Below are 72,089 nucleotides of genomic sequence, written 5' to 3'. Positions count from 1 at the left end.
ATTGTGGGCCTTGTCAAGTGTGTCAAATTCTTCCTTGAGTCCATCGTGGACAATCCCATGTGCAACTTTCTCGGATCTAAACACACGGGTAAGAATAATAGCATGATCAAGATCTTCTTGCAATTTAGCATGATCAACATTGTGTGACTCCTCGAGAGCCAAACCAAGACCACGCTCTTCTTTTAGAGCAATGGATAGTTCCGCAATCTCACCAGCGTAATCACGACTATGTCCCACCAACTTGGAGATAGTCTCCTCATGAGTCTCAATGATATCATTGGCCTCACCAAGTTGTTCCAAAAGAGCAACAAAGTGCTTCTTGGTTTCACCCTTGATCTTGCACAGGAATTTGTGAAACCCATTCTCATCAAGCTCCACTACTTCACTATCATCAACACAGTCTAACAGTGAAGGATAGGTAGTGATAGTGGTCTCGATGTTGGGGGTTACCTTATTGATACCTTTGGCCATGAGGCACTTGGCGATGTGGTTCTCGTTGGTGGTGCCGAAGAGAGACACCTTGGGGGAGGAAGTGGCAATGGCCACGATAGCCGTTGCCATCCCCTCACGGTCTGTATCATCTTCGTCATCATCGGAGGTGTACTCTTCATGGACCTCCAAACCCCTTGTAGGAGTCTTCTTGGTGAATATGTTGTTGCTTGGGAAAGACTTGGCTTTCTCCTTGCGAATGAGCTTGCCCCCGTTGTCTCCCCTCTTCTCATAAGGATAATCTGCCACAAAGTGACTCACATTGCCGCAATTGTAGCATGTCTGTACTCGTTGCTTGTTCTTGGACCCACTTGAGTTGGTCTTGGAGAATTTGGGCCTTGAGTTTCTCTTGTTGCCCCAAAATTGCCTTGATGCAAGAGTCATGTGCTCATGATAAGCATACTTTGTGTCTTCGGGGCAACCATCTTCTTCCTCTTCTTCTCCTTCTTCAGCAATGACCTCGGCTCTCAAGGCAAGGTTGGGTGAGGCTATCTTCGACCCGACACGAGCAAGAGCATTGTATGCGGTCTTGTTCATGATATTCATGGCAATGAACTCATCCAACACTTCTCTTGAGGTCAAGGTGTGGAAATCCGGCCTTTGACGAATGACGGAGGACATGGCTTTATTGAATGTCATGATGGCCTTGAGAAACTTGCACTTGATCCAAGTGTCATCCGTATCCTTGGTCCCATGATCCCAAAGAGCAATGGCAAGAGCAGTCACCCTCCGGTAGAGATCACGGGGGTCCTCATCTTCTAGCATTACAAACTCATCGGCCTCATCTAGAACCACTTCAAAGTTGGACCGTTGAATGCTCGAGCTCCCCTTGTACAGCACCATGATGTGCTCCCAACAATCCTTTGCACGGGTGAAGGGGCGCAAGTGAGATAGATCTTCAGGAGGAACCGCTGACTTAAGGATGAACAAAGCGGAACGATTCTATTGATTGTCTGCCTATTCTCTTGGAGTGAGGTTGTTTGGATCATATGGGTCGAAGCCTTGTTCGATGATTCACCAAAGATTTTTGAGTTGTGATTCAAATAAAACTTGATGCAAAAGACCAATTAGCGAAATCACCTTTAACAAATTTAGGAGGAGGACAAGGTTATTAATATGCGGTGTAGGGATCGGTCCTCCATAGACCGGGGGAGGAGGAACCAAGGCAAAGGTTCCTGTCCCATTCTTGACAAAAGGGGAATAAGTTCGAGTACCTTCAGTCGTTTCCTTTTCAGAATTGGACTCTAACTCCGATGTGGTGGGTTTAACCTCAAGCAACGGGTCGGGAGAATTATTCACCCCCTCAAGTAATTCTTTAAGAATGGACTTGACTTCTGTTGTCATGGACGTCTTGAGTGAGGTCATAGCCTCATTCAAGTTGTCCCGTGTGATCAAACTCAACTCGACGGCCTCGGGCACTTTGTGCCCAACCACACCGTCATCAACCATACTCTTTGGATGGTGAAACCCTTAATAAAGAGATGTGGCTCGGATACCAATTGAAAGGATCGATATGGTTGACTAGAGGGGGTGAATAGGCAACTACCAATTTTTAGCTCTTCTTAACAAATTAGGGTTAGCAACAAAAGGTTCTCTAGATGAACAACTAGGTGAGCAACCTATATGATGCTAACAACCACGACAACAAGTGCAAGCAAGGACTACACCACAACAATAATAAGTACAAAGTAAAGGTAAGAGATAACCGCAAGTGGAACCGGTGGAGACGAGGATGTGTTACCGAAGTTTCTTCCTTTTGATAGGAAGTACGTCTCTGTTAGAGCGGTGTGGAGGCACAATGCTCCCCAAGAAGCTACTAGGGCCACCGTATGCTCCTCACACCCTCACACGATGCGAGATGTCATGATTCCACTATTGGTGCCCTTGAAGGCGACGACCAGACCTTTACAAACAAGGTTGGGGCAATCTCTACACAAAGCTTGGAGGCTCCCAACAAGACCATCAAGCTTCACCACAATGGAATGTGGCTCCGAGGTGACCTCAACCGTCTAGGGTGCTCAAACACCCAATAGTAACAAGATCCGCAAGGGATTAGTGGGGGAATCAAATATCTCTTGGTGGAAGTGTAGGTCAGGGCCTTCTCAACCAATCCCTAGGAAATCAACAAGTTTGATTGGCTAGGGAGAGAGATCGGGCAGAAATGAGCTTTGGAGCAACAATGGAGCTTCGGGAGGTGAGAGGTAAGCTTACAGAGGAAGAAGACCCCTTTATATAGTGGGGGGTACAATCCAACCGTTACCCCCCACTCACAGCACGAGCAGAGCGGTACTACCACTGCTAGGAGCGGTACTACCGCACGGTAGTTCACCAACCATGGTAGTAGAAAGTACTACCGTGCCTACCACTTCCTAGGCAAAAGGATGCGCAAAAAGTCCTACGCATCGGTGGTAAAAAAAATACTACCGCCCAGAGAGCGGTAGTAAAAAACTACTAACACCCACAGAGTGGTACTACCGTTGTGCCTGCGGTACTACCGCTTGCATCAGCGGTATTATCGTTGGCCCTTTTGCACATACAAAGAAAAACATGTTGGAGCTCCATTTAGCAAGGGAAAGGTGGTGCACTAGAAATGTGTACGTGTTGATTCCACCCAAACTTTTCCAAAGCGGACCCCCTCTTAATATTATGGCTTTCCTACGACTCAAATCCACAAAAAAGAAACATAGAAAGCAACCGTCTTTGAAAGACTCCGAGGGGCACCGAATCGTCTTGTGCCTAGTCATGAATTATCTAAAATGCTCAATGCACACGATTAGTCCGCACACGCATTGTCGTCAATCACCCAAAACACTTAAGGAGAAATATGCTCTAACAGCTTTCCTATGGACTGAAAAGTGATTTCTCACAAATATAAAATGAAGGGTCTTCTAGCTTGAAGCTTGAGACAATCTTATTTATTTCTTGCATCAAGGGGCATCTCCACATAAGCCTTTATCCAAAGCATCTTTTGAACTTTTCTGAAATATGCTTGGATAAACATATTAGTCCAATGATGCATATGTTGTGATCAATTATCAAAAACCACTCTCGAGAGCAATTGTGCTTTCACACTGTTACGTCACATAACTTGTGTGCTCATCGTCATATTGCTTTGCATCATGTAGCTGAAATAGTATTTGTGGCAAAGCCACCGTCCATCATTGTTTACACGTTATGCGAGATCATTGCACATCCTCCTACACTACGAGGGGCATTTATATAGAGTCATTTCTTTCATAATCACAGAGTTGTTAAATCGATTTGGAAGTATATAGAAGTGTGATGTTGATCATTATTAGAGCACTATCTCAGTAAGGAAAGGATGATGAAGACTATGATTCCCCCACAAGTTGGAATGAGACTCCAGACGAAAAAAAGAAAAGAAAGAAAGAAATATAAAAAAGGAAAAAAGGAAAAGGAAAAAAAGAAATAAATTATAGAAAAGAGAGAAGGAACATCACTACTACCTTATTTTCCACACTACTGCATAGATAAAGCACCATCTTTTTCATATAGAGAGTCTCATGATTTGTCATTTTCATATGCTAGTGGTAATTTTACATTATAGAACTTGACCTTGCATATTTCAATGACACGCTTCCTCATATGCCCGAGGTCTTCATGAGCAAGAAAGTTGGATACACACCCACATAGCTACCGTTGAGCTTTCATACACTTATAGCTCCAGTGCATCTATTGCATGGCAATCCCTACTCCTCACATTGATATTGATTGATGGATATGTAACAGCCCAAGTGCATCCCTTGCCATATTTGTAATATATGTCATGTGTGAACCTTCATGTTGTGCCCCTTGTGACTTGAGTTAATGGAATTGCTTCATGTCTTGTAGCATCATGGCATCATACCATCACATCATCGTACCATTAGTGCATCATGTTTGCTTGTCATGCTTGTGGTGTAGTGTTGTGGTTGCAAGTGTGTGAGTGTGGTTTCATTCCCAACCAAAACCTTGTTTCTTCAAAGCTATGAAAAACCCCTCTTATTTAATTAGTAGTTATGCGTGGTTTAAAAAAACTTTCTCAATTAAATTGTTAAAATATTGCACCTCCCTAGGGTTCCCCTTCTTCCCCCTCGCGCCACCACCTCTCTTCTCCCCTCGCCTCCTTCTCCTCGGGTCAAAATCATAGAAGGCAGAAAGAATTCAGATAGAGGAGCAGAGTGCGCTAGCCTTCCCCGTCGTCATCGACGCCTCTAGTGGCGTCCTCCGCTCCGTCCAGTATGTTGGGGTGGACACTGGTGCCGCCCGCGTCCGATTCCCAACGCTAGGAGGTGGAGACAACCTCCACATCATTGACGTCGTCGGCGTCTTCATCGCGCTCCGGGAGCACCTCCGTTGCAGCAAGTTCTTCCCCGACCAAGTTCTCGTCTCCCTGACCGCTTCTCCTTGTCCTAAGGGACACTGGGTGAGCAGCCCTCCCTATCCTAGCCTTTTCCCTTCAACGATTAAGAACCGTAGCCGCCGCTAGGGCCATGCATGTGTCGTGTCTTTGGAGCTGTGTCAAGGTCGTTGCTTGGTGTGTGTGCGTGAGGTGCGCGCGTGGCCATGGTCCCCTCGGGTCTGGCCTACGCTCTCATGAGTCCGTGCGCATGCAGGCATTTCGGAGCCCCGTCACCGGCTTAAGCTCGCCTAGCCTCGGGTGCGAGGTGAGGAGCATCTCCCTGTGTGCCTTTAGTTTCATCAGGTACCAGCCCCGTGTGTTAGCTCATAGAAGCCGAGCCCCCTACTAGTTCACGCGCCTACTCATATCCCAGTGGTAGCGCATGTGCTTATCAATAGGGGGTCATGGATTTGATCCCCCACGGGGGCATATTAAGCCCCCCTTTTTATTTACATGAGTCAGCCACTTATAGTGGGCTCGACACCACTTGTCAGTCACACATGCCGTGGTGTCAATGCCACGTGGGCCTAGGGTGTTTTTTAATTATTTTGTTTTGTTTCTGAGTGTTGCTAGAATATTTCCATTTAGGGAATATTGCCAGATTGGATATTTCCAAACCTGTCATAACCTAGTACATACCTTATTTGGCATATAAGTGGCTATGGTATTTTTGTGTTTGCAATTATGGTAGAATTGTCCATAGGAATATGGGGGTATGACATATGAAATTAGGGTAGAAAATTACAATGAATCGATTGGTGGCATTATTTTTGTCATTTGGGAAAGTTTGCAAAAAATGCTATTTTTTGATGATGTGGCATTTTGTGATTTTTGTGTGATTTAGTTCTTGCATGCTATGATGAACTTGTCAACATGGAAGTGCTAGTTTTTTGTGGGCACTAGACCCTGTATTTTTCCTGGCTATGATAAACTTGTAGTTTAGTGGGTTTCTTACTGCAAAGTAGTTATAAAAATGTTGTTGATCTCACATGCTAGAAATTTTGAAGTGTTGGGAGCTGTTATTTTCTTCCCATGTTGTGTTGATGTTTCCCATGAATATATTGCTACTTTGTGTTTGGTCAAATGCCATGAATTGTTGTGCTTGTTAACCTCTGTCAAATCGTGCCACAACCTTGCCAAATAGGTTTTGCATCTTAGGGTTATTCCCTGTCAAAGTTGTTATGATGTTATAAAGTGCTGCAATTTCCCCTTGTGAATTTGACAAAGTTTGGAAATCTGTAGTTATTTTCATGCCATGTTTAATGATGCTACCATGTATTCTATGATGTTTTAGCTCATGCTCACTCTAGTGTTTTGTAGTAATGTTTGTCCTCTACAACCTTGCTAAATTTGAAGCCATGGACCTTGCTGTAGAATAGTGTTTTGTTGTTGTCAATATGTCACGAGACTAAAAACTGCAAGTGCAAACTAAGATTTACACCAAGTCCTAATCTGTAATATTTCTTGCCATGTTTAGAGCTTGATTGCCATTGTTTCATGGGCTTATCAATGTTGTTGGTACTTAGGTATTGTTGTGCTATTTGATAGATTCATATCCATGCCTTGGTTGAACTTATTGGGTGGTTGTACCTACTATTTTGCACATGTTCAAAGTGGTATGTTGATGTTAGTGGACAAATTGGGTGTTGTTTTGTTATGTGCATTGTGTGAGTCGTGCGTTGTTGTTTTGCATGTATTTTTGGTCTATTTCATATGGAATTTTGTGACATGTCCATTGGCATACTTGGAATGCCAAGAAGATGCCCATAGCTCACTCTCAAATGTTGTTTAGTCATTGTTGCCTTTTGTATCTTGTTTTGTGATTTTCGAGAGATCTGTAGATCGGTTTGCGACGTTCTTTATATGTTTTGCACTCTTTTCACATGATGCATCCATTCCTGCCATGCTCCTGCATGTACAAATTAATTAACTTGAGGTTTTGTCCAGAATTCTAACAACTTAATAAATGCATGTGAAACTTGACTAGTTAGCATTGCCATCTCCTTTCATACCCAGACTCATGCATCATCTTGTTTGAAGCATTGCACCATGTCGTGTGTTCATTGGATGTGTATTTTATTTTGGTAGCAATGGGAGTTGAGAACGAGTGTGAGGATCATGCTGAGTATGTTCTTGAAGAGAAAGAGTTGTACCAGTCAGAAGGACCAACCGGCAAGATGATTGTGACTTTGATATCGTCTCTAATTTTGTTGTGCTTGGATGACTCGTTTCCATTGCTATTTTATCGCTGCCTACCACCTTAATAAATAAGCCTCCAAACATTGCCATGAAAGCCTCTAACCCCTCCACTACCTAGCAAATGTTGATTGGCTAGGATAGCGCTTGCTCAACCATCTTATAGCATTGCTAGTTGCACATGCAGGTTGGTCCATGTGTTAGCATGGGCTTTTGAATATAATGTATTACTGCTATTTAATTTAATGCACGTATATACTTGGTAAGGGTGGAAGGCATGACCTTTTGTTGGGTGTTTTGTGCTGCTTTTGCCGCCTTAGTTTCGTCTACCGGTGCTATGCTCCATATTGAGCGCTCCTAACACGCTTGGGGTAGTTATGGGGACCCCCTTGATAACTCATTTTGGTTAAGGCTTGTATGGCAAGACCCAACTTTGTTACTCAATTTGCTAAATTTGCTAACAACTTAATAATAAAAAGCATAGGGAATAGCTACTCCGAGGATAATTTAATCAACCCCCCCCCCCCCCGGCCAGTGGTCCTCATGAGTGTTGGTCCAACCCAAAGCATGATGCGGGGGCAACCCAGGGCAACTTGGGCATCGGGATTCCGAGGATACTTTGGGATATCTCAAGGTTGAGGTTTTCCACTAAGGAATCCAAGGAGGTCACGGGTTCGTGGTCGAGGCTTCCTATGCAGCTTGTGGTAATTTGTGATGGATTAGTTGGAGCACCCCTACGGGGTTAAATCATTCGGAAAGCCATGCGTGCGGTTATGTGGAAACTTGGAAACTTTGTTTAACATCCGGTTCTGGACAACTTGAAGTAAACTTAACTAAAACCTACCAACTATGTGCGTAACGTGACTGTCTCTTTCATGAGATCATTCTCTGACTGAGAACATGGTGGGGTTATGATTGGCGTAAGTAGGTGGTCAGGATCACTTACTGGTCATTATTAGTTCACGACCGTCATGCGTAGACCACTCACTTTACTTCATGCTCCCGTAAGTTAGGCACCATATATGCTTAGTGATGCTGCAACCTAAACACTTAACCTTGCATACGCAATAACTCGATTAGTTCCGGTATCATGGTCGCAAGATTGCCGAGTCCTTGCGGCTCACAGATTACTACAAGCCCATAGGTCCAGGTACAACATATCCAGAGCCTTTTAATGCTACACAGTTACAGTGGGAGTTCGATGAAGGCAGTGGACGTATGTACGTGACGTACCCTGATGATTAGAGGCCCTTGGTCGTCTCTTGGGCATAGGGAGGCAGATCACTGCAATTTTATCGTTTATCTTGTCCGTAGTCGGACCCTGTCTTTTGGGATGATTTGAAATAAATTGTTGACTGAATTGTAATTTAACTTGTGGCGAGTGTAAGCCATTCCATATACTCATATCTTCATGTATGTATTCTAATGATTCATGTGCTTGCGGAACACTAGCGTCTCTTTCCTTATTGAGGCCTCACCCCCAAATATGGAAAGTATAGCATGTTGGACGTTACAGGACATCTCCATAGCCCGTTGATCCACCTAGTTTATGCGAGACTTTCTTCTCCACTTTTACTCCTTTGAAACCTACCACCATATTCTATTCCACCAATATGCTATGTCCATGGTTTACGCTCATGTATTGAGTGAGGTTGAAAATGCTGAAGCGTGTTAAGAAGTACTATCCAATTGCCCAACTTAACAAGATGGTGCTCAACATTTGTATTTATGTGGTGAAGATAGAGCCATGACATGCTAATATGATAAAATGAATGGGGAGTGGCATTCTTTAGGGGTCGTATATTTTGAAAGTTGATGATTGTGTTACTATGTTTATGGATATTACTATGTTGATGTTTATTAGTTCATTGTTTCTCAATGATCATGCATGAATAAGATTACATGTTAAGTAGCATGTTGATACTTGTGATCTGCGTTGGGTCTTCCTAGAAGAGGAACGGGTTATCGCAGCACAATGTGGATAAGTATTTCCTCAGTTATGAAACCAAGGTTTATCAAACCAATAGCAATATCAACCACAACCGTCTTCAGCAGCTGCACACAAAAGAACAAACAATTTGCACCCAACGCGGGCAAGAGGGTTGTCAATCCTATTTCTCTTGTTTTTTGCAAGCGAGTGAGGTGTGTAGATAATTGTAGATGCCAAGATAAAATAAAATGAAATGAAATAAATGGCAGCAAGGTATTGAAGGTTTTATTAATATGTTGTGATTAGACCCTGTGGCCTTTTCCCTAGTGGCATCTCTTATGAAAAATAGCATACAATGGGTAAAAATACTGTTGGGAACTTGATAGAAAAGCGGATAGTTATGTGATATTCACGGCAATGATCATGTGTATATAGGCATCACATCCATGAAAAAATAGGATGACTCATCCCTGCACCTATTACTATTACTCCACTCATCGACCGCTATCCAGCATGCATTTAGAGTATTAAGTAAAACAAAGTAATGCAAGGAGAACAATGACATGATATAGACAAAGTAAACTCAAGAAATATGAATAAATCCCATCATTTTATCCTTAGTAGAGGCAACACAAAGATGCATCTTGTCCCCTTCTGTCACTAGAATATACAAATTTTCCAGGTTGAACCTACTACAACGCACCTCTCTCATCGAAAAAATATCAATCTAGTTGGCCAAACTATTTCAATAGATCGGAGAGAATTATGAAGCTATCATAATCATGTAGATAAGAATCATATAATTATTCAGAGGAGACTGAAATATTTATCATGAATAATTGAACATAAACCCACAGTTCATCGGATCCCAACAAACGCACCACAAAAAAGGAATTACACCATGTGGATCAAAGCGAAGATGCAATGATCATTGTATTAAAGATCAAAGATGGAGAGATTGCCATCTAGGTAGTGACCATGGACCCGTACGTCTGTGGTGAACTACTCACACATCATCGTGAGGGCATCAAGGTTGATGAAGATGCCCCCCGTGATCAACCCCCCTCCGGGAGGGTGCCGGAACGGAGCTCCAAATGGCCTCCTATCGGAACAAAGACTTGCGGCGGCGTAAAAAGTGTTTCAGGACTCCTTCTGATGTTTTTAGGGTATAAGAGAATTTATAAGCCACAAAACGGAGTGAGGAGGGCCACAAGGGAGGCACAAGCCATCAGGACGCGCCCCCTAGGCTAAGCCATGTTGGCTTGTGGGCCCATTGTGCAGCCTCCACCCTTATTCGATAATCCTCGTTCTTCTTTTGGTCCAGAAAAATCACCAAAAAAATTCAGCCCAATTGGGCTTCCTTTGGTATGGAAAACTTGAAAAGTGAAAAACACGCAGAAAACAACAACTGACACTCGGCACTTTGTCAATAGGTTAGTGCTCAAAAATAATATAAATTGGTAAATAAATACACCAAAAATATTCTAAAATGATAATATACCAGCATGGAACAATCAAAAATTATAGACACGTTGGAGATGTATCAAGCATCCTTAAGCTTAATTCCTCCTCATCCTCGAGTAGGTAAATGATAAAAGCTGAAATTTTGATGTGACATGCTATCCATGATGTAACCTTATGATGTATGCTTATTAAGAAATGATGATTTAACAAATATTAACACAAAAATACTTATAGGTATAAGCAGAAAAATCATCAATATTTCAAAGTATACGATCCTCAAAGATTGATTTACCCCTATCCATCTTATTATATTAGCAAGGCATGGCTCCATATTCACCACATTAATACAAATGTCGAGCACAACGGTGACCAAGTAAGGCAACTGGGTCGTACTTTTTCAATATGCATCAACTTTTTATTCTTCACACAATACATGAGCGTGAACCATTGGACATAGCGTAAAGGTGGAACAGAATATGGTGGTAGGTTTCAAAGGGGCAAAAATGGAGAAGATAGTCTCACATCAACTAGGCGTACCGACAGGTTATGGAGATGCCCATCGATAGATATCGATTCAAGGAGTAGGGATTGTCATGCAAATGATGCACTAGAGCTATAAGTGTATGAAAGCTCCACTGAAGCTAAGTGGGGTGTGCATCCAACTTGCTTGCTCATGAAGACCTCGGGCATTTGAGGAAGCCCGTCATCGGAATATACAAGCTAAGTTTATGAAAAAGTGATTCCCACTAGCATATGAATGATATAACATGAGACCCTTTATTGAAGAACAAGGTCCCACTTTGAGGCACAAGTGTGGTAATGGATAGTAACAAAGTCCCTTCTCCCTTTTTCTCTCATTCATTTTTTCTTATTCTTTTTTTTATAGTGGTGGGATCATTTGGCCTCCCCCATTTTTATTTCCTTACTAGGATAATGCTCTAATAATGATGATCATCACACTTTTACGTACTTACAACTCAATATGAAAGTTGGTAGGATGATATGACTATGTATGAATGCCTCTGGTAGTGTATCAAGATGTGCAAAGATCTAGCGTGACATGTATCAAAAATAAGATGAACGGTGGCTTTGCCACAAATACTCTGTCAGCTTTATATGATCATGCAAAGCATTATGATGATGAACGAATTAGTCATGTGAAGTGATGATGGCATTTGCATGACAATATATCTCGGAATTGCTATGAAAATGCCATGATAGGTAGGTATGGTGGCTATTTTGAGGAGGATATAAAAAGGTTTATGTGCAATAGAGCATGTCATGTCACGGGGTTTGTATGCACCGGCGAAAGTTGCACCGATCCTCAAGGTGAGAACGGGCGATTCACGGTACCGAAGAGGATAGCAAATATGAGGAGGTGAGATTGCATATGTCCATGGTGTCACATTAGTCATGAAGAACTCATGTACTTATTGCAAAGTTTTATTAGTTTTATCACAAATCAAAGTACTACTCGCATGCCCTGAGTGAGAGGGTTGGTAGGAATTAACCATCGCGCGACTCCGACTCAAAACAACACTAGGATTTCAACAAGGAATAGAAATGCTCACACATCATCATCATGCCCTTTTAACTTTTTAGATGAACAAGAAGTTTAACGTCTCTTAATATCAACACTTCTCTAAACTAATAATAATGCACTCACACTTTTTTCATATCACCACATTAATGTCATTAACCCAGAATTTCTTATATATGTTGCATGATGGTTTTAATTATCACTCATTGAATACCCATTATTTTTGATCTAGTCTTATGACCCGTGCAAATTATTGTCACTATTTATCTGACTCTCAAACAAATATAAGTGAATAACAAGAGCATTATATTTCTATAAAATCTACACACCATTGTGCTCAAAAAGATATAAGTGAAGTACTAGAGCAATTGCTTATCTCAAAAGATATAAGCGAAGCACATAGAGTATTCTAACAAATTGTGATGATGTGGTATCTCTCTCAAATATTTGTGCCCAGCAAACAATGATTGTGGCAAACTGAAAGTAAAATCAAACAAAAGCAAACGACGCTCCAAGCAAAACTTGTATCATGTGATGAATAAAAATATAGATCCAAGTGACGAAAGGAGGGGATGCCTTCCGGGCATCCCCAAGCTTAGACGCTTGAGTATTCCTAGAATATTACCTTTGGACGCCTTGGGCATCCCCAAGATTAGGATTTTTATGCTTCTCAATCCTTTGTCCATCGGGATAATACCCAAAACTTGAAAACTTCAATCACATAAAACTCAACAAAACTCCATGAGATCCGTCAGTATAAGCAACATATAAAATAATTTCAAGTGATGTTATAAGTTGATTCTTATTTTATTTTAACATACGGTAATTTATTCTAACTTCTCAATGGCTTATACCCCCAATACAATCCTTATCATCATCAAAACAAGCAAACTACTCAAGCAAAAACAGAATTCGACCAAAACAAAACAGTCTGTAGTAATCTGTAATGAACCGATACTTATGTAACTCCAAAAGTTCTCACACATTAGGATGACTTAAAGGAATTTTGTATAGAAATACTTTGTAAAAAATTCAGCTTAAAAAGACGTTTCGGTAAAATCCAAAAAAATCTGCAGTGGACGTCAAAGTTTCTGTTTTTGCACCGTATCAATTCTACTCATCATGAAATCATCCCAAAGGCTTTACTTGGCACAAACACTAATAAAAACATAAATGCCAATGTTGTATTTTGAAAAGTGTTCAATGTGTATTAAAAATTATTGTATCATAATAATAAATTCTTGAAACATAATAAAAACATGTTAAACATGATTTTATGTTGTTAATACATGTTGAACATTGTTTGAATGCATGATGAACATTTTCCAAAAACATATTTGCAATTTTTTGATACACGTGAAATATTTCCAAAAACATGTTGATTTTTTAAATGCACTAACACTTTATTTAAGCTTTTATGACAAATTTTTAAAATTCGGAAAATAAATCTGAAAACATGAGATTGAAAAAGGTAAATTCAAACTTGTGCGGGCCTATAGATACGTCACATATAAAATTATATAGAAAACGCTTGAAGAGGTATATAAAAAGATGGACGCCACTATGTAGCGGCACCGTATTTGTGCGCTCCCGTGCAACGGTTAAACCAACCATTATCTAACGTGGCCTGCTCCCCCGTGCGACGGTTAAACCAACCATTATCTAACGTGGCCTGCTCCCCCGAGAGGCGCGCGCATGCAAGAGACCTTCGTTGCCTAACGTCGTTTTCACCCTCATGTATGCATGCAACTCACGGAATCTTTCCATTTAAGTCAAAATGATACGAAAATAAAATTAAAATCAACCTTTTTACTCTATGCATGCAGTAAGATTGACTCCTCAAGTGCTCATGTCTCATGTATGACTCATGTTAACGCTAAAGATATATTAACAGTTTAACTATTTCATTGGCCACCTATGTTTACTTGTCGGATTTGTTGTGCTTACTTGTCATATTACAGTTTAATTGTGTCACTTCCCATTATAGTTACTTATCGGATTTATTTTACTTGCTTGACATATTAACTGTGCCATTTGCCACCATACCTACTTGTTGGATTTATTTTGCTTGCTTACCATGTTGACAGTTTAACCGTGCCACTTGTCACTATACTTATTTGTTGGATTTATTATGTTGGCATATTAACAGTTTAACCGTGTCATTTTTTACTATACTTGCTTGACATGTTTATTTTGCTTGCTTGCCATATTAATAGTTTAACATTCCACTATACTTGCTTGTCGGATTTATTATGATAACTTGTCACATTAATAGTTTAACCCTGTCACTTGCTACTATACTTGCTTGTTAGATTTATTTTACTTGCTTTCCACATTAACAGTTTAATTGTGTCATTTTCTACTATACTTGTTTGTCGATTTTTTGACTTACTTGCCACATTCACAGTTTAACCGTGTCATTTGCTACTATATTTATTTGTCGGATTTATTTTGCTTGCTTGTTTGCTTGCCACATTAACAGTATAACCGTGTCATTTTCCGCTATACTTACTTGTCGGATTTATATTTCTTGTTTTTTCACATTAATAGTTTAAAGCATACCAGTTGCCCCTATACTTACGTGTCAGATTTAGTGTGCTTACGTAACATATTAAGAATTTAACCATGTCATTTGCCACTAGACTTACTTATCAGATTTGTTTTGCATGTTTGCCATATTAATAGCTTAACTGCGCCAGTTGCAACTATTCTTATTTGTTGGATTTATTATGCTTACTTGCCATATTAAAAATTGAACCCTGCCACTTGCCATTATATTTTGCTTATTTGCAACATTTACAGCTACCATGTTGTTTTGATAATACCACATTTTTCATGGACAACTACATATTGTTTTGATATAGTTACTAGGTTGTTTGGATAGGAATTGCCAAAAGATGTTGCTTTGATACAGCTACCATATTTTTGACGAACAACTATCAGATTGTTTTGATATAGTTACCAGGTTGTGTACAAAGTAATTGTCAAAAAATATCTTTAACACAGTTACCACATTGTTTTAAAACACACTTAATAAAATTTATGTGAGCAATTGTCAAATTGTTTGACGCAACTACTTGATTGTTTATTTAATAGCTACCGACTTTTTAGAACAATCTGGTAGGTTGTTTAGAAAGAACTAAATTTGGTTACAAACAACTTGTGAGTACTTTGTTCTCTAATTTCTGTCGTATGTAATCCTTAGGAGCAGGGTTCAAGCACAAAACTTTTTGACTATCTAGTTTTGTGATACTAGACATCTATTTTGGAGTATAAAACACTTGAAAAAATATTGTGCTCCTGCATTAAACTTTTGATGCAGTTATCATATACTCCATCCGTTCCAAAATAAGTATCACACATTTAGTATTAAATTAGTATAAATTTTGCACTAGATCAACGATACTTATTTTGAGATGGAAAAAACAGTAGTTTGTAGCATCTATGTTTTGTGAAAAAATATACTTGTCAAAAAACTTATTCTAGAACCGGATATAACTGTTGGAAATATGCCCTAGAGGCAATAATAAATTAGTTATTATTATATTTCTTAGTTCATGATAATCGTTTATTATCCATGCTATAATTGTATTGATTGGAAACACAATACTTGTGTGGATACATAGACAAAACACTGTCCCTAGTAAGCCTCTAGTTGACTAGCTCGTTGATCAAAGATGTTCAAGGTTTCCTGGCCATAGGCAAGTGTTGTCACTTGATAACGGGATCACATCATTAGGAGAATCATGTGATGGACTAGACCCAAACTAATAGACGTAGCATGTTGATCGTGTCATTTTGTTGCTACTGTTTTCTGCGTGTCAAGTATTTATTCCTATGACCATGAGATCATATAACTCACTGACACCGGAGGAATGCTTTGTGTGTATCAAACGTCGCAACGTAACTGGGTGACTATAAAGATGCTCTACAGGTATCTCCGAAGGTGTTAGTTGAGTTAGTATGGATCAAGACTGGGATTTGTCACTCCGTGTGAACGGAGAGGTATCTCGGGGCCCACTCGGTAATACAACATCACACACAAGCCTTGCAAGCAATGTGACTTAGCGTAAGTTGCGGGATCTTGTATTACGGAACGAGTAAAGAGACTTGCCGGTAAACGAGATTGAAATAGGTATGCGGATACTGACGATCGAATCTCGAGCAAGTAACATACCGAAGGACAAAGGGAATGACATACGGGATTATATGAATCCTTGGCACTGAGGTTCAAACGATAAGATCTTCGTAGAATATGTAGGATCCAATATGGGCATCCAGGTCCCGCTATTGGATATTGACCGAGGAGTCTCTCGGGTCATGTCTACATAGTTCTCGAACCCGCAGGGTCTGCACACTTAAGGTTCGACGTTGTTTTATGCGTATTAGAGTTATATGGTTGGTTACCGAATGTTGTTCGGAGTCCCGGATGAGATCACGGATGTCACGAGGGTTTCCGGAATGGTCCGGAAACGAAGATTGATATATAGGATGACCTCATTTGATTACCGGAAGGTTTTCAGAGTTACCGGGAATGTATCGGGAATGACGAATGGGTTCCGGGAGTTCACCGGGGGGGCAACCCACCCCGGGGAAGCCCATAGGGCTTGGGGGAGACACACCAGCCCTTAGTGGGCTGGTGGGACAGCCCACAAGTGCCCTATGCGCCAAGGAGAAGAAAATCAAGAGAGAAAGAAAAAAAAAGGAGGAGGTGGGAAGGAAGGGGGACTCCCTCCCACCAAACCTAGTCCAACTCGGTTTGGGGGGGAGAGTCCTCCCCCTTGGACTCGGCCGACCCCCTTGGGGCTCCTTGAGCCCCAAGGCAAGGTCCCCTCCCTCCCACCTATATATACGGAGGTTTTAGGGCTGATTTGAGACGACTTTTCCACGGCAGCCCGACCACATACCTCCACGGTTTTTCCTCTAGATCGCGTTTCTGCGGAGCTCGGGCGGAGCCCTGCTGAGACAAGGTCATCACCAACCTCCGGAGCGCCGTCACGCTGCCGGAGAACTCTTCTACCTCTCCGTCTCTCTTGCTGGATCAAGAAGGCCGAGATCATCGTCGAGTTGTACGTGTGCTGAACGCGGAGGTGCCGTCCGTTCGGCACTAGATCGTGGGACTGATCGCGGGATTGTTCGCGGGGCGGATCGAGGGACGTGAGGACGTTCCACTACATCAATCGCGTTCACTAACGCTTCTTATGTACGGTCTACAAGGGTACGTAGATCACTCATCCCCTCTCGTAGATGGACATCACCATGATAGGTCTTCGTGCGCGTAGGAAATTTTTTGTTTCCCATGCGACGTTCCCCAACAGTGGCATCATGAGCTAGGTTCATGCGCAGATGTCTTCTCGAGTAGAACACAAAAGTTTTTGTGGGCGGTGATGTGCGTTTTGCTGCCCTCCTTAGTCTTTTCTTGATTCCGCGGTATTGTTGGATCGAAGCGGCTTGGACCGACATTACTCGTACGCTTACGAGAGACTGGTTTCATCGTTACGAGTAACCCCCTTTGCTCAAAGATGACTAGCAAGTGACGGTTTCTCCAACTTTAGTTGAATCGGATTTGACCAAGGAGGTCCTTGGATGAGGTTAAATAGCAACTCATATATCTCCGTTGTGGTGTTTGCGTAAGTAAGATGCGATCCTACTAGATACCCTTGGTCACCACGTAAAACATGCAACAACAAAATTAGAGGACGTCTAACTTGTTTTTGCAGGGTATGCTTGTGATGTGATATGGCCAACGATGTGATGTGATATATTGGATGTATGAGATGATCATGTTGTAATAGAAATATCGACTTGCACGTCGATGGTACGGCAACCGGCAGGAGCCATAGGGTTGTCTTTATACTAACGTTTGTGCTTGCAGATGCGTTTGCTATTTTTCTAGGATGTAGCTTTGGTAGTAATAGCATGAGTAGCACGACAACCCCAATGGCAACACGTTGATGGATGATCATGGTGTGGCGCCGGTGACAAGAAGATCGTGCCGGTGCTTTGGTGATGGAGATCAAGAAGCACGTGATGATGGCCATATCATGTCACTTATGAATTGCATGTGATGTTAATCCTTTTATGCACCTTATTTTGCTTAGAACGACGGTAGCATTATGAGGTGATCTCTCACTAAAATTTCAAGACAAAATTGTGTTCTCCCCGACTGTGCACCGTTGCTACAGTTCGTCGTTTCGAGACACCACGTGATGATCGGGTGTGATAGACTCAACGTTCACATACAACGGGTGCAAAACAGTTGCGCACACGGAACACTCGGGTTAAGCTTGACGAGCCTAGCATGTGCAGACATGGCCTCGGAACACATGAGACCGAAAGGTCAAGCATGAATCGTATAGTTGATATGATTAGCATAGAGATGCTTACCACTGAAACTATTCTCGACTCACGTGATGATCGGACTTGAGATAGTGGATTTGGATCATGTACCACTCAAATGACTAGAGAGATGTACTTTTTGAGTGGGAGTTCTTAAGTAATATGATTAATTGAACTAATTGTCATGAACATAGTCTAATGGTCTTTGCGAATTACGATGTAGCTTGCGCTATAGCTCTACTGTTTTTATATGCTCCTAGAGAAAATTTAGTTGAAAATTGATAGTAGCAAAACTTTGCAGACTGGGTCTGTAAAACCGAGGATTGTCCTCGTTGCTGCGCAGAAGGATTATTTCCTTAATGCACCACTCGGTGTGCTGCACCTCGAGCGTCGTCTGTGGATGCTATGAACATCCGACATACACGTTTCTGATGACTACACGATAGTTCAGTGCAAAATACTTAATGTCTTAGAAGCAAGGCGCCGAAAACGTTGTAAAATGTCACGGAACATAAGTGATGTTCTAAAGAGATGAAATTGTGATTTCATGCTTGTGCCCTTGTTAAGAGGTACGAGACCTCCGAAAAGATTCTTTGTCCACAAAGTAAAGGAGAAAGGCTCAATCGTTGAGCGTGTGCTCAGATTGTCTGAGTACGACAATCGCTTGAATCAAGTGGGAGTTAATCTTCCAGATGAGATAGTGATAGTTCTCCAAAGTCACTGCCACCAAGCTGTGAGAGCTTCGTGATGAACTATAACATATCAAGGATACATACAATGATCCTTGAGCGATTCGCGATGTTTGACACTATGAAAGTAGAAATCAAGAAGGAGCATCAATAGTTGATGGTTTGTAAAACCACTAAGTTTCAAGAAAGGCAAGGGCTAGAAGGGATACTTCGTAAAACGGCAAAACAGTTGCTGCACTAATGAAGAGACCCAAGATTAAACCCAAACCCGAGACTAAGTGCTTCTGTAATGAGGGGAACAGTCACTGAGGCGGAGCAACTCTAGATACTTGGTAGATAAGAAGGCTGGCAAAAGTCAAGAGAAGTATATTAGATATACATGATGTTGATGTGTACTTTACTAGTACTCCTAGTAGCATGAGGGTATCGGATACCGGTTCGGTTGCTAAGTGATTAGTAACACGAAATGAAAGCTACAGCATAAACGGAGACTAGCTAAAGGCGAGGTGACGATACGTGTTGGAAGTGTTTCCAAGGTTGATATGATCGAACGTCGCACGCTCCCTCTACCATCGGGATTGGTGTTAAACCTAAATAATCGTTATTTGGTGCTTGCGTTAAGCATGAACATGATTGGATCGTGTTTATTGCAATACGATTATTCATTTAAAGAGAATAATGGTTACTCTATTTTCTTGAATAATCACCTTCAATGGTTTATTGAATCTCGATCGTAGTGTTACACATGTTCATGATATTGGTGCCAAAAGATACGAGTTGATGATGATAGTACCACTTACTTGTGGCACTGCCGCTTGAGTCATGTTGGTATAAATTGCATGAAGAGGCTCCATGCTGATGGATCTTTATACTCACTTGTTTTTGAATCACTAGTGACATGCAAATCATACCACATGAGCAAGGCCTTGTTTTCATTGAGATGAAACAAGATAGTAACTTATTGGAAGTGATACATTTTGATGTATGCAGTCCAATGGGTGCTAAGGCACGCAGTGGATATCATTATGTTCTCACTTCACTGACGATTTGAGTAGATACAAAAGTATTTACTTAATGAATCACAAGTCTGAAATATTGAATAGTTCAATTCCATTTCAGAGTGAAGTTCGTCGTAACAAGAGGATAAACTGTCTACGATATGATCATGGAAATGAATATCTGAGTTACGAGTTTTGGTACGCAGTTAAGACAATGTAGAAATTGTTTCGCAGTTCATGCCACTTGGAAATATGCCCTAGAGGCAATAATAAATTAGTTATTATTATATTTCTTAGTTCATGATAATCGTTTATTATCCATGCTATAATTGTATTGATTGGAAACACAATACTTGTGTGGATACATAGACAAAACACTGTTCCTAGTAAGCCTCTAGTTGACTAGCTCGTTGATCAAAGATGGTCAAGGTTTCCTGGCCATAGGCAAGTGTTGTCACTTGATAACGGGATCACATCATTAGGAGAATCATGTGATGGACTAGACCCAAACTAATAGACGTAGCATGTTGATCGTGTCATTTTGTTGCTACAGTTTTCTGGGTGTCAAGTATTTATTCCTATGACCATGAGATCATATAACTCACTGACACCGGAGGAATGCTTTGTGTGTATCAAACGTCGCAACGTAACTGGGTGACTATAAATATGCTCTACAGGTATCTCCGAAGGTGTTAGTTGAGTTAGTATGGATCAAGACTGGGATTTGTCACTCCGTGTGAACGGAGAGGTATCTTGGGGCCCACTCGGTAATACAACATCACACACAAGCCTTGCAAGCAATGTGACTTAGCGTAAGTTGTGGGATCTTGTATTACGGAACGAGTAAAGAGACTTGCCGGTAAACGAGATTGAAATAGGTATGCGGATACTGACGATCGAATCTCGAGCAAGTAACATACCGAAGGACAAAGGGAATGACATACGGGATTATATGAATCCTTGGCACTGAGGTTCAAACGATAAGATCTTCGTAGAATATGTAGGATCCAATATGGGCATCCAGGTCCCGCTATTGGATATTGACCGAGGAGTCTCTCGGGTCATGTCTACATAGTTCTCGAACCCGCAGGGTCTGCACACTTAAGGTTCGACGTTGTTTTATGCGTATTAGAGTTATATGGTTGGTTACCGAATGTTGTTCGGAGTCCCGAATGAGATCACGGACGTCACGAGGGTTTCCGGAATGGTCCGGAAACGAAGATTGATATATAGGATGACCTCATTTGATTACCGGAAGGTTTTCGGAGTTACCGGGAATGTACCGGAAATGACGAATGGGTTCCAGGAGTTCACCGGGGGGGCAACCCACCCCGGGGAAGCCCATAGGGCTTGGGGGAGACACACCAGCCCTTAGTGGGCTGGTGGGACAGCCCATAAGTGCCCTATGCGCCAAGGAGAAGAAAATCAAGAGAGAAAGAAAAAAAAAGGAGGAGGTGGGAAGGAAGGGGGACTCCCTCCCACCAAACCTAGTCCAACTCGGTTTGGGGGGGGGGGAGAGTCCTCCCCCTTGGACTCGGCCGACCCCCTTGGGGCTCCTTGAGCCCCAAGGCAAGGTCCCCTCCCTCCCACCTATATATACGGAGGTTTTAGGGCTGATTTGAGACGACTTTTCCACGGCAGCCCGACCACATACCTCCACGGTTTTTCCTCTAGATCGCGTTTCTGCGGAGCTCGGGCGGAGCCCTGCTGAGACAAGGTCATCACCAACCTCCGGAGCGCCGTCACGCTGCCGGAGAACTCTTCTACCTCTCTGTCTCTCTTGCTGGATCAAGAAGGCCGAGATCATCGTCGAGCTGTACGTGTGCTGAACGCGGAGGTGCCGTCCGTTCGGCACTAGATCGTGGGACTGATCGCGGGATTGTTCGCGGGGCGGATCGAGGGACGTGAGGACGTTCCACTACATCAACCGCGTTCACTAACGCTTCTGCTGTACGGTCTACAAGGGTACGTAGATCACTCATCCCCTCTCGTAGATGGACATCACCATGATAGGTCTTCGTGCGCGTAGGAAAAATTTTGTTTCCCATGCGACGTTCCCCAACAATAACAACAAAGAGAGGAAGAGAGTGTGTGTCCTTAGGCGTTAACATGCAACTTCAGTACAATACTTTGGATGTCGGAAAACAGATCAGAACACTCTAGCATCTGTGTATGTGCATTGTAGCTGGGTTCTTACAGTACTACTGTAGTAGCACGTGTGTACTCTAGAACTTTGTATCGTTCCGCAGTTGAAAATGCCATGCCACTTAATCACACACCTATAAAAAAATCCATCGCGTGGCTTTAAAAAATAGAAAGAAAGGAAACAAACGTGGGTGGCCAACCACCACTTCAGAACGAAACCATGCGCACGATGACCTCATGGTTAGCTTGTGTGCATTAATTGACCGACGGTGTGAAAACAAACATGGATTTTCTCTAGGAAGATAACCTCTAGCTCAAAACTTACACCAAGCAACCGATGACCTCATGGTTAGCTTGTGTGCACTAATTGACCAACGGTGTGAAGGTCTTTAGGTTCGATCCTCATATAGGCATTGGTTTTCTTTTCCTATACTAACATGTGCAACCCATATTTCTATCATTAGACTTTTTATAATTAAATAAATTATGAGTCGGTTTTCTAAAGACAAGAGTTGTGGCGTACAAAAAATGTATGTAAGACGTATCATAGGACTGGTTTGTCAAGTTTAAGTACCGTATTAAAGCGGTATTCTCAAGTTTTGGAATCGCATTGGAGCAGTTTCTAAGTTTGAGGATCATTAGAGCATCTCCATCCGCCCCCCAACAGCCCTCCCAAGGTCCTTTTTTGTCGTCGGCACAAAAAAACAACGGTCCAATTGCGCCCCCACGAGCCTGTTTTTCGTCGGTGAGGGCCTAAATTGGCCCCAACGGTCCCAGGCCGAACCCAACATGCTCGAGGGGCGCCCAGGAGCTCCGGGGGAAATGTTTTTGGCGTGAAACGACGAGAAATGTGTATGGACCTGCTGAGTCAGCGACTAGGCGCGTTCGTCGTCCTAATCGCCTCGTTTCCCGCACGAATCAATGCAAAGGCTGCACCGCCGGTCAGCCTTCCATTGATTCTTCACGGGTGGCGTAATGAAGGCGCGGCGACGCGTGTCCCGATGATGCACGTCCCGTCCACTCCCGTCACGCGTTCACACGGCTACCAACCCACGTGCCGCCAGCCCGCAGATATATAAGTCGTCCCTCCCCTCGCTGGTGACCACACACCTCTTGTCAGACTCTCGATGCCGACGCCCTCTCCTCTTTTCACCCCTTTGTCACCGATGCTTCATCTCCCTCTCTCGAGCAATGGCCGAACGCTACCTCGACGACGGAGCGGCGACCAACGGCTTTGGCCGCCGCCACCTGCACGAACCCGAAGCCCGCTTCCTTTACGAGATGGATTACTCGACGTCGCTTGACATGCGGGTGCCGAGCTCGTGGAGGCTGAGCGTTGACGGGGTACCGGTGCCACCGCCGCCATCTCGAGCTGACCAGCGCACGAAGATCGCGCACATCCGGGCACCGCTGCCGGAGGCTTCCAGGAACATGCCGAGGTATGCGCCCGACAACAACACGTTGTGGACGGCGTACTTCGAACGCCACTACGCCGACCAGCTCGCCGCCACCAACAATGCCGACCCCCGCTTCTGCTTCAATCCCGAGGGGTGCCGCCTATGGTGGGGCATCCCCGGCCGCACGTTGGAGGCCTTCCTCGAGCACATCTAGGGCGATAACTCGCCACGGATGGAATACCCGGCACTATCCTCCTTCTTCCGCCGCCGTGGCGATTCCTATACACCGAGGCACATGTAAAACACATCATCCTCCTCGTTCGGCTCCCGCTCCTGCTCCTGCTCCTCTGGATCGCTGACGCTCCTCCCTATCAAGCCGGAGCCGCTCGAGACCCCTTTCGGGCGTTGCACACACAGCGGCGACATCGTCATTAACGAGGGCGCCTGCTCCTCCCGACTCGTCAAGCCGAAGACCTCGCCGACATTCCTCCCCACCAAGCAGGAGCACCTGGACATGACCGCCGTTGATGAGACCGCCCTCAAATGGGCGCGGGACGACTACGTTCGGGATGAGATGAAGTGCAGCGCCGCGCCCTTGAGGAGATCGTCGCCTAGCGTCGCATCCGCGAGGAGGGCGACATCGTCATCCTCGACGGCAACGACGGTGGCGATGACGGAGGTGACTACACCAACTTCTACAAGCTTCTCAGCATGTAGAAGACGGCGGCGACGACCGGCGGTGTAGTAGTGTTTCAATTTCTTTTTAAGTTATGTTTTTATTTTTGTTTTGTACAAATATCAATGAAAATGTTGAATTTTGTTCAAATTTATGTCGTTTTAGCCGAATTTAGGCCGAGTTTGATCTTAAAAAACCGGTTGAGGCGACCTTGCGGCCGGCTGGAAACCCGAGCCCCACGTCAATTTTTCCGCCGGCGCGTCCTGAGGCGATGCTATTTCACGCGTGAGGCCTGAATGGGTGGAGACGCTCTTAGAGCATCTCTAGCACACCCCGTAATGCCCCGATCCACAAAATAATCGTCAAAATACGGGTCTGCGTGAAAAATGTTGTCCGATTAGACCTCGCAAACGCGTCCGACCCGTAAACTTCTTTGAGGGGCATGGCAAAATCCCCTCCCCGACCCGCGAAAACACAGGTTTCCGCCCCACCTATATGGTGCCCTATATCCCAGGGAAGCGATTGGTGTGATGGACATTTCAGCCGCCATTGGTTCCGGCAGTCTGCCGTCGGTGATTCCGCCAAATCTGCGGGGTGAATCACGCCGTTGGGGCGCTCGTGCCCTCTTTCGCCAAGCCGCTGCACCAGCTCCCCTGGATCCGCCAATCCACCGCGCCCGGAGAGCCACCGCCGGAGATGGAGTTGAGCATGTGCGAGAAGTTTCTTCTCGAGGATTCATCTGATTCGGATGACTCGGATGTTGAGACAATGCTTCTCACATTTTGTCATCACAGTTTGCTGATGGCCCTTGCCGTGAAGGAGCACAAATACGAGATCCGAAAGAGGCGGCGAGGATTGACCGTTGTCCGTCTTTGCATTCCTCGAAATCGTCATCTCGGGAACAAGATGCTGATGCAAGACTATTTCGCCGCCAATCCAACATATCCGCCGCACCTCTTCCGGAAAAGGTACCGTATGCGCGGATCCCTCTTTGTAAAAATTGTTCAAGCTTGCGAGGCCAATTGTCGATATTTTACTCAAAGAAGAAATATCGCGGGTTTGAAGGGATTTAGTGCATATCAAAAAATCATGGCAGCTATGCGGCTAATTTCATACGGTGTTCCGACTGACTATACCGATGAGTACCTTCGCATTGGGGAAGATAGTGTTGGGGAACGTAGCATAAATTCAAAATTTTCCTACGCATATTCAGATCTTCCTATGGAGAGACCAGCAACGAGAGAGGGGTAAGAGCATCTTCATACCTTTGAAGATCGCTAAGCGAAAGCGTTGCTAGAAAGCGGTTGATGGAGTTGTACTCGCAGCGATTCCAGTCTAGTGCCGAACTACGGCACCTCCGCGTTCAACACACGTGCAGCCCGGCGACGTCTCCCGCACCTTGATCCAGCAAGGAGGAGGGAGAGGTTGGGGAAGAACTCCAGCAGCACGATGGCGTGGTGTCGATGGAGATACGAGGTCTCCCGGCAGGGCTTCGCCAAGCACCGGCAGAGAGGAGGAGAAAGAAGGGCAGGGCTGCGCCGAGGGAGAGGGAGAGGTCTGTCTCCCAAGGGCCAAAACCCCTCTCTATTTATAGGAGGAGGGGGAGGGGCTGCGCCACCCCTAGGTTTCCCTCCCTAGGTGGTGCGGCAGCCACCAGATGGGAAAGGAGGCAGCGGCTAGGGTGGGAGGGGGTGGCGCACCACGTGGTGGGCCTAAGGCCCACCTGTGCCTAGGGTTTGCCCCCTTCCCTCTCCTCTGCGCATTGAGCTGAGTGGGGAGGTGCACCCGCCCACCTAGGGGCTGGTTCCCTCCCCCACTTGGCCCACCTTACCTCCCGGGGTCATTGCCCCCTTCGGTGGACCCCCGGGGCCACCTCCGGTGGTCCCGGTGGTCCGGGTACGTTATCGGTGATGCCCGAAACACTTCCGGTGTCCGAAACCATCCGTCCTATATATCAATCTTTACCTCCGGACCATTCTAGAGCTCCTCGTGACGTACGGGATCTCATCCGGGACTCCGAACAACTTTTGGTAACCTCATATAACAATTCCCTATAACCCTAGCGTCATCGAACCTTAAGTGTGTAGACCCTACGGGTTCAGGAGACAGGCAGACATGACCGAGACGCCTCTCCGGCCAATAACCATCAGCGGGGTCTGGATACCCATGGTGGCTCCCACTTGCTCCATGATGATCTCATCGGATGAACCACGATGTCAAGGATTCAATCAATCCCGTACACGATTCCCTTTGTCTGTCGGTATAGAACTTGTCCGAGATTCGATCGTCGGTATGCCTATACCTTGTTCAATCTCGTTACCGGTAAGTCTCTTTACTCGTTCCGTAGCACGTCATCATGTGACTAAGTCCTTAGTCACATTGAGATCATGATGATGTTCTACCGAGTGGTCCCAGAGATACCTCTCCGTCACACTGAGTGACAAATCCCGATCTCGATTCGTACCAACCCAACAGACACTTTCGGAGGTACCCGTAGTGCACCTTTATAGTCACCCAGTTATGTTGTGACGTTTGATACACCCAAAGCACTCCTACGGTATCCAGGATTTGCACAATCTCACGGTCGAAGGAAAAGACACTTGACATTAGAGAAGCTTTAGCATAGAACAATACGATCTAGTGCTATGCTTAGGATTGGGTCTTGTCCATCACATCATTCTCCCAATGATGTGATCCCGTTATCAATGACATCTAATGCCCATGATCAGGAAGCCATTATCATCTATTGACTAACGAGCTAGCCAACTAGAGGCTTGCTAGGGACACATTGTGATCTATTTATTCACACATGTATCACTGTTTCGTGTTAATACAATTATAGCATGAACAATAGACGATTATCATGAACAAGGAAATATGATAATAACCATTTTATTATTTCCTCTAGGGCATATTTCCAACAGTCTCCCACTTGCACTAGAGTCAATAATCTAGTTACATTGTGATGTATCGAACACCCATAGCATTATGGTGTTGATCATGTTTTGGTCGTGGAAGAGGTTTAGTCAACGGGTCTGCAATATTCAGATCCGTGTGTACTTTACAAATATCTATCACTCCACTCTGGACATGGTCCTGGATGGAGTTGTAGCGGCGTTTGATGTGCTTCGTCTTCCGGTGAAACCTGGGCTCCTTGGCTATGGCAATGGCCCCAGTGTTATCACAGAAGAGTGTCATTGGACCCGACACACTTGGAACCACTCCAAGGTCGGTGATGAGCTCCTTCATCCAAATTCCTTCATGAGCTGCTTCTGAAGCAGCTATGTACTCCGCTTCACATGTAGATGCTGCCACGACTTCTTGCTTGCTGCTGCACCAGCTCACTGCCCCACCATTCAACACATATACGTATCCGGTCTGTGACTTAGAGTCATCCGGATCTGTGTCGAAGCTAGCGTCGACGTAACCCTTGACGACGAGCTCTTCGTCACCTCCATAAACGAGAAACATTTCCTTAGTCCTTTTCAGGTACTTAAGGATACTCTTGACCGCTGTCCAGTGTTCCATACCGGGATCACTTTGGTACCTCCCTACCAAGCTTATGGCAAGGTTTATATCAGATCTGGTACACAGCATGGCATACATTAGAGAGCCTACGGCTGAAGCGTAGGGGACAGAACTCATCTTCTCTCTATCTGCTGCCATGGTCGGCGACTGAGTCTTACTCAATCTCATACCTTGCAAAACTGGCAAGAACCCTTTCTTTGAGTTTTCCATATTGAACTTCTTCAATATCTTGTCAAGGTATGTGCTTTGCGAAAGACCTATGAGGCGTCTTGATCTATCTCTATAGATCTTGATGCCGAATATGTATGCAGCTTCTCCAAGGTCCTTCATTGAAAAACTTTTGTTCAAATAGGCCATTATGCTCTCCAACATCTCTATGTTATTCCCCATCAATAATATGTCATCCACATACAGTATGAGGAAAGCTACAGAGCTCCCACTCACTTTCTTGTACAGACAGGCTTCTCCGTAAATCTGTATGAACCCAAACGCTTTAATCACCTCATTAAAGCGAATATTCCAACTCTGAGATGCTTGCACCAGCCCATAGATGGAGCGCTGGAGCTTGCACACTTTGTTAGCATCCTTAGGGTCGACAAAACCTTCTGGTTGCATCATATACAACTCTTCCTTAAGGTTCCCATTAAGGAACGTTGTTTTGACGTCCATTTGCCAAATTTCATAATCATAAAAGGCGGCAATTGCTAACATGATTCAGACTGATTTCAGCTTCGCTACGGGAGAGAAAGTCTCTTCGTAGTCAACTCCTTGAATTTGTCGAAAACCCTTTGCGACAAGTCGAGCTTTGTAAACGGTTACATTACTGTTTGCATCAGTCTTCTTCTTGAAGATCCATTTATTTTCTATGGCTCGCCGGTCATCGGGCAAGTCCATCAAAGTCCATACTTTGTTCTCATACATGGATCCTATCTCGGATTTCATAGCCTCAAGCCATTTGTTGGAATCCGGGCCCGCCATCGCTTCTTCATAGTTCGAAGGTTCACCGTTGTCTAACAACATGATTTCCATCTTAGGGTTGCCGTACCACTCTGGTGTGGAGCGTGCCCTTGTGGACCTTCGTGGTTCAGTAGTAACTTGATCCGAAGCTTCATGATCATCATCATTAACTTCCTCTTCAGTTGGTGTAGGCGCCACAGGAACAACTTCCCGCGCTGCGCTACTATCCTGTTCGAGAGGGGGTGTAATTACCTCATCAAGTTCTACCTTCCTCCCACTTACTTCTTTCGAGAGAAACTCTTTCTCTAGAAAGGATCCATTCTTGGCAACAAAGGTTTTACCTTCGGATCTAAGATAGAAGGTATACCCAACAGTTTCCTTAGGGTATCCTATGAATACGCATTTCTCCGCTTTGGGTTCGAGCTTTTCTGGTTGAAGTTTCTTCACATAAGCATCGCAGCCCCAAACTTTAAGAAACCACAACTTAGGTTTCTTGCCAAACCATAGTTCACACGGTGTCGTCTCAACGGATTTAGACGGTGCCCTATTTAAAGTGAATGCTGCAGTTTCTAATGCGTACCCCCAAAATGATAGCGGCAAGTCGGTAAGAGACATCATAGATCGTACCATATCTAATAAAGTGCGATTACGACATTCAGACACTCCGTTGCGTTGCGGTGTGCCAGGCGGCGTCAGTTGTGAAACGATTCCACACTTCCTTAGGTGTGTGCCAAACTCGTGACTCAAATATTCTCCTCCACGATCAGATCGTAGACATTTAATTTTTCTGTCACGTTGATTCTCAACCTCACTCTGAAATTCCTTGAACTTTTCAAACGTCTCAGATTTGTGCTTCATCAAGTAGATATACCCATACCTACTCAAATCATCGGTGAGAGTGAGAACATAACGATAACCACCGCGAGCTTCAACGTTCATTGGACCACACACATCGGTATGTATTATTTCCAATAAGTCGGTTGCTCTCTCCATTATTCCTGAGAATGGAGTCTTAGTCATCTTGCCCATGAGGCATGGTTCGCATGTGTCAAATGATTCAAAGTCAAGAGACTCTAATAGTCCATCAGTATGGAGCTTCTTCATGCACTTAACGCCGATATGACCAAGGCGGCAGTGCCACAAGTATGTGGGACTATCATTATCAACTTTACATCTTTTGGTACTCACACTATGAGTATGTGTAACATCATGATCGAGATTCATCAAGAATAAACCATTCACCAGCGGAGCATGACCATAAAACATATCACTCATATAAATAGAACAACCATTATTCTCTGACTTAAATGAGTAGCCGTCTCGCATTAAGAAAGACCCTGATACAATGTTCATGCTTAAAGCTAGTAGTAAATAACAATTATTAAGGTTTAAAACTAATCCCGATGGTAGATGTAGAGGTAGCGTGCCGACGGCGATCACATCGACCTTTGAACCATTCCCGACGCGCATCCTCACCTCGTCCTTGGCTAGTCTCCGCTTATTCCGCAGTTCCTGCTTTGAGTTGCAAATGTGAGCAACAACACCGGTATCAAATACCCATGAGCTACTACGAGCGCTGGTAAGGTACACATCAATAACATGTATATCACATATACCTTTAGCGTTGCCGACCTTCTTGTCCGCTAAGTATTTGGGGCAGTTCCGCTTCCAGTGACCCTTTCCCTTGCAATAGAAGCACTCAGTCTCAGGCTTGGGTCCATTCTTTTTCTTCTTCCCGGCATCTGGCTTACCGGGCGCGGCAACAGCTTTGCCGTCTTTCTTGAAGTTCTTCTTACCCTTGCCTTTCTTGAAACTAGTGGTCTTGTTGACCATCAACACTTGATGCTCTTTCTTGATTTCTACCTCTGCAGACTTGAGCATCGATTACAACTCGGGAATGGTCTTCTCCATCCCTTGCATGTTGTAGTTAAGCACAAAGCCTTTGTAGCTTGGTGGGAGAGACTGGAGGATTCTGACAATTATAGCATCATCCGGAAGTTCGACTCCAAGTGAAGTCAGACGACCGTGTAACCCAGACATTTTGAGTATGTGCTCACTGACAGAACTGTTCTCCTCCATCTTACAACTAAAGAACTTGTCGGATACTTCATATCTCTCGACACGGGCATGAGCTTGAAAAACTAGCTTCAGTTCCTGGAACATCTCATATGCTCTGTGTTGCTCAAAACGCCTTTGGAGCCCCGTTTCTAAACTGTATAACATGCCACACCTAACCAGAGAGTAGTCATCACTCCGCGTTTGCCAGACGTTCAGAATGTCCTGGGCTGCTGCGGGAGCGGGAGTGTCACCTAGCGGCGCATCAAGGACATAAGCCTTTTTAGCTGCTTCAAGGATGAGCTTCAAGTTGCGAACCCAGTCCGCATAGTTGCTACCATCATCTTTCAGCTTGTTTTTCTCTAGGAATGCGTTGAAATTGAGGTTGACGTTGGCCATCTACAATATTTATAAAGATAACTTTAGACTAAGTTCATGACAATTAAGTTCATTTAATCAAATTAAGTATGAACTCCCACTTAAATCGACATCCCTCTAGTCATCTAAGTGATACATGATCCATGTTGACTAACCCGTGTCCGATCATCACGTGAGACGGACTAGTCACCATGGTGAGCAACTCCATGCTGATCGTATTCAACCATACGACTCATGTTCGACCTTTCGGTCTCTTGTATTTGAGGTCATGTCTGTACATGCTAAGCTCGTCGAGTCAACCTAGGTGTTTCGCGTGTGTAAATCTGGCTTACACCCGTTGTATGCGAACGTTAGAATCTATCACACCCGATCATCACGTGGTGCTTCGAGACAACGATCCTTCGCAACGGTGCACACTTAGGGGAATACGTTCTCGAAATTTTAAGAGGGATCATCTTATTATGCTACCGTCGTTCTAAGCAATAAGATGTAAAACATGATAAACATCACAATGCAATCATATAGTGACATGATATGGCCATTATCATCTTTGCTCTTTCGATCTCCATCTTCAGGCATCGCATGATCATCATCGTCACCGGCGTGACACCATGATCTCCATCATCGTGTCTCCGTGAAGTCGTCACGCCAACTACTACTATCACTACTACTATAGCTAACCGTTAGCAATGAAGTAAAAGTAGTAAGCACATGGCGTTGCATCTCATACAATAAATTAAGACAACTCCTATGGCTCCTGCCGGTTGTCATACTCATCGACATGCAAGTCGTGAAACCTATTACAATAACATGATCATCTCATACATCATACATGCAACATCACAACTTTGGCCATATCACATCACATGTCAAACCCTGCAAAAACAAGTTAGACGTCCTCTAATTGTTGTTGCAAGTTTTACGTGGCTGATTTGGGTTTCTAGCAAGAACGCCTTCTTACCTACGTGACAGCCACAACGATGATATGCCAAAGCTATTTACCCTTCATAAGGACCCTTTTCATCAAATCCAATCCGACTAGAGTATGAGAGACAGACACCCGCTAGCCACCTTTATGCACGGTGTGCATGTCTGTTGGTGGAACCAGTCTCACGTAAGCGTACGTGTAAGGTCAGTCCGGGCCGCTTCATCCCACAATACCGCCGGAAGAGAATAAGACTAGTAGCGGCAAGCAAATTGACAAATCATCGCCCACAACTTTTGTGTTCTACTCGTGCATAGAATCTACGCATAGAAAACCTGGCTCGGGTGCCACTGTTGGGGAACGTAGCATAAAGTCAAAATTTTCCTACGCATATTCAGGTCTTCCTATGGAGAGACCAGCAACGAGAGAGGGGTAAGAACATCTTCATACCTTTGAAGATCGCTAAGCGGAAGCGTTGCTAGAATGCGGTTGATGGAGTCGTACTCGCAGCGATTCCGATCTAGTGCCGAACTACGGCACCTCCGCGTTCAACACACGTGCAGCCCGGTGACGTCTCCCGCACCTTGATCCAGCAAGGAGGAGGGAGAGGTTGGGGAAGAACTCCAGCAGCACGACAGCATGGTGTCGATGGAGAGACGAGGTCTCCCGGCAGGGCTTCGCCAAGCACCGGCAGAGAGGAGGAGAAAGAAGGGCAGGGCTGCGCCGAGGGAGAGGGAGAGGTCTGTCTCCCAAGGGCCAAAACCCCTCTCTATTTATAGGAGGAGGGGGAGGGGCTGCGCCATCCCTAGGGTTCCCTCCCTAGGTGGTGCGGCAGCCACCAGATGGGAAAGGAGGCGGCGGCTAGGGTGGGAGGGGGTGGCGCACCACCTGGTGGGCCTAAGGCCCACCTATGCCTAGGGTTTGCCCCCCTTCCCTCTCCCGTGCGCATTGGGCTGAGTGGGGAGGCGCACCAGCCCACCTAGGGGCTGGTTCCTTCCCCCACTTGGCCCACCTTACCTCCCGGGGTCGTTGCCCCCCTTCGGTGGACCCCCGGGGCCTCCTCCGGTGGTCCCGGTGGTCCGGTACGTTACCGGTGATGCCCGAAACACTTCCGGTGTCCGAAACCATCCGTCCTATATATCAATATTTACCTCCGGACCATTCCGGAGCTCCTCGTGACGTCCGGGATCTCATCCGGGACTCCGAACAACTTTCGGTAACCTCATATAACAATTCCCTATAACCCTAGCGTCATCAAACCTTAAGTGTGTAGACCCTACGGGTTCGGGAGACAGGCAGACATGACCGAACCGCCTCTCCGGCCAATAACCATCAGCGGGGTCTGGATACCCATGGTGGCTCCCACTTGCTCCACGATGATCTCATCGGATGAACCACGATGTCAAGGATTCAATCAATCCCGTATACGATTCCCTTTGTCTGTCGGTATAGAACTTGCCCGAGATTCGATCGTCGGTATGCCTATACCTTGTTCAATCTCGTTACTGGTAAGTCTCTTTACTCGTTTCGTAGCACGTCATCATGTGACTAACTCCTTAGTCACATTGAGCTCATGATGATGTTCTACCGAGTGGGCCGAGAGATACCTCTCCGTCACACGGAGTGACAAATCCCGATCTCGATTCGTACCAACTCAACAGACACTTTCGGAGGTACCCGTAGTGCACCTTTATTGTCACCCAGTTACGTTGTGACGTTTGATACAGACAAAGCACTCCTACGGTATCCGGGAGTTGCACAATCTCACGCTCGAAGGAAAAGACACTTGATATTAGAGAAGCTTTAGCATACGAACAATACGATCTAGTGCTATGCTTAAGATTGGGTCTTGTCCATCACATCATTCTCCCAATGATGTGATCCCGTTATCAATGACATCTAATGCCCATGATCAGGAAACCATGATCATCTATTGACTAACGAGCTAGCCAACTAGAGGCTTGCTAGGGACACATTGTGATCTATTTATTCACACATGTATCACTGTTTCCTGTTAATACAATTATAGCATGAACAATAGACGATTATCATGAACAAGGAAATATGATAATAACCATTTTATTATTGCCTCTAGGGCATATTTCCAACAGATAGTACAATTGAGTCAGTGCGTAGGTTTGCCAAAGTGTCGTTCGTGTCTTTGGTCCTGACTATCTCCAGACACCGAACGAGGAAGACACAAAAAATTGATGGCATTTAATGAAAGAAGAGGTTGGCCTCCCATGGTAGGAAGCATAGATTGTATGCATTGGACTTGGAAAAATTACCCAAAGGCATAGCAGGGAATGTATTGTGGCAAGTTCGTGATGCAACAATTATGCTAGAGGCCGTAGCTTCACATGATTTATGGGTTTGGCATTGCTTTTTGTATGTCGGGTACTCTAAATAATATCAATGTGTTGCAACGATCTCATTTGCTTGCTAGGCTTGCTAGTGGTGATGCAACTACACTATCAATGGACATGAATAAAAAGGGTACTATCTTGTGGATGATATATACCCTTCTTGGTGCATATTTGTGAAGAGCATCAAAGACCCCCAAAGTAGGAAAGAATCTGAATTCGCAAGGGCATAAGAGGCAACCCGAAAAGATATTGAAAGAGCATTTGGGGTTTTGCAATCTAGGTTTGCCATTGTTCGTGGTCCTCCTCGGTTTTGGGACAAGCGATCCTTTGAAAAAATCATGATATGTTGTATTATTTTTCACAATATGATTCTCGAAGACGAGAGAGGCATGAACTTGGAGTTCTTCTATATGACAATGTGGATAGCCATGTCAAACTAGCTACAGACACTAACCGAATTAGAGCTTTTCTTCAGACCTACAGGGATATTGAAAATGCAAACACCCACTGTCAATTTCAGAAGGATCTCATTGAGCACCATTGACAAATGGCTGGATAGCAACACATTCCGTTTTTCCATTCATTTTTATTTCATTCATGTGTGATTTGTATACGGAACAAGTTTTGTATTGAATTATTTAGTTTGATACGGTGTTTTGATTAATTATTGTACTTTGAATGATTATTGTATTATAATATTGATATTTTACTTATATTACACATTAGTAATTCTGATTTACGGTCTTCGGTTTACGAAGTCGACGCGGTGCCGTTCGAACGGACCCCGCATTGCCGACCCGTAAAAAAGAATCTTTTGCGAATATCTTTTTTACGGGTTCGATTTGCGGTCGCGTCCGCGTCTGTCCGTAAAACTCTTTTTTTTAAACTGTAAACAATTTTTATGGATTAACTCTATACGGGTCTAGTGGCATAGCCACCAAGTTGAACATACATGTATTTTACTGTACTCGCCAAAATAACTTCGTCCGAAGATCGGATGACTCACATTGAGTCGCTCGCGCTGAAGACGTAAAGGAAGAAGAGCGAGAAAAACACATTGAGTCGCTCGCGCTGGAGACGTAAAGGAAGAAGAGCGAGAAAAAGGAGAGACAACTCCATGGCAGCCGAGGGTTCCAGCGGCGGCGGCCGGAAAACAACGTTGCCTCATAACCCAAGAGAGCGCGGAGCGGCGAAATTCCTCACCGGCTTGCCATCGCGAGGAAACTTCTCCTCAAGTTCCCTATCTTCCAATCTGGTACCAACCCCCCCCCCCCCCCCCCCCCCCACCACCACCAACACACACACACACAGAAAAACCGCGTATGATTATGTTCCTTGACGTCTCGATTCTCGTTGTTTCTGAAACTATCTTTCTGCACAGGGAGGCCTCAGGGTTTATGTCTGCGAGCACGACACAAATCCTCCAGGTCAGTAAGACCTTGCAGTTATCCATTTCGATTTGGTCGTTGTATGTTATTTAAAAAAAATTCAGGTTAATGGTGAAGCGTATGAGGGAACTTTTATGGATTATTAGAAGCTGTATGCAGGGTTCAGCAACTTCTGTGAAATTATAATTTTGGCTCTAGGGTTTGCTGGTCTCTCCTACAGTGCTTCTAGTGTGCATTCGATGAATGTTCTGTTTGTTTGAAATGTCCGCTATGACCATTTTATTTTTGCAATGGCTTCTGTGAGTGTGTCTACGGAATGTACATTGGTTCAGGGACCAGACGGCTGCCATCTGTAGCTTCGGTCCATGCCACCTGTAGATTGTAGTGTAGACAACATGTACAGCAGGGTGACTGTAAGCCTCAAACGACCTGTAAATAATGCTAATCAACTGAAATGATATCTTTGGGGTCTGACGTGTGTTTTGCATATGACCTGATCACACTTGCCTAATTAAACATATTAGCACACAATGCACAAAAAAAGTACACATGCTACTACGAAAATAGTGATTCATGTGTTTATGCATAGCCTTTGTCCTTGGCAAGCATGTGTACTTGAACTATATCAAATGAAACAAAAATAATATTTAAGTTTGAAATGGTACAAAATTATTACATATTGGAATCTTTAATGAAAAAAATTAATATATAAAAGATTATTCAAACTAGTTGTAGTTATCCACTTTGTTCCCAAACTTTTACCAAACATGCTCGACGAAATCTTGTTTGAGTTTCTGATATGTTGGCCGAGCCTGAATAGATGGATTCCTTTGTAGCACATCTGCAAAGCAGATATTGGGGCCACGATTGACCTCCTTCGGTGAAGCGAAATATGCTCTAGGATTTTCGTCCAAGTCCAAAGTGATGCGAACCATTTCTCCCTCATCTTCAATAATCATGTTATGGAGAATGCAACAAGCTTCCCTTATTTTACCGACAAAAGAACGCTTCCACAGGCATGTTGCACGTCGCACTATGTTAAAACAAGATTGCAATACACTAGATGCCCTTTCAACATCTTTCCTTGTCCTATCTTGTTGTCGGGCAAACAATCTGTCAATCTCTATCTGAGGCAGCGGTATAGTCCTCACGAGTGTAACCCATTCTGGATATATTCCATCTGCAAGGTAGTAACCTCGATAATGTTGCACTCCATTGACGGTGAACTGTACCTGTGGAGTTTCTCCTTTCAACTTTTAGATGAACAAATGTGACTTTTTAAGCACGTTAATATCATTGTTTGAGCCAACCACACCGAAATAAGCATGCCATATACAAAGGTCGTGAGAAGCAACCGCTTCAAGGATTATAGTAGGAACGCCGTGATCACCGCAGGTACTTTATCCTCTCCATGCATTAGAGGCATTTCTCCCGTGGCCAATGCATACTATCGGTGTTCCCTAACATGGCAGGGAATCCATGAGATTCCCGATTTGAAGCAAACGTTCCACTTCATCACATCTCGGGGGCATCAAATACTCTTCGCCAAACATGTCAATCTTGGGGGCCTCAAATACTCTTTGCCAAACATGTCAATCGTCTCCTTGTGCGAACTTATCCAAACACGAAGCTAGTGTTTGCAGCTAGCATTAGTACCTCATCAAGTTGGTCAGCAGAGGTGCCATATGCTAACATGTGGATTGCTACCATACACTTCCGTAGTGGTGAGAGCCCTGGCCGGTTGGTGGCATGTGTCTTATGAGTAAAATATGGATTGCATGCAGTGAGCGCATTCACAATTCGCAAGAACAAAGGCCTTTTCATGTGAAACCTTCTATAGAACATCTATCGGTGTACATTGGATTTTCAGAGAAGTAATAGTGCAAGAGGTTCTGATGGGCTATTCCACGAACCCTCTATATGTACCTTTTCCCACCACTTCGAGGGAGAGATTGCTCAACATTTCGTTCCTTGAGCTTGGCGATCAACCTATCAATGACCCAATCAAACATTTCTTGCTCCACGATGTGTCGATGTCATCAATTGGGTCGCAATTGTTCAAGCTATCATCCATGTTAATGCAAGACAAAGAGAATGATTGATATGACATGTCGTGTCGCTGAGGTCCTACATGATTTTCAAAATTTAGTAATGTCAAAATTTTATCACTTTAGTTCCTCTACAAAGTACTTGCATTAAGAAAATATACCAGTCAAATATTGTTGTGCATAACGCTGAAAGTATTAGCTGCGGCATTTTTTATTCCATACTAGCATATATCGTGTAGTATTATTATTGGTGTTGCTTACTAGTCGCGTAAAATTATCCATTTGTTGGAAACCCAATGTCTGTGTCGGCCTTAAAGAAAATTGTTTCTACTTTTCCCTATGGTATTAGGTGGGTACTTAGATCTTGCTCCAAAGGTTGAAAGTATGAAAATTAGCAGCATATTTACACGGTACATGAACATGTAATTTATACTATTATATAATACAGTAAAAATGGCACACCTATTAATTATCCAAATTGACCAACTATTAATTAAGAACAAAAAATCAATGTCATTGACGTGTCATGTATGAAGTAGCTCTATTCATGATAAATAATGCAATGACTTACAACTTGTTATCAAGAAGCCCAATAGGTGTTGTGCCGATCTACACAACAGAGCTACGAAGGCACTTTGGAGGTGCAGCCAAATAACAAACAGGGAAGATGTTCATGGAAGAGGGAAGAAGAGGTCACTGTGGGCACTGACTTCATTGCAATAGAATTAGGTACCAACATGAATTAGTCCATGGGGTGAGCTACCCGATCCAGTTTTTTCGCTATGGATATCTTGACTTGCACCAGCGGAACAGGTGAATTAGTTCCACACATCCCATATAGTATAATAAACCAAGTGAAACTACAAATTACCTTTTTCCATGTAATCTTGACCAGCACCAGCGGAAGAGCTGGATTACTTCCACACATGCAGAGTAGTACAATAGACCAAGTGAAATACAAACTATTGTACTGGATGCTAGCACACCACAAGGAGTATTACTTGTTTAGCACATACCAAATCAATCTTCTGTATTAGCACCATATATTCTTTCAACGGAAAGCTTGACCAATTCAAGAAAATGCATAACATAGCATGTAATCTGAAGTATGTAAATATAGATAGCTTCTACTAGGTCTTAGACCAAAGTTCAAAACAGTGCTGGGTGTTAATTATGTGTTTTGGAACCTACATGCGCCCCGCTCGCTTATGCGCTGCTTAGGTGTTCCGTACAATATTTTACGGGCACCATACGGACGGCGAGCAGAACAGAGCTGGTGGTTGAAGACAAGCCGAGGAGCTTGGGGGGGGGGGGGGGGCTCATGAGGAGTAGATCGAGGGGACTGGCAATGTGCGGGTGGAAGGAGCTGGAAGTGGATGAAGATGTGCTTCCCCGTGGGAGGCGGAGGGGCTCTAGGTCCTTCGGTCGGCGGCGCGCAGAGGAGAGCCGGACCCCAACCCTAGCGCGAGTTTGATTTGGTAAATTCCCTCTCTTTTGGCCCATGCTGTTTGTTTCCTTTTCCTGCTGGTCACTGTTTTGCGCCGTGGTGCGCCCCTAAACGCTGCGTCTATGCGCCTGATCACGCATAGTGGGAGAAAACGCTATGCCCAGGTGCGCCTTGTGCTTTTTCGAGTGTGTAGGAGCAAAGCGATGTGTTTTGCCAACATGCCGCACCGAGCCCATGCGCGCCTTTTTGAACTTTGCTTCAGACACACAAGTTAAAGACTGGAAAGAAAGCAAACCTTCTAGAACTTTGTTCACATAACAGTGCATGATCACTAGGAGCTCCAGAGAGCTTATGTGGCTATGTATGAATGGAAGAAACAGTACCAAAATTTAAGGGGGTACATCAAGCGAAGTTTGACCACAATCCACCACCACTGCACCTACATGGATAATCTTTCACCATCCTCGATCCTCTGCTTACTCTGCTTCTTTTGTTTCCATGTGAGTATCTAGAGCTTCCGTTGTGCCATGATCCTAGAGACCATCGAGGGAGTCTTCTTGAATGTGCGACTGTTCCGCTCTTTTCATAGGGAGAACATTACCAGGGTGGCAAGCGTGTTGATTTCCTTGCTCTTCTTCGTCGGATATCCGTCGCGCACCTGCTCCCACCATTCCACTAGGGTGGAGTTAGCCTACGGGCAAGGGATAACCATTCCAAGAGCCTGAGATACTTGGAACCAGACTGCCCTAGAGAAAGGGCATTGCATGAGTATATATGGTTGAGTGATTCCGGATCTTGGTTGCACAGCGTGCAAGCCGGCTGATGGGGGAGCCCTCTGTCCTGGAGTCGATCAGCCAGCCAAAGAATTTTAGGGGTAGTGGCGCAGACGAGTGTCACAGTTGTTCCGCTCCTAGCAAGCAATCTTGAATTGGCAGCGAAGAAGGCCTTGTACGCAGTCCAGATCCAGCGGAAGCTCCCTGGGGCCTTGGACACCGAATGGCGCAAGCTTTCTACTATCACCCATAGGTGGCAGAATTGGAAGACCATCGAAGCTGGGAATTCACCCTTTATGTCACTTATCCATGCGCTGTGATGCAGCCCATCTCGAACCAAAGCTGGCGTCTGCCATTTGATATTGCATCAGAGATATTCGGGGCCAAATCCCTCGGAGAGGCTCCGTCTAGCCATCTGTCAGACTAGAAAATGGCAGCGCACCTATTCCCCACCGAGGAAACGGTAGAAGCATGGAAAACACTTGCTGCTTCTGGCGATATAGGGATACTCAGCCCATTCCACGGCCTAGAGGCACTACACGAGCCTGCCATAACCATCGAACCCTAAGGACTGCATTAAGCAGGCGGAGGTTGTGAATCCCAAGTCCACTGTATTCAACAGGCTGACAGACCATATCCCATGCTACCTTGAAATGTCCCGATCTTCACAAGCTCATCCTTCATTTCATCTGTAAGCTCTCATCATTTCAGCCCCCTTTTCTTGCTTCTTAGCCTCAATGTCGTCCTTTGCTGCAAAGGCTGTGAGCCTTGCTGTTTCTGCCGAGAGCCTTGCTCTCTCAAGCTACTCACTCGATGAACATTGCTGTATTTCTATCATATCCCTAGGAGTTTTCTTAACTTCCTTCTCAGTGGCCATTAATTTCTCAAGCAACTCCATATCACCTGCAACCTCCTTTCACTTACCTTTGCCATTGCGTTTTGCCTTGAAATTTTTAATTCCAAGTGGGCGTGGGACATCTTCGACGTCCTCTGGAGTGGACAGATGCATTCCATCTCCCCTGATCCTGGGGTCTTTCTTTCCTTCGATTGCTCGAGCCACTCGTTGTATGTGGTCCATTTCGTGTGCTCATTCACAGCCCGCCAACAATCCATGTGATGGAACTGTGCTTCGTAGTCAGACTCGTTGAATGTATGTGCTTTCTCCAACAACTGGGCGCCGGACTGTCCACTAGCATATATGGCAGGAGCCTTGGTCCAAGAGCAATGGAACTGGAAGACTAGCTTATTAAGACTATGCCAATGGTCTTTTGCTTGCTTCACCTGTCTTGTCCTATTTCTTGGAGTGGTGCTGTGGTAGACATTAGTGACATCTCCCCAATACTGATCATTCTTGTTGTTGCCGTTAATTAGGTCAGTCAACCAATGTAACCATGCACTCATCTACATTGTGACAAAGTACATTAGTGTTCTTGCTGACATAATAATTTGGATTACCAAATATGGGTACACAGAAAACTTACCAATCTTATATCCTCCTGTGATGTCCATGCAAGTCGCTTCTCAGTCCTCTTATCTCCACCCTTCGCACCACTGTCAACATTGATGGTTTAAGTGAACCAGAAAGCATAACTGGAGTTCATGGCTTGGAAAGTGATGGTGATGGATTCCTTGTGGCCACCGATGGTTGTGGTGCCAGACATGGAGCATAGTGCGAAAGACCACTAGATTAACAGAAATGCCGCAACATGGCCTGCTGATTAGGCAGCTGTTGCGGAAGAGGGTAACTTGATGGAGTCACAAATAGCATACGAGACCAGCTGGCAGTCGGCGATCCGCACACCTGAAAAATAGAAAGGCATCATATAGCAACAATGAAAAGGAACACATCACACGAAGCTAAGATGTCTGTGTGGTCAGTCAAAAAACAATATCAGAAAGCAATACAATCTATATGTACATAGTTCTTAGATCATTAAAAAAAATCAACTTTCATAGTTCTACTTCATATGCAATCTGACCAGAAAGAAGTAGAAACAAGCTTACACCGATCAGTATAGTTTGACAAAAAAGCAAACCTGAAGCCTGGTAAGAAGAATAAGTTGTATAAGGCTCTCTTAACTTTTACACTTTATTCACCATGCTGTATGCCAAGCTGTTCTATAGTCATAATATTATATAACAAATTAACCCAAAGCTTGCTCTTTTTCCATTCGCTATTGAGTTTCCATATTTGCATATCATAAGTAATACATTTTGTTTTCAAAACAAGGACAAATTTATAGTAGTTGAAATAGGACTAAAACGAAGAAAGTACTGTTTTTTTTTGTGGAGAAAAGGAAGTATTGCTTTCGTCAAGCTTATCGGCTAAAATCAGTTGTTCTGCATAACGCTGGTGAACTTGTGGAGCTTTTGCTGCTAAAGTTCAGATTTATTTCTTACTATTACTTGGAGCTCCATGAAAAGTCAGGTTGCCGATTCTGAATATGGATAAAGTCACAAGTTATTTTGCATCTTTTCCCTCAGCTACACGTCTCTTGTTGAAACATTCAAAGGGTAATAAAAAATGAGGTGTATTGTACGAAGCAAGAGCAAGCACATTTCAGGTTGATCTCTTGAGACACAAAATTATGTGTGTGGAAAGTATGCCTGTTAATTAATTGACTTGTCGGGCCGTCTGACACTAGCTTTTCTTAGTTTAATTAACTGCGGTCACACTCGCTCGTCGCAGAGCACTAGAAATTCGAAGGTATATAAGATAAATGTGAGCAGAGTTAAAAACGGGGATAACATCCATGGGTAGTCCTACAAGCTCTTGCTGTTGTCCAATTGGGGAACTGAGAAGAACAAGAACGAATCGTACCAGAACTCTGGGAGGCAGCAGCTGCAGCGTTTTGGCTACTTATCGGTCTGGAGATCTTGTGTCAAATGAAACGGCCTATGTCACTAAGAACTCTGGTGGTGTCTACAACCCATGATCAACCGATAAGACCCTCCTCTATAGTGCCGCTGACGGCTCTCAGCGATAGGTTCATCAAGAATCTCAACAATGGCCTGCCTTCGATCATCCAAAAATATGGCAGTCTTCCTGTCACCGAGAATCATGGATGTTGAGGCAAAGAAGACATCCCTCTCAATCTTGGCATTGGCCTCCGTTCGTCCACTCCAATGGGGCTTAAATTTATTGTAGCCTACGATCTAGCAGTACTATCATCTGGTTTATCGGGGACTTGGGGCCAGCCTACCTTCTAGTTGTTTGGTAATCTATGATCAATGTTAAGGTTTGCATGGTTCTATATTTGCAATCTGCTATAGTCACACCGAGAACCTTTATCTATGATGTTTAATGCCTTTTCCTTAGTCTAGTCATTTGACTAGTCGATCTCTGATATTTTAGAGGGACAAGTGATCGAGACGGATACGACAAATATCTTAATCAGACATCTGCAACTAAAGAAGAAAGAGAGTGAGGCCAAAGACGCAGGTTCTAGGACTCAAGGGGAAAGTGGCAAGGCTAAAAGGTAGAACTGCTATTTTTTTTTTGTTACTACACAGCCACGTAGCCAGCGCTCTATATTGTGCTATTTGGGCATCTTGTTTGTAAATCTTCTTGTTCTTCAATTGGATAAAATATGGATTCCCTGTACACTACGAGATAGATCAACCTGGTGGCATTTCCTGTTGCATTTAGCACTTCTTTTGCTCTTATATTAGGTTCTGCCTCCGTTTTTATTTACTCCGCATATTAGCTTTGACTGAAGTCAAACTTATAAAGTTTGACCAAGTTTGTAGAAAACAGTATGAACATTTACAGTAACAAATTTATATGATGTGAAAATATATGCAATGATGAATCTGGTAGAAACTAGGGTTCTACCGGGTCTTGGCCGGAGGTTGTAGGGGAAAGAGGGGATCGGCTGTGGTCGCCGGCGCAGGGGCGCCGTCTCGCACGGATGGCGGCGGCGGCGCGATGGAAGAGGCTGCTAGGGTTAGGGCACCGACTCCTAGTTGGAGCCGATCAAAATAGATTGATCTTTGCTTAATCTCAAAAGTGCTGATTACATGACTATATATAAGTTTCCTAGGCTATAATAAACTGGGCTAAGCCCCTAATATTATTAAGATAACTTGGCCAGTTTGGCTAACTGGGCCTCTGGTCATAACATTTCTCCCTGCCTGCGCAAACAGCTCGTCCTCGAGCTGGACGTCTAGAAAATGTTGGCGGAACTCCTTGAGCTGCTCCCAAGGTGCCTTCGGAGGGTTGAGCTGGTCCGAAGTACGTCGTGTATCAAGGCCTGGAATGTCGCCGGCGCATTGGAGAGACCGAAAGGCATCACCAAAAACTCCAAGTGGTCGTGATGGTAGCCAGAACGCAAGTCCAGCGTAGGGTAGCGTGGCCCTGGCGGCTCTTCCCGGAGCTCCTGCACGACCGGTATGGGAAAATTGACCTTCGTCGGCTTGGCAGTGAGAGCACGGTAATTGAGGCAGAAACGCCACGAGCCCTCGGGCTTGTGAATAAGGAGCACCGGTAAAAGGTCATCGTGCCGCTGTAGGACACGAGCCAACAGGGGCGGCTTGGAGTCTGCTATGGCGGTTGATAGCTGAGAGGGAACTGCTGGGAAGTGCCACCCTCGCCCTGCCACTGCACCATGCGCCCTTGACGCCAGAAAGTCATGGTCAGTGCGTCGAAGTCCCAAAGGATGGGTCCGAGCGTCCGCAAGAAGGCGATGCCGAGGATGAAGTCGTAGTCGCCCAAGTCGATGCCGACGCATGTGATGGCGAAGGACTCGTCGCCGATGAGGATGGGAACCTGCCGCGCAATTCCGTGGCAGCGGAGATGGTCACCGTTAGCCACGGTAACTCGGAGCTGCTCGCCGCCCGTCGGCTAGAGGGCCAGGCGACTCATAGTAGACGCGGGTAGGAAGTTGTGTGTAGAGCCCGTGTCCAGGAGAGCTAAGAGGCGCTCCCTATTAACCGTCAATGGCAACAACATCGTTGTTTCCGCTCGTATGCCGGCAAGGGCATGGAGGGAGACCACGAGAGCGGTGGCCGACGCCGGGGCCACCGCCTCGGCAAGCTCGGAGGGAGCTGTATCCTCCTCAACATAGTCGTTCGCTTCCAGGTAGAAGAGGCGCGGGTAGACGTGACCTGGCACGTAGGGCTCATCGCAGTTGAAATATAACCCCTGTCGACGACGCTCGTGTTGTTCGGCCGGGGTCAGCCGACGGAACGGTCGAGTTGCTGCCGGGGCGGAAATCCCTATCGCCGGCTGGGTAGGTCGGCTGGGTGCAGACATAGCCGGCTGTGGGGGTGGGCGAGGTACTTGGGCTCGGAACGCCTGCTGCATAGCCACCGCCCGCTGCTCGAACGCGTGGGCATAGTACATGGCCGTCTGGATGTCCTGTGGTCCGCGCATCTCGACGTCCACGCGGATGTGGTCGGGGAGGCCCCCAACAAAGAGCTCGGTCCGCTGGCGAGTCGTCACGCCAGGCGCGTGACACGCCAGGGCCTGGAAGCGGCCGGCGAAGTCCTGCATGGTGGAGGTGAAGGGTAGGCGACCAAGCTCCGCCAACCGGCTCCCTTGTATCGGAGGCCTGAAGCGTAGGAGGCAAAGCTCGCGGAAACGCTCCCATGGAGGCATGCCGCCCTCGTCTTGCTCGAGAGCGTAATACCACGTCTGTGCGGCGCCTCTGAGGTGATATGAAGCGAGCCAGGTGCGATCCGACACTGGCGTCCATTGCCCCCGAAAAATCTGGTCACATTGGTTGAGCCAGCTCAGGGGGTCCTCAGTGCCGTCATAGGTGGCGATGTCCAGTTTGGCGAAGCGCGGCGGCGTGTGGGTAGGGCCGCCCTGGCGGTACGGCTCGTCGGCGCGGAGTAGTGCAGGGGTCGGCGTCGGGTACCCGTCGGGGCCGGCGAAGCTGGAGGGCCCGCCGTACTGCGGGGGTGGCGTCGGTGGCGACTGGATGTGTGGCGGCGCCGAGGACGTCGTGTACACCGGCTGTGACGACCCGATCACCCAGGCCTGTAGCGGCGACGACGAGGGGGGAAACCGGAGCTGCAGGGTCGGCTGCAGCGGCCCGGCCGAGGGTGGCGGAGGCAGCTGCGGTGTTGGCTGCAGCGGCCAGGCCGAGGGTGGCATAGGCAGCTGCGGTGTTGGCTGCAGCGGCCAGGCGAGCGAGGCGGTTGCCAGGGCAGCCATGACGTCCCGGCGCGGTCTGGTGGTGGCGCGACCGGCTGCGGCCCGTAGGGGGCAGTCAGGTAGAGCCGGATACCCTGAACGGTGGTGGCCAGGTCGCGGATCGCGCCGGTCAATTCCTTCGGGGTGAGGACAGCAGGAAGTGGCGCGACAGAAGAGGCCGGTGCGGGGAGTTGCGGGGCGTCGGTCGTGGTGGTCATCGGGGTGGTGGTGGTGGACGGCAGCGGAACGGTGGAGGCGGGCCGCGGCGACGACATGATTGAACCAGAGCTTCCTGATACCAAACTGGTAGAAACTAGGGTTCTATCGGGTCTTGGCCGGAGGTTGTAGGGGAAAGAGGGGATCGGCTGTGGTCGTGGCGGCGGCACGATGGAAGAGGATGCTAGGGTTAGGGCACCGACTCCTAGTTGGAGCCGATCAAGATAGATTGATCTTTGCTTAATCTCAAAAGTGTTGATTACATGACTATATATAAGTTCCCTAGGCTATAATAAACTGGGCTAAGCCCCTAATATTATTAAGATAACTTGGTCAGGCTGAAGGTGGACGCGGGTTGCCTGCGACGCCCACGGCCAAGCCCACAAAAATCACATCCGTGGACAACCGTGGACAAGCATTAAAATTATGTAGGACTTGCGGGTCATTCCACTAGACCCACTTATGCCCACATCAGCAGCCGAGGTGAGCAGCAATCGCGACGGAATGGAACATAGCCGAGCGTGCTCGGCAGCGACCACCGCTTTGATCCGTTCGGCGCTCGGCGCCGCGTATGCCCCGGCAAGATGCTACCCCTTGCCATCGTCCACCTCTTGCTAGTGGAGCTGCTGCAATGGTTAGAGTATCAGTCGATGACCTCGAATACTGCACGCACCTGCCGCAACACTCACCTGAACACCGACGCCTCATCTCTCCGCCCAACGTGCGACACCATGAGCAGCTCGCCAACTTGCTCCAGGCCGTCCACTCCTCTTCCTTCGACGCCGTCCATGCTGACAGCATGACATAGGAGGATAGGATATGCGGATGATGATCGGAGTAAGGATGCCTCTTAGCCTGGCAATAGCACCCTGACTCGAACGTATACTTTGATCTTGACTTCGTCTAGTCTATGGACGGAATCAAGACCATCTGGTGCATGCTGTCCCTTCAGTGTTCGACCTCGCCGGCGACACTCTCCTCTAGCCTGCACGTGGACACCTTGACTGAATCTAACATTTACGTGTATTGCTATGTGGGATGTCCACTAAACCCATTTGTCCCGCAGAATATTATGTGGGCATAAACGGGCATCCCACATAAATTATGCGGCAAAAGTGGGGCGGGTGCGGGCCTCCCGCGGGCTTACAGCCTGATAACTTGGCCAGTTTGGCTAACTGGGCCTCTGGTCATAACAGAATCCAATGGTATTGATGTGGTGGTGTATATGTTAATACATTTTTCTACAAACTTGTTGAAAGTATTCAAGGTTTGACTTTATACAAACCTAATATGCAGAGTAATAAAAACAGAGGGAGTAGTGAATTTACTACTTTTCAAGCCTTCAGGATCTAGCATATTTGAATCCATGGTCCAATTGGGACTTCGGGTGTTGATGAAGGGTCCATGGTAATGTTTAGGGGTTGTTCCGCACCACACCTTTAGCTGCTCCTTTTGCTTTGCTGTCCACCTCGGCACATTACCATACTTGATCGAGTGCATGATTTCATGAATACAACAAACTCCCAAGGATTTCCTGTGTACTTTTGAGAAGGCTTTTTGGTGGACGACAAGGGTGTTTATAGCAAACCATGCACAACCTGTTCGTGCTTTAGCTTTCCTACATGACTCGATTAAATCATGAAACATAATTTTGCACTAAATGTAGACATTTCGGGGTGGAGGGGCTCAAACTATATATTTGTTCACTTCATCGTTGGACTAAAATCCGTATTAACACTTTACTTAGCCATTAATCCAACTAATCACGTGTCATCAACGCCAAAACCACAATAGGGGTTTAGTGTTAGACTTGACCTAATCTCACGTGCGGTAGTTTAAGGTTTTTCCTTTCTTTCTGTCAAATAACGTAGGAGTGGAGTGCGAGCGTGCACGTCCCTCGTCAGGTTGTTTCTTCCTGTCCTCCTTTCCCTCCCGATGGGACGAAGTCGCCGTGTGATGCGGTCGTGGGATGGCGCGATCTTCACGGATCATGGCGATCCCGTTGGGAGTTAGTTGGAGACGGGGAGGGACGTTGGTTGTAACCGATAGTAAGGAATACCAGTGACAGAAAACAGCTGCAGTCGACAGCTGACAAAAACCCATCTTAAGTTCGTCTCTCTGATAGCTCACTCTCTCATCATCTTCCTCTTTGATCGTCGGTGTTGGCAACGACAATTGGCATCAGAGCTAGGGGTGTCCGATCCCTGGAGCGGCGGCGGTGTTCGATCCGCCTCGGCCATGTCTGGCGACGAATTGGAAGTGAAGAGCAAGAGCGGGATGCAGTCATCGTCCAAGGCGCCACTCGCGCGTCTCAGCGGCGGTGGCAGCGGCGAGTACCGCGTCGTGGAACGCGCGGTGCGAGAGGAGTCGGGGGCATCCATGATGCTCTCGCGCACAAACTACCAGGAATGGGAGCTGGTGATGCAAGTTAAGCTGTAGGTCGCGCGGGTCTGGTCTGCGGTAGTCTCTGACACCGCTGACGAGAACGACGACCGGCGCGCGCTGCAGATCATCCTTACCGGCGTCCCGCCGGAGATGCTGCGCGTGCTGGCGGCCAAGGACACTGCCAAGATGGCGTGGGAAACCATCCGCACCATGCGGATGGGAAGCGAGAGGGCGCGAGAAGCCAAGGCGCAGGTCAGACGGAGAGAATTCGAGGATCTCCAGTTCAAGGACGGAGAGTCCATCGAAAACTTTGGGCTGCGTCTCTCCGCACTCGTCGCCGATCTGGAGCTGTACGACGACCCTGTCACCGAGCACAAGGCGGTCCAGAAGTTTCTCCGGGTGGTGCCGTGGCAGTACCGCCCGATGGCCATGGCGATCGAGTCTTTGATCGATCTGAAGACCATGACGGTGCAGGAACTCGTCGGACGTCTGTCGGCGTGCGAAGATCATTATCTCGACGACGGCACACGGTCCTCCGGACGCCTTCTGCTCACTCATGAGGAGTGGATGGCTTGCGAAAGGATGGGCGGCGGCAGTGGATCGTCGGCGGTTCTAGGAGGAGGCGACAAGAACAAGTCGCCCGCAAAACCCAAACCGCAAGGAGCCGGAAAGGGGCCGTCGGGCAACTCCGGGGCAGACGGCTCTGGCGGATCCAGCGGCAAGAAAAAGAAGGGGAAATGTCACCACTGCGGCATCTCCGGCCACTTGAAAAAGGAATGCAGAAAGTGGCTGCGCGAACAAGAGCAGAAGGGGCAATCGGAACAGGCAAACCTAGTGCAGGCCGGGGCTGAGCACGATCAGGGGCTCTACATGGCTGTAGTCGTCGGCGTTGACGCATCGCAGCTTGCAGCACCTCAGGTGGTCTACCTCAACGAGGAGAAGGTGATGCCCGTCCCATCACCGGACGGAGTATGGTTCTTCGACACCGGGGCTAGCAGCCACATGACCGGGGACAGGCATGTCTTCTCCCAGCTCGATGGAACTTTGCAAGGCACGGTCAGATTCGGGGACGGCTCCGTCGTGGGCATAAGGGGGCGTGGAAGTGTGTATTCCGCTGCCAAGGGGGCGACCAGCGCGCCCTGACTGGCGTCTTCTACATCCCCAGCCTCCGCACCAACATCGTGTCGGTGGGGCAACTGGACGAGGCAGGATGCGTCATAGGCATCACTGACGGCGTCATGACCGTCAGGGACCCAGCTCGGCGAACCCTGGCCCGCATCAAGCGCTCTGGGAACAGGCTATACACTGGCGTGCTCACAATTGACGCGCTGGCATGCCTACTGGCGCAAGGAGATGATGTAGCATGGAGATGGCACGCGCGCATGGGGCACCTGCACTTCCGCGCGCTGCGAACCATGTCGACCAAGCAACTCGTACTGGGCATGCCCGCGATAGATCGAGTGGAGGAGTACTGCGATGGATGCGCTCTGGGAAAGCAATACCGAGCCCCGTTCCCTCAGGTCACTGCCTATCGCGCCGAACACCCGCTGGAGCTGGTACACACAGATTTGTGCGGGCCGATCTCGCCAGTAACCCCTGGAGGAAACTGATACTTCCTCCTTGTGGTTGATGATCATAGCCGCTACATGTGGCTGGAACTGCTGAAGTCCAAAGACGAAGCGTACCAGCGCTTCAGGAAGATCAAGGCCATGGCCGAGACTGTCGGCCAGTGCAAGCTGCGCGCGTTCAGGTCAGACCGCGGCGGCGAGTTCAACTCGACGGAGTTCAAGGAGTACTGCGATCGCAATGGAATCAAGCACTTCACCACCGCACCATACTCGCCGCAACAAAACGGAGTGGTCGAGCGGCGCAATCAAACAGTGGTGGAGATGGCACGGTGCCTCATGAAGAGCATGGGGATGCCGGCGTACTTCTGGGTGGAAGCAGTCAGGACTGCTGTCTACCTTCTGAATCGTGCACCCACCAGAAGCTTGGACGGGGTCACGCCCTATTAAGCCTAGCACGGGCGCAAGCCCAATGTGCAGCATCTGCGCACGTTCGGCTGCACGGTTCATGTCAAGCTCGTCGGCCCTGGGATCACGAGGATGAGTGATCGATCAACACTGATGGTGTTCGTGGGATATGAAGACGGATCCAAAGCCTATCGCGTGTTCAATCCGGCCACTGGTAAGGTCCAGGTAACCCGCGATCCCGTTTTGAAGAAAGCAGACCTTGGGACTGGAGCAGCAACGGCACGGAGTTGTCAAGCGCCCCCGGCGACATTCACCGTGGTTTACACCACGGACTACGGTGTCCATGAAGTGGACATCGGCTTGGCATCTTCGCCGGCCACGCCGCGGAGCGCGGTGACACCCTCCACGCCAACACTGGGGACGCCGCAGTTGCCTCAAACCGCCACTCCCGCTGCTGGATCTTCGGGATCGCCACAGTCCGACGTGGTGACTCCCATGGCGGAGCAACGAGGGCGCTGGGCCACGCCTCCGTCCCATGATGACGGATGCGACGCGGCGACTGGGCAAGCCAGTACGCTACAGGCGTCTGTCAGGGGTGCTAGAAGAAACGGAGGAGGACGTGCGAGAGCAAATTCGAACGCTGCCTGCTGGTCCAATGTCTGTTCAGCGCCGAGGAGCCCAGGAACGTGGACGAAGCCCTCGGCAGCAGGGAATGGAAGCTCGCCATGGACGTGGAGATGCAGTCCATCATCGACAACAAGACATGGGAGCTTGCACAGCTCCCAGCAGGGCACAAGGCGATCGGACTCAAGTGGGTGTATCGCGTCAAACGCGATCCGGCAGGCAACGTCGTTAAGCACAAAGCTCGCCTCGTCGCAAAGGGGTATGTTCAAAGACAGGGGGTGGATTTTGAGGAAGTATTTGCTCCTGTAGCTCGCATGGAGACGGTGAGACTGCTGTTGGCTCTGGCTGCTCACTCCGGCTGGGAAGTACATCACATGGATGTGAAATCCGCCTTTCTGAATGGCGACCTCACTGAAGAAGTTTACGTGGCTCAGCCGCCTGGATACGAGGTCGCCGGCAAGGAGGACAGTGCACTGCGGCTACGCAAGGCACTGTATGGACTACACCAAGCACCACGCGCATGGTACGCGAAGTTGGATGAGTCTCTGATCGCCCTTGGATTCACTCGCAGCCCCCTGGAGCACGCAGTCTACCGGGGAGGTGATGCTCTCTCATACCTGCTCGTAGGGGTTTATGTTGATGATCTGATCATCACAGGCACGAACGTGGACGATATAGCCTCGTTCAAGCAGCAGATGCTACAGCTATTCAAGATGAGCGACCTTGGCAAGCTGAGCCTACTATCTAGGCATAGAAGTGGCGCAAGGATGCAACGGCATCGCCCTCAGTCAGAAGAACTACACAGGCAAAATTCTGGAGACAGTAGACATGAGCAACTGCAACAACTGTCACACTCCGATGGACTGTCGTCTCAAGCTGAAGAAAGAAGATGGAGCGGACCCCTTCGACGCCACTCTCTACTGCAGAGTGATCGGGAGCCTGCGCTACCTGGTGAACACGCGGCCCGACATTGCACACGCGGTGGGGATCGTCAGTCGCTTCATGGAGAAGCCCAGTACCCAACATTGGGCAGCAGTGAAACAGATTCTGAGGCGCATCAAGGGCACCATGCACTATGGTTACAGCTACAAGAGAGGACAGGGAAGCGCTGATCTACTTGGGTTCAGTGATAGTGACCACGCCGGCGACACCGGCGATCGGAAAAGCACTTCAGGGAATGTCTTCTTGGGTAAGAATCTGATCACATGGAGCTCACAGAAACAGAAAATAGTGGCACTTTCTTCTTGTGAGGCGGAATATGTTGCGATGGCTGCTGCTACCTGCCAAGGCCTGTGGCTGAGCAGGCTGTTGGAGAGTTTGACAGGAGCAACATCAGTGAAATTCAGGCTGTTAGTAGACAACAAATCGGCTATAGCCCTGAGCAAGAACCCTGTCCACCATGATCGAAGCAAGCACATAGATGTGAAGTTCCACTTCATCAGAGATTGCATGGAAAAAGGAGAGGTGGAGATAGATCATGTGGGCACACAAGATCAACTAGCTGATGCACTCACAAAGGCGCTCGGGAGGGTCCATTTCATAGAGATGAGACAGAGGCTTGGTGTGATCGGCTTAGAGCAGTGAGATTAAGGGGGTGAATGTTAGACTTGCCCTAATCTCACGTGCGGTAGTTTAAGGTTTTTCCTTTCTTTCTGTCAAATAACGTAGGAGTGGAGTGCGAGTGTGCACGTCCCTCGTCAGGTTGTTTCTTCCTGTCCTCCTTTCCCTCCCGATGGGACGAAGTCGCCGTGTGATGCCGTCGTGGGATGGCGCGATCTTCACGGATCATGGCGATCCCGTCGGGAGTTAGTTGGAGACAGGGAGGGACGTTGGTTGTAACCGATAATAAGGAATACCAGTGACAGAAAACAGCTGCAGTCGACAGCTGACAAAAACCCATAAGGAATACCAGTGACAGAAAACAGCTGCAGTCGACAGCTGACAAAAACCCATCTTCAGTTCGTCTCTCTGATAGCTCACTCTCTCATCATCTTCCTCGTTTGATCGTTGGTGTTGGCAACGACATTTAGATGTCCTTTCAGCTTCAGGGCATCTCCAACGCTGACCCTCAAAACCGACACAATATTTGTCCGTGGACTGGTCCTTTAGGGTTTAAGCGCCCACATATGCTGAATCAGATCTTTCTTTAAGCCGCTCATGAGTTGCTTGATGCTGAATTTGGTGATGCATTTGGACAAACTCATCAAACTTGGCATGATTCTGATGTGGGAGTTGGATAGGATCACCCATGTTCTCAAATTCCAGACCTCAGGCAACATCTTCACCTTCATCCTCCATGATCATGTTGAGCATGATCACACGGCATGTCATCACCTACCACAAGGTCTCTAGATCCCATATTTTTACAGGTCCTCGAACAACGGCAAAACGTGCTTGGAGCACTTCAAATCCCCTCTCCATAAGTCCTGACATGATGGAAGGGGCAATCCACATATACACTTCAACACCCCTTCTCATGTGTGACGCGGGAAGTTAACACGTGAATATACTCATAGGTATGGCTCAAGAGACCTATAGGTGGACCCAAAGGGTGGCAACAACAATTTTTGAATAAATTGCGAAAGCCAGGACTAGAACTCAAGACCTTAGGCCCTGATACCATGTTAAGTTTCATGCAACACAACTAAAAGTACGAATTGATGGAAAGAGCTAGGCAATCCACATATACACTTCAACAACACATTGACGTCATTGTGAGACCCGACATGCCAAAGACAGCGTGCCAAATCCAGAGGTCCTGTGATGGAGCTGCTTTAAGAATGATGGTGGACTTCTTAACATGGCCGTGATATTGGCCTTGTAGAGCATTTGGGCAGTTCTTCCATCTCTGCTTTAAGAGATCCGATCATACCTGACCTTTTTCTTACTTCGGAGAGTGCCATGAGCCTTTCGGTGTTCGCGAGAGTTGGTTCTTTCAAGTACCGAGGTCAAAGCACCTCGACCACTGCAATAGCAAATCTGACCATGGCGTTTGCGCATGTGCTCTCAGACATCTGGAGGTACTCGTCCCATGAATCTTCGGCCGTGCCACATGCAAGCATCTGTAATGCAGCTGTGCACTTCTGGTAACCAGAGAATCCAATTCTTCCTAGAGCATCCTTCAAGATGAAGTAGGGGCTGTTTGGTTGGTGACCTGGGCTCTATGCCTGAGTTAAATAGGTGCCTGGCTTGGGGTCTGGAAAACGGAAGATTTTTGCCTAGGCTTCCTGGGCTAGGTCTTGTTTGGTTTGCTGCCTGGGCCTAGACGAGTATTATACTTCTGTGATTGCTACTAGTCCTTTTAATTTGTATGGACTGCTCGCTTTTGGTTGCCAATTGGAGGACATGGTTAGGAGTGTACCGATTGGCGAGAGGCTCTTCATAGGAGGAGACCTCAATGGCCACGTGGGCACATCTAACATAAGTTTTGAAGGGGTGCATGGGGGATTTGGCTATGGCATCAGGAATCAAGAAGGAGAAGACGTCTTAAGCTTTGCGCTAGCCTACAACATGATCGTACCTAACACCCTCTTTAAGAAGAGAGAATCACATCTAGTGAGTTACAGTAGTGAGCAACACTCTAGCCAGATTGATTTCATCCTCTCGGGAAGAGAAGACAGGCGTGCATGCCTAGACTGTAAGGTGATACCTGGAGAGAGTGTTGTCCCTCAGCATAAGCTTGTGGTTGCTGACTTCCGCTTTCGGATTCGTGTCCGGCGGGACAAGCATTCTAAAGTCGCTAGAACGAAGTGGTGGAAGCTTAAGGGGGAGGTAGCTCAAGCGTTTAAGGAGAGGGTCATTAAGGAGGGCCCTTGGGAGGAAGGAGGTTATGCAGACAACATGTGGATGAAGATGACGACTTGCATTCATAAGGTGGCCTCAGAGAAGTTTGGAGTGTCCAGGGGAAGTAGAAGAGAAGCTAAAGATACCTGGTGGTGGAACGATGATGTCCAGAAGGCAATTAAGGAGAAGAAAGATTGTTTCAGACACCTATATCTGGATAGGAGTGTAGACAACATACAAAAGTACAAGATGGCAAAGAAGGCTGCAAAGCGAGCTATGAGTGAAGCAAGGGGTCGGGCGTATGATGACCTCTACCAACGGTTGGACACGAAGGAAGGCGAAAGGGACATCTATAAGATGACCAAGATCCGAGAGAGGAAGACGAGGGATGTTGACCAAATCAAGTGCATCCAGGACTGAGCAGAGCAACTCCTGGTGAAGAATGAGGAGATTAAGCATAGATGGCGGGAGTACTTTGACAAGCTGTTCAATGGGGAGAGTGAGAGCTCTACCATTGATCTGAACGACTCCTTTGATGATACTAGCAGGCGTTCTGTGCGGCGAATCCAGGAGTCGGAGGTCAAGGAGGCTTTAAAGAGGATGAAAGGAGGCTTTAAAGAGGATGAAAGGAGGCAAGGCGTTGGGCCCTGATTGTATCCCCATTGAGGTGTGGAGAGGCCTCGGGGACATAGCGATAGTATGGCTGACCAAACTTTTCAACCTCATTTTTCAGGCAAGCAAGATGCCAGAAGAATGGAGACGGAGTATATTAGTACCAATCTTCAAGAACAAGGGGGATGTTTAGAGTTGTACTAATTACCGTGGAATTAAATTGATGAGTCATACAATGAAGCTATGTGCGAGAGTCATTGAGCACCGCTTAAGAAGAATGACAAGCGTGACCAAAAATCAGTTTGGTTTCATGCCTGGGAGGTCGACCATGGAAGCCATTTTCTTGGTAAGACAACTTATGGAGCGATATAGGGAGCAAAAGAAGGACTTGCATATGGTGTTTATTGACTTGGAGAAGGCCTATGATAAGATGCCGCAAAATGTTATGTGGTGGGCCTTGGAGAAACACAAAGTCCCAGCAAAGTACATTACCCTCATCAAGGACATGTATGATAATGTTGTGACAATTGTTCGAACAAGTGATGGCGACACTGATGACTTCCCGATTAAGATAGGACTGCATCAGGGGTCAGCTTTGAGCCCTTATCTTTTTGCCTTGGTGATGGATGTCGTCACAAGGGATATACAAGGAGATATCCCATGGTGTATGCTCTTTGCGGACGATGTGGTGCTAGTCGATGATAGTCGGACGGGGTCAACAGGAAGTTGGAGTTATGGAGGCAAATCTTGGAATCGAAAGGTTTTAGACTTAGTAGGACAAAGTACATGAGGTGCGCTTTCAGTACTACTAAGCACGAGGAGGGGGATGTTAGCCTTGATGGGCAGGTGGTACCTCAGAAGGACACCTTTCGTTTATTTGGGGTCAATGTTGTAGAAGGATGGGGATATCGATGAAGATGTGAACCATCGAATTAAAGCCGGATGGATGAAGTGGCGCCAAGCTTCTGGCATTCTCTGTGACGAGAGGGTGCCACAAAAGCTAAAAGGCAAGCTCTATAGGACGGCGGTTCGATCCGCAATGTTGTATGGCGCTGAGTGTTGGCCGACTAAAAGGCGACATGTGCAACAACTAGGTGTGGCGGAGATGTGCATGTTGAGATGGATGTGTGACCACACAAGGAAGGACAGGGTCCGAAATCATGATATTCGAGATAGAGTTGGGGTAGCGCCAATTGAAGAGAAGCTTGTCCAACATCGTCTGAGATGGTTTGGGCATATTCAGGCCTCGAGAAGCCCCAGTGCATAGCGGACGGCTAAAGCTTGCTGATAATGTTAAGAGAGGTCGGGGTAGACCGAACTTCACATGGAAAGAGTCCGTAAAGAGAGATCTAAATGATTGGAGCATCACGAAAGCTTGCTATCCATGTGCCATAACCATGAGTTGGTCGCGAGATCTTATGGGTTTCACCCTACCCCAACTTGTTTGGGACTAAAGGCTTTGTTGTTGTTGTTGTTGCTCGCTTTTGGTTGCCAGGCACCTCAATTTTCGTTGCCAGGCGTTCGATCTGGGTAGCCTGGCTCAGGCTAATCGTGTACCTGGATGGCTGGCCAAGCTAAGCGTCCCTGCAGTTACTCCAGTCCAGGCTATACGTGAGGACCAGGTCATCCAACCAAACAGGACCCAGGCAGCTTCCAGGCACACTGCAGGCCAGGCTTTTTTTCTACAGGATGGAAACCAAACACGCCCGTAGTCATCGTAGGCCTAGATGCCATTGTAGAGGCAATCAAACACATTTTTCTGCATCCGAAAGCGCCGGCGAGAAGTAGTTGCCATCTGCGTCAAATGCCCTTGTGCCCTGTTCGGATTCATGACTTGACAATCGATCCCTAGAAACCGAGAACACGCTCTTCCACCCGCTCTGCGTGTGCAAGGCCTACGCACATCATCGTTGTGTCATCTGCATAATCCTCCTAGTAAGACGAGTTGTTGGACGACTCAATGAAGTTGCCATAGGTGTACTCCATGTCCAAATCCATTGCTTGAAAGAAGGGAAAAAAATATCAAAATTTAGCACCAGCATTTCGCTAAACACTGAGGTGCAATGAGGGCATAGGCAAATGGGTGTGGCGAGCAGGTGGAGCAGCGGAGCTTCTGCAAGGCCTTGGTGGGCAGCCGGGGTAGTATAGCGGCGGCATCTGCCAGGGGTGAAGCGGATGCAGAGCAAGAGTGAACGGACAAAGACGCGGGCACCCGGTTGGGTTTCGTGTGGGTCGGGGGTGTCCAGAGATCTGGACGCCTGCAAAGCTCCCACAGATTCGCGTCCGGTTTGCGGGATTTCGGATAGCCGGATGAGTGTGCGGACGTATGTGTGACGGCCTTGGATGGCAAACTTTGTCCGGACAGCTTGGTCCGGATGTTTGTGCGCGATTTGAGGGTTGGCTTTGGAGATGCCCTACACATTTAAAACTGTGCTCTCCATGATCCAACTTTAAATTTCTTTTTGACACTTACAATTTGATCATCAGCAATCTCCACGTGTTATGAAATGGATTATGCAAATTATTTGGTAGATAACCGTAAGGAAAACCCCTACGGTATAAATAAGAATCCAAATTCGCATCTGCGAGGAGTTGAACCTAGGCAGCGGGGTTATTCATCCACCCCCCCAATAAAGTGAACTATGCTCACTTGTCAAGATTTTTATAAAGCTGGTGTTTCTTTCGCTCCAAAAAGGCTTTTATTTTTGTTCGTGGGCTTATCAGTTATTTTATTTAGCATCACATAAATAATAAATTCACTCTCAAAGTAAGCTGTATTTCTTTTCTGTAGATGTGCTGCCAGAAGTTTGGGTGTGCAAAAGTCGTCAAAAAAGCCCAAGTTGGGCAGTTCTTCCGGACTGCCTTCCTCTGGTAAGTGCCTTGATCATGTTCTCACCTTTTATCTTCACCTCTGTGTCTTCTATTTTGATCATCTCTGAAAAAAATGCATGTGACATAAGATATGAATCTTGGAGGCAGATAGAGCGAAGGGATATCTGTCATACATTGTTCAGCAGAAGCCGATGATGTCTGATTTTGGTGAAGAATTGAATATATGTTGTCAGCTTCCATCCAACTTCTTACCACAAATTCTGTTTTTATGTATGGTGTTAACCAATCTACCCAGAACACCATTTTTACGCCATCGAGCCATTAGTTCTAGGTTTAATAGTACCCAGATATGTTTTCATACATTCAACAATAAGCAGTATGTTTGTTAACCAGTCATGCTTTAGCATTTTAAGATGAGAAATTAGTGTGCTCTTTTCTTTTTCGAAAACCCGATAGCAGTGTTGTTTTTCACTCTGATGGATACTCTAATCTTGCAGAGGAAGCAATATCTGGCTTTTCACAGCACACACTGCAGTCCTTCACCGTAGAGAGGTTGCGTGCACTTCTCCGACAAAGAGGCCTCACAACCAAGGGGAAAAAGGCATATCATGCTTGAAATTTATTCTGAATTTAAAGTTCATAGAATTAAAAATCTTAATCAATGGTATAAACATTTGAATTCTGCTTCAAAAGAACTTAATTGAATATCAGATATATCGTGTACATTTGACATCTTGGATATTTCTGAATATGCTCCACATGCTTGAAAATTCATTTTGTAGTGATTTCAGTGTATGCGAAGCGATATTTGAACGTTCTGACAAACCTACCTACTATCTAGCATGCTAGTTTATGTATTCTGCAATTATTAGCAGAATTGAGCCTCGAAGGTAGAAATTAATTGGTGGACATAAACCAAAAATCAGTGATGCAAGTATTTTGTTTGCTAGAATAAAAGGATGAAATATAAAGGTTTTGGAAAGCAAACTGTTCTGACAGTGCCAGTGATGCTTTTTCTTTCAATTGTTGTTTTACATATAGTGCTGGCACATCTCGGGTTTTATGCTATTTCACAGTATTTTGTAGCACATCACGGGTTTTGTCCTATTTCACAGTATTGTAGCCACTACGTGTGTTATAAAAACAGAGGTATTACTATTGTATTGTAGAGTGCTCTTGTACCTTTTCATGAATATATATTTTGTTTACGAATGTATTTTCCAGTTTGAATTGTCATTTCATCCAAATAAACACTAATATTATGGTGGCCTTCCATATGTAGGACGAACTGATCACTCGCTTGAGAGAGGCGCAGAGTTGATATCAATCTCAAGTTTCTGCCTTGTTTGTGATTGATCAATTGCCTGCTGGCACTGTAAAACGTTGCTGAGCTGAATGATCAGGCTTTACTTATTGACATTCTGTAGGTTTATGACTTAAGGTGATGTAGTGATTTACTCAGGCTTAGGCTATCTTGAATTTGACGTCTTGTAGCGAATTTTCACTATATGCTTGTCAGAATTCTTATTTCATCTTGAATTTTGCATTAGATATGTGGTGCTCTAGTATTGAAACACCATGTATATAGGTTGCCCATGGTTTTATTTTTACCCCGAAGCCATAGAACAGTAGTTTGATGGCAATTTTTATTAAATAAAAGGTAGTATATGTACAAATCAAAGGAGTCGGAAAGGGAAATTAAAAGACTATCACCAGCTCTAGGGAACACTGAAAAAAGGAGTTGTGATTGTGGCACTAACAGAATGTTTGGCAATCTTAGGGAGGGGGAATTCGAATTAGTGGTGGGGGTTTATTACGGGGTTAGACTTAGGAAATAGACTTGTGAGAATCAGAGGGAATGTCGGTGTAGGAGACATGAAAACCATTGGATAACCACGTGACGTGCTGCAGGGAAAGAGGTGGACCGTGTTGACAGAAAAACAAGAGAAGAATCGTTGTCTTTATTAATGATTGAGTACAAGTATATATAGTTTCGAAGGGATGCATCCAACAGTCGGTCTGGAGAGACACAAGCGAACAGTCGTGTCTCTTGTAAGTGGCAGTTAGGGATATTGTAAGTGACAATTAGGGATAGTGAAGATTCTCCTTAATTAATACATGGGTTAAATAAATCTCAACACTTTTCCTAATCTATGCTATCCTTTAAGATATTATCATCTTAAAAGCTCCTTCAAACTCCTGTGGAAAAAATGTGAGTAGTATAATATTTGATATGTTATCAAAACTTCTTCAAACTCAGTGAGAAAGATAAAAAAATGTTGAACATATAATAGTTGTTGTTTGAGTGGTTTTTGTTGGTACCATCATTCTTCTAGGCATTTGTTTGCACGATGTAGGATTGTGTGTCACCCTTATAATAAGTAAATGCATTTGACATGTTATTTGCAATGTGTTACAAATCTTTCGAACGCATGGTTTAGATCTTCGGGCACGTGGATTTGAGGCAGAAATGTGTTTAACATTTCACTAATTTTCTCGCATTCTTCATGATACTTGAATTCTTTCCCTAATGCCTGGAAATATTCCTCATTGAATCAACATACCGACCTTGAATAACTCCGCATGCGAGGGGCTTAAGGTATTGATAGAAATACAATTATTTCTCACATAGATCCCAACTACTCCCTCCGTTCTTAAATATAAGTCTTTTTTAGAGATTTTATTAGGGGACTAAACACACTTTAAAGTAATGAATGAATCTACACTCTAAAGTATGTCTATATACATCCGTATGTAATTCCTTAGTGAAACATCTAAAGACTTATATTTAGGAAGAGAGAGAGAGTATATGTTGAGGGGCCAATGATGTATGCCGGATGGTGATATCGGTATGCAATCGAATTACCGCAGATGGGAAAAATACTTGGTAGATTTCCATGTATCAAAGATAGAGGAGGGTAATATTATGCAGTTCGGTCATGAGCGTGTAAAACTGCATGACTTCGACATAAAGTTGGTAACGTCCAGAGTATTTCAAGGGGTATAATTCAGAATACGCCTGGACTCACAAGCCATGCTTGTGGGATCTGCCTTACTTCAAAGACCTCCTTCTTCCACACAACATCGATATGATGCACACTGAAAAGAATATTGGAGATGTCATTTTTGGTACATTGTTCGACATAGATGGGAAGACAAAGGATAATCCTAAGGCTAGAGTCGATCAAGAGACACTATGTCATAGACTGTTACAAAACATGCGAGAAGGCAAAGGAAAGCAAAAGTGGTTGAAGCCAAAGGCATGGTTCAATCTTGGAAGGCCAGCTATGAGGGAAATTATCTTGTGGGTCAAAATGCACTTGATGTTCCCCGATGGGTATGCATCGAATCTAAAGAGGGGAGCGAGTCTTGAAAAATTAAAAATATTTGGTCTCAAGAGTCATGATTGGCACATATGGCTTGAGCGGGTAATGCCGATGATGTTACGTGGCTTTATTCCTGAGGATGAATGACCAGTACTGGTGCTGAGCTATTTCTTTCGTGTTCTTTGTGCGAAAGAACTGTCGCCTGGCGTGATAGATGACATGGAGGAGTTGGCGCCGGAGTTGATTTGCAAGTTAGAGAAGATCTTTCCGCCGGGCTTCTTTAATCCAATGCAGCATTTGATTTTACATCTACCGACCGAGGCAAGATTGGGTGGGCTCGTGCAAAATTGTTGGTGCTTTGCAACACAAAGGATGCAGAAGACGCTTCGAGAAAAATATAAAAATAAACATAGAATTGAAGCATCGATGGCCGAGGCATTCATTACTGAGGAGGTGGCTAACTTTGTAACAACACACTACGAAGCCAAAAATCGTCATTTGCATAATCCAAAGCCTCGGTACAATGATGCCGATCCTAAAAAAGGTGGATCCAACCTCAGCCTATTCAAAGAGAAGCTCGCATCAGCCAGTGCTTCGAAACCAATAATGTTGGATGTCGAAGAATGGCGGAACATTTCGTTGTATATCTTCAACAACCTAACAGAAGTGCGACCGTACATCAAGTAAGTTCTCGGCACATTTTTTCGTAACTTCTAATTTCTTTGAACTGCTCTTATTCTCAGATATTTGATACAGTTGATACGTCGCCAAATTCTCGGATGGAGCGGTGATCCAAAATGATTCCGTCGAAGAGTATGAGCTTCTGGCAAAGCATGGAGGCGGCTATCCCGGTTTCATCTCTTGATTCAAACAAACGGTAATTATCAATAATGGACCATTTCATTCCTTGGTCTAACTTGCGGCTAATGCAACAATTGTTTCATATTAAACTTGTAGGCTAATTCAGATTCCATGGACGCCGAATTGAGACAAGCCACTAATGGTTTTAACTATAAGGTCTGTTCATTTGAGAAATACAACATCAACGGGTATCACTTTCGTACCTTTGGCAAAGAGCTATCTATGCAGGACCGGGAAATCTACAAATTGTTGTGTGTGTGCTATAGGCGATGGTGGTATCGAGTATTATGGAAGAGTTGAAGCAATTTATGAACTTCAATTCTATGGTGAAAACCCACCGAACGTCGTAGTCTTCAAATGTTATTGGTTCTAGCCGAAGGAGACTAGAAGGACTCATGAACATATAGGGCTAGTCGAAATCAATCCAAGCACCCATTTAGATGTTCCCGATGTCTATATTACGGCTCAACAAGCGACCCAAGTTTTCTGTCTACCGTGGGCTTGCCAAACTAATAAGAATCTGAATGGTTGGTATGTTGTTTATGAAGTGCCGCCACGTGTTAGACCACCTCCCCCAGATGAAGAGCATTATGAACCTCATATTAACCCAGACAAATATGACGGAGAATTCTTCCAAGAAACACGTCTTTCCAAGAAAAGTTTGAAGAACCGCCGTGCTTCACCCCAGAACATGGAAGTAGACAGCGACAGTGAATCCGACTTCACCCTTGAGCCGGAACAAGCAAAGCAAGAACTAGAAGAGGTTACTGCTGTGGATGACCTATAAATGCTTTATCGATTATAGAAAGGCCTTCCACAAGTTCAAGCCGTTGAACCCGGTGAGCATGTCATTCATGACGATACGCATGATAGTGATGATGATTATGCATTTATTGATCCAGACTATTATTAAATTGTATGCATCCCAACTTAAATTATATATGTACATATTATTATTCATGTCAGGTATTCATTTTTTTATGTTGTACTAATTTATTTTACTATTTATCATGGCAGGTGTTAAAAGATGGTGGGCGCCGGTCCAGATCGCTCGGCGGGTTCTTCTTCGTCGGCGGCCCGTGCGAGGGATGGTACTTCCATTCCACCCCTATATCTCCGTAGAGCCTTGGCGTACAGTTTGACGACACCACCTGCGGGTGCTTCTTCGTCGGCGGCGTTGCCCACTGCGAGAGGAGGTCGGGCAGGGAAGAAGGGGAAAGGTACAGGACGTGGCCACGAGAGAGGTTGGCGGACTGCTACGCCGTCCTCGCCACCACCACCGGCTCATTCACCCGAGCACATGACTACTATGGTGGACCCATTTGCGGTGGATGCTACGGGGACTCTGGTCCAGGAGCTTCGGGTCGACGGGCATTCGACCCATGAGACTACGGTTCCTGATGCTACGTCCGAGGAGACTCCTGCCATAGAGGCTTCGGCTAACATGGGGTGCCTAGATGGATCGGACCGAGGGGCCGGGTAGCCATTTTGTTGATTGCGGGGATGAATCTACGGATAGTGAGGGCGGCGTGGTGGACGGGGTCACCGTGTACAAGTGTGGTAGTACACGTCTCCCGGTCGTACCGGCGACCCGTGAGCAGAGGCCGGTGATTAAGCCTGAAGGGGAGAGGTAAGTGCATTTACTCTTTTTTTACCTTTTGCCTTCAAGTTTCTTCAAATATGTAATGCGGTGACCTTGTCATACTGCAGTGGTTAGATACACCCCCTTGTAGTCCGCAAGCCGACCAACGTCCACAGAGCAAATTTCCCGGGGTTTGTCACGTTGCCCGGTGAGGGTCAGGTTCCAACACTAGGATTTACCTGGATGCACTACGAGGCTACGCAGGCCCCGCCGGAGGAGATTATAGATGGTGTCTTGTTCCACACGAGGGCCGAGATGGTGATCAACACCTTCTGGGTAAATTCTCCTTTTACACAATCTAAAATTAACAATATAGCTAATTATTGTACTAATGGGTGTTGTCTCGTTTGATTGCAGACCTTGTACACGTGCGAGGAGGGATATGAGGAGGCGGCGGCCAATGTTCTCGAGGCCGAGTGCACGTGGCTATTACAGAACTTGCGCCACGAGGCTCGGCCACAGGCTATTCGGGACTACTACGCCACACGTGGTGCTAAGAAGGAGATGAAGGAGTGTCGCGAAAAGTATCTGAAGAAGGAGCAGTACATGTCTTCTTTCTCGCTGACGCCGACGCCTAGAACCCCGCCGTCGCCTGGAACCTCCCCGTCACAAGGAAAACCAACCCACCAAGGTCCCCTCCGCCGGTTCCACCCCTCCCCGCCGCCAGTTCCCTCGCCGGAGCAACCCTCCACCTCGCCGCCCCACCCTCCTGCCGTCGCTGGGACTCCGTGTAGCGCGCAGGTAAACTCTTCCTCTTTTTTTTGTTCTCCTTATCCTTTCGCCACTAGATCTATTATCAACAATGTAGATTGGAGTAACTTACCTCTTCGGTTTTAATTAGAAAACCAAACCGGTTCCCTGATTAGTTAATTTTAACCCAAAAGGTTTTTCGTTATATTACGACCGTCCGCTAGATTGTCTAAATAGCGCACACCATCACCCAATCAGAATCTGCCACATCACCTCTTTGTTTTTTCTTTTCTGTTTTAATTCCTGAAACAGATTTGAACCCATTTTTAGATTGATTATAACTTTTAATCTATAAATCCAAATGAGGTGATTCGTTTTGCATTGGATCACAAATTTTATGTAGTTTCTGTTATATAATTTGTCCATGTTTGAAAATATAAAAATTGAATTTGAACAGATTTGGTTTAAATCTTGTTTTGCTAATATGTGGAGTTTAAAAATAGATTTTGAATTGATTCTTTTTGCTACTGATCACTAGTGATGTTATTTATGAGTAGGTTGAATTTCAGAAATTTTTAGAGTATTTTATCTTGGGGATTTCAATAAAATAGATTCTGTTTTGGTTCACGAAAGACAATTTTTCCTCTTACATGTTATAGCTACTTTTGTTTATTGCTTTATTTTGATCTTGTGATGCTTATTGTGTGAAATTGTTTGCTTCGTTAGATTATCCGGAGTGCTAAGCTTGTTATCTAGACGCGCTCGAGTTCGACAATCGTCAACAAGGCATGTCACGTTGATCATATTTTTACCTATGATTTTATATGCATTGTAGTTCTACCTCCTTCACCCAATTGCACACCCCTCGCCGGTGACCACACACCTCTTGCCAGACTCTCCATGCCGACGCCCTCTACTCTTTTCACCCCTTTGTCATCGATGCTTCATCTCCCTCTCTCGAGCAATGGCCGAACGCTACCCCGACGACGGAGCGGCGAGCAACGGCTTCGGCCGCCGCCACCTGCACGAACCCGAAGCCCGCCTCCTTTACGAGATGGACTACTCGGCGCCGCTGGACATGCAGGTGCCGAGCTCGTGGAGGCTGAGCGTCGGTGGGGCACCGGTGCCACCGCCGCCATCTCGAGCTGACCAGCGCGCGAAGATCGCGCGCATCCGGGCACCGCTGCCGGAGGCTTCGAGGAACATGCCGAGGTATGCGCCCGACAACAACACGTTGTGGACGGCGTACTTCGAACGCCACTACGCCGACCAGCTCGCGGCCACCAACAATGCTGACCCCTGCTTCTGCTTCAATCCGAGGGGCGCCGCCTATGGTGGGGCATCCCCGGCCGCACGTTGGAGGCCGTCCTCGAGCACATCTAGGGCGATACCTCGCCGCGGATGGAATACCCGACACTATCCTCCTTCTTCCGCCGCCGTGGCAATTCCTATACACCGAGGCACATGGAAAACAAATCATCCTCCTCGTCCGGCTCCCGCTCCCGCTCCTCTGGATCGCTGACGCTCCTCCCTATCAAGCCGGAGCTTTCGAGCGTTGCACGCACATCGGCGACATCGTCATTAACGAGGACGCCTGCTGCTCCCGACTCGTCAAGCCGAAGACCTCTCCGACATTCCTCCCCGTCAAGCAGGAGCACCTGGACATGACCGCCGCCGATGAGACCACCCTCGAATTGGACGACTACGTCGGGGATGAGACGAAGTGCAGCGCCGCACCCTTGAGGAGATCGTCGCCTAGCGTTGCAGCCGCGATGAGGGCGGCATCATCATCCTCGACGGCAAGGACGGTGGCGACGACGGAGGTGACTACACGAACTTCTACAAGTTTCTCGGCATGCAGAAGACGGCGGCGACGACCGACGGCGTAGTAGTGTTTCAATTTCATTTTAAGTTATGTTTCTATTTCGAACGCCACTACGCCGACCACTCCTCCTCCTGCTCCTCCTCCTCCTCTTCCTCCTCCTCCTCCTCTTCTTCTTCCTCTTCCTCTCCCTCTTCTTCTCCTTCTTCTTCCTCTTCGTCCTCCTCCTCCTCTTCATCTTCTTTCTCTTCTTCATCTTCTTTCTCTTCTCCCTCTTCTTCTTCTCCTGCTCCTGCTCCTCCTCCTCCCTCCTCCTCCTCCTCCTCCCCCTCTTCCTCCTCCTCCTCCTCCTCCTCTTCCTCTCCCTCTTCTTCTCCTTCTTCTTCCTCTCCCTCTTCTTCTCCTCTTCTTCCTCCCTCCTACTCCTCCCTCCTCCTCCTCTTCATCCTCCTCCTCTTCTTCTTCTTCTTCCTCTTCCTCTCCCTCTTCTTCTCCTTCTTCTTCCTCTCCCTCTTCATCTCCTCTTCATCCTCCCTCCTCCTCCTCCCTCCTCCCTCCTCCTCCCTCCTCCCTCCTCCTCCTCCTCCTCCTCCCTCCTCCTCCTCCTCCCTCCTCCCTCCTCCTCCTCCTCCTCCCTCCTCCATCCTCCTCCTCCTCGTCCTCCTCCCTCCTCGTCCTCGTCCTCCTCCCCCTCCTCCTCCTCCTCCTCCTTCCTCCCTCCTCCTCCCTCCTCCCTCCTCCCCCTCCTCCTCCTCCCTCCTCCCTCCTCCTCCCTCCTCGTCCTCCTCCTCGTCCTCCTCCCTCCTCGTCCTCCTTCCTCCCTCCTCCTCCTCCTCCTCCCTCCTCGTCCTTGTCCTCCCTCCTCGTCCTCCTCCACCCTCCTTCTCCCTCCTCCTCCTCCTCCCTCCTCGTCCTCCTCCCTCCTCCTCCTCCTTCCTCCCTCCTCCTCCTCCTCCTCCTCCTCCCTCCTCCTCCTCCTCGTCCTCCTCCCTCCTCCTCCCTCCTCCTCCTACTCCTCCTCCTCCTCCCTCCTCCCTCCTCCTCCCTCCTCCCTCCTCCTCCCTCCTCCCTCCTCCTCCCTCCTCCCTCCTCCTCCTCCTCCTCCCCTCCCTCCTCCTCCTCCTCCTCCTCGTCCTCCTCCTCCCTCCTTGTCCTCGTCCTCCTCCTCCCTCCTCCTCCCTCCTCCCTCCTCCTCCTCCCCCTCCTCCCTCCTCCTCCACCTCCTCCCTCTTCCTCCTCCTCCTCCTCCTCCCTCCTCCTCCTCCTCCTCCTCCTCCCTCCTCCTCCTCCCTCCTCGTCCTCCTCGTCCTCCTCCTCCCTCCTCCTCGTCCTCCCTCCTCCTTGTCCTCCGCCTACTCCTCCTCCTCCTCCCTCCTCCTCCCTCCTCCCTCCTACTCCTCCTCCTCCTCCCTCCTCCTCCTTCCTCCCTCCTCCCCTGAAAGTGCAGTCATGCCCTTAATCATGTTTTGGTGTTGCTGACAACACACATATAGATAACTAATCACTAATCCCCTTTAAGCTGTTGTTAATGATCACGTGTTGATAAGGACAAGCTCATGTGCTAACAAGGACAAGATCAAGATAAGCATTCCTGAGTACTACATGCTTGAATCTTGTGGATGCTCACATGGTGGACAGATGAAGATGAATACACAAGCTAGACTTTCCACATTGTGTATGGGAGAGCTTCTTGAAGACTTCATCATGTCTTGCTTTCAACTTGAGTCAAGAAGGAACAACAACACCAAGCTCAAGTGAAAGGCTAACTCAAAGGTATTAGTTCCTTTGATGTTAGTGGTGCGGAGTGATGATCAACGAATAAAAGTATACACGCAAGTATAGATCATCGGTACCCCTTCCTTTTATGATTCTTGAGTCTTTAGGGATCCCGCACTATTAAGAGGGGATCACCGGGTATTGCGATAAATTTTCTCAAAACTACCTTGATCAAAATATCTTGTTTCTCCCTAGTTGCTCTATGACTAATCATTTAAGGGAAATAAAGAAATATGAAGTACTGTTGACTAATGAAGAATCTGATTCACCAAAAGAATCATCATCAACTCCTCCAGTTCACATGTGCCTCATGGCAAGAGGTAATAATGAGGTATCATCTTCTCTGTGCAATAACAATGATATCTGCGATGAGGATGATGATGATGATTTGACTGAAAATATCTATGTGATCAGTAAAATTCTTCATAAAGCTAAAAATAACGCTCTTCAAAGATTCCAAGATGTTCTTGCTTATTTTTAAAATTGTAATGATTCACTTAATCATGAACAAGCTAAAAGTGAACAACTTGAGCATGAACTTGAGAAGAGTCATCAAGCATGTGGAGACTTAAGATCTTGAAAAGAAGAGATTGAAGTTGCTCATGATAAACTTAAAAAGGATTTTGAGGTCCTTCTCCTTGAATGCAATAATGTCAAGGGAGAGCTCATCAAAACCTCTAAGATCTATGAGGAGCTTCAATCTACTCATGAGAAGTCTCTAATTGCTACTTTCTCCTCTCATATTGTTGATGATACTTGTACATCTAACACTACCTCGTTTGAAGTATCAACATTGAAGGAGAATGTTGAGCTACGTGCTCAACTTGATTTACTAACTAGCAATTATGGGAAATTGGAAGAAAACCATATAATGCTCACAAGCTCTCATGTTGATCTTCTAACATCCCATAATGTGCAAAAGTTAGCTCATGAGGCTATCATCACCAAGGTAACATCAAGTGAGCCTCATGTGGACAATGGCACTACTTCTAGTCAAAGTACTATATTTCCATGTGCTAGTCCTCGTAATTCGTCTACTCATAACGTTGCTACCTCGTGTGATGAATTACTTTTCTTGCCTTGTTGCTCTAACACTGAAGCTTATACTTCCTCTAGTACTTGCGTTGATACTAACCGTGTAGAGGAAATTGAAGAGCTCAAGGCCCAAGTCACTTCTTTGAAGAAAGACTTGGAACAGTGTCATGAAGGGATGTCCGCACTCAACAACGTCTTGTGTGAGAAAACATCTCCGAATGACAAAAATGATGTTGGAATAAACTCCAACAAGAACAAGAGGGGCCTAGAACAAGTCAAGAATTCGGCCAAGATCATTTGCTTCAAGTGCAAAGTTAAAGGGCACCACGTTAGATCTTGCCCTCTGAAGACGAAGCCTCAAAGTCACCAGCAACAAGGGAAGCGGCCACAAACTCAATCACATACTCAACTACAAGTTGAAGGAAGGCCTCTTCCCAATAAGACCCAAGCCAACACTCCCCGAGGTGAGAAATCAACTAGGAAGAATGCAAAGGGTAGATGTTGCTACTTTTGTCGTGAGAAGGGTCACGTCGCTTCGTCTTGCACGAGAGGTAACTTATCCAACCCAATCACTATTGATGATATCTATTCCCTTGGGAATGATAAGGTTGGCAATGTGTTTGCCAAGTTTGTTGGTACTCAAAATGGTGTCAAGAAAAGAACCATTTGGGTTGCGAAGCCTATTGCGACTAACCTCTTAGGATCCAACGTAGTTGGGGACCAACAAGCTCAAACTTGATCAATAGGTGACTTTGGAGGACATTGGAGACTTGGATACACAATGAAGATTTGAGGACTCTTCATCATTTGTATTATCTCAAGCCAAGTCATTTGGATTATCGAGCTCATATCCCATATCCAATGTGCCTCTTTGCGGTAACTTGTACTTAAATTGTTTACATTGAAAGTTGCCTGCCCCACTCCTTCTCATGTCTAGGTTTGGTACCTAGCATGTACTTTGACATGTTGCGCCTACTAGTATGATTGTTATGTGTTATCTATCATGTGTAGGTCGTTATGTATGTCATATAGTTGTGTGTTGTCCTGATCATTACTTGCATCCTAGTTGCACCGTTGTGTGAGTCTTTTGAGATGTTAATGGCTCATCACATTAAGGGGGAGTGTTCTGCTCTACCCACATCACTAACCCAAAATGTGTATATATGTATTGGACTCCATCTAGTATCCATGGTGCAAGATTATCCAATCATTTTGTTGGATGTCAAAGCCATCCGAAGTTCAAATTGACATCCACTTATCAGCTTAGTTGGATGATTGATTGCCTTGTATGGTAAATACATGGATTATCATATTAAGGGGGAGTGATATGCTTTGTGCACGTTACAACCCTTGGTAAGATAAACGTCCGATGTATGCCACTCAGAATCTACCACATGGGGTTATTCTATAACTGTGTGGCGTGTAGTGCTCCACGTGACTTAATTCGCATAATAACCCTTTTGGTGTTTAAATCCCTTAGATGTGCATGAGTATGACATTCTACTACACCTATACTCATGGCTTAGTCGCTAGATCGTACTTAAAGGAAGGGCATATATGATGCAAGCCTTTCAAATTATTTCTCTACACTATGATCTAGCTAATTGGGATGTTAACGTATGGTATCTAAACATTATGCTTATGGCTAAACTCCCATATCACACTTGTGTGAGTATAAAACGATCTGTGTGCTCGTTTGGCATCTACCACCACTGATAATTCCAAATACCATTGTGTTCATTCACACATGGTATCTCTTGCTTGGTAGTGTTTTCATGGTCATTCTATTTCGGCCTTTCCTCCATTTGACCTACATAACTTGCCAAGAAATTCATGTGTCTTCCGGTAATCTCCCATGCATGTGTTTGAGGTTGTATTATTTACTTTATAATGTTGTGGGAGTTATAATCGTATTACCTACACCGATATATCTACTGGAGTGATACATGCATGTAAGTTTATGCAAAATGCATGCCTTACATGGTTTAATGCTTTGACCGGTTCATGTGTTGAACTTGGGGTGCTATCATATGTTGATTTGTCACCATGATCCATCTTGGACAACATGAATGTTCTGTAAATAACAGTTATGTGTTCATTTGTCCAATTTGTATATTCTTGGTTTTTGATAGGCTTGTGTAGGCATATTTACTATGTGTAGATTCACATGCCTTGTCTATCGTATCTTTGATCCAATATATGTATATGGTAAATCTGACATATCCATTAAAAGGTTAAGGTGT

At 46.2% G+C, this 72,089-nt stretch overlaps 1 protein-coding gene across 2 annotated transcripts; it reads left to right on the top strand.

Moving 5' to 3' along the window:
- Positions 1–35,501: 35,501 nt before the first annotated feature.
- Positions 35,502–60,243, top strand: LOC123448555. Of its 2 annotated transcripts, XM_045125496.1 has the most exons (6): positions 35,516–35,729; positions 35,856–35,901; positions 43,486–43,609; positions 58,654–58,733; positions 59,192–59,295; positions 59,977–60,243. In XM_045125496.1, the coding sequence occupies exons 1-6, from the start codon at positions 35,592–35,594 to the stop codon at positions 60,013–60,015; spliced, it is 531 nt and encodes a 176-aa protein (XP_044981431.1). In that variant the 5' UTR covers positions 35,516–35,591; the 3' UTR covers positions 60,016–60,243. The 2 variants fall into 2 exon arrangements, with proteins under 2 accessions (XP_044981432.1, XP_044981431.1); XM_045125497.1 differs by lacking the exon at positions 59,192–59,295 and having other exon boundaries at positions 35,502–35,729; positions 59,977–60,066.
- Positions 60,244–72,089: the final 11,846 nt, after the last annotated feature.

Source organism: Hordeum vulgare, chromosome 4H (genome assembly GCF_904849725.1).
Source record: "Hordeum vulgare subsp. vulgare chromosome 4H, MorexV3_pseudomolecules_assembly, whole genome shotgun sequence".
NCBI lineage: Eukaryota > Viridiplantae > Streptophyta > Magnoliopsida > Poales > Poaceae > Hordeum > Hordeum vulgare.
This window is presented reverse-complemented; position numbering and strand designations above follow the sequence as displayed.

Bases quoted from the DNA above. Each gene is read 5' to 3' on its own strand.
- LOC123448555 (XM_045125496.1), top strand. From the start codon at position 35,592: ATGGCAGCCGAGGGTTCCAGCGGCGGCGGCCGGAAAACAACGTTGCCT. The intron at 35,730-35,855 runs GTACCAACCCCC...CTTTCTGCACAG, and splicing joins GTTCCCTATCTTCCAATCTG to GGAGGCCTCAGGGTTTATGT. The intron at 59,296-59,976 runs GCATATCATGCT...TTCCATATGTAG, and splicing joins TCACAACCAAGGGGAAAAAG to GACGAACTGATCACTCGCTT.